Consider the following 72089-nt stretch of genomic DNA (forward strand, 5'->3'; position numbering starts at 1 on the left):
AAATTAGAAAATGTTCTTCAGGTCGTAAAATTTATGAATTTGATAACCACCATCCATTTTAACTAGTTGCGGTAGAGTTGCACTCGCCATAATCGTGGTAGTTCTAGTGTTAAAAGCTTACGTCCAGAAAAAACTGCCTTTAGAATTGGAATTGACAATTATCTTCAGTGTGATATTTAGTTTTTTTAGCGTAATAATTATTCCCATCATGTTCAAAGCTACAAACGTAATTTCCCTGTCCCTTTTATTTTAACACCATTCATAATGCACCCATCAAATGATTCACTACAAAATGCGGTCTAAGGGTGGCACAAACGGTTTACCCTTTTGAAGGATAAGTACCGCTTGAAAATGTTTGTATGTTCATTACCACCTGGTCCGACACTTAACAGAGATAAATAAATAAATTGATCTTTTGAACTTATGCATTGAACGATAAGGATTTATGCAAAAAAAAAACAATTTAAGTTATCCTTTACTACGCTTAACAGTAAATTACATCGATGATGAATATAAAACTGTTTATAAAAAAAGTAGGTCAAATATTAAGTCTTTTTAAGATTACAAAAAAATAATAATGATAGGACGATTGAATAAGATTTTGAGAATGAGAAAAACAATTGCAAAGCGTTCTGCTGCTCTTGAAAAAGTGTTGACATAATTAATACAATTATAATTATCTAGTTGCAGTTTTCCAGGCAATGAAATACTTCCTTTGTTCTTCTTGCCCTCCCCCCCCCCTCCCCCACTCCCTGCACATTGCACTAAACAATGCACTTGAAAGAAACTGGAAAACTATCATGAGCGTGTAATCGAGAAAGTTTAACACAATTAAACTTCATTAAATCACGTGTAGCAGCCACTTGCCGGCCTCGGTGGCCTTCTCAGCCAGATATCTACTTAAATGTCGTAATAAATTCTTTCCTCTAACTTACATGCATTTTTACACTTCATTCGAAAGCACACTCAGCCCTGCGAGCGGGTGGGTTAGCACATTCTTTGACCCAAACAATAGATCACAGCGGTTGTGTAGCTGTTCGCCGCAGTGCCTTTGCCCAGGTCAGCTGGCCGTGATGGTGCGGAGTGGGGAGGTGGGAGCACTCGAGGGCATATTCCAAACCGAAAGCTTACGTCTGCCGTTGGCAGGAGATGCGCATAGTTTGTCCTGCTCGTGATTGTCGCATGCTCCGTGCATAATTAACGATAAAGATAATGTTGTTAAAAAGTTATAATTGCACTTCTCACTGTGTTCTTTCCTTTTCTTGTACAGCACATGCAGCGCCGAAGCTACGCCTCGCTAGAGCTCATCTGGCTGCTGTGCGAAAACCCAACACAGGCGGCAGAGCTTGTGAAAGGAATCTGCTGAAATACGTTACGAGTACGGTGCTTGGGTATTGCAGGTGAAGTTCTTGCTGGTGCTGGTGAAGAAGCAACCTTACCCCGTTTTGTCACGTTCTCATAAGAGGATACAACAGATAGACAAATCACGGGAAATTGCAAGGAACGAACACGGTGTACAGTTGCAAGGCGACGTCTTTTGCACTTATCTGCAGTACGGAAATGCAATGCAGAGGCAATCGAATTTATCTTCACGGAAGCTTTTAAAGTGAATTTTAAAACCGTGCTTTCGTGCTTTATAAATCTTGAAAGCTTAGGCATTTGTATCAGCGAGCATGCGGAAGTTTATCCTTTTATTAACAATAAAAAGATGATATGGACAAATATTCAATAGGATCGCTACGAATTTTTCTATATCTACATCCTCCAATATGACCATAAATCAACTTACATAACTTGAGATGAAAACGTAATACTCATTCATTTGTTTACAAATTCAACGGATCACTCTGTTGAAGGAAATTTAATTTCAATCTGAATTTTCGAACTAAAACACAGCCCAATACAAAGCCGCTAACGAGTACACCGATAATATTAAGCTCACGGAACATCAGAGCAAGAACGGATCAGAATAATCAAAATGGATACAGCGTTCTTTACCGTCAAGTAATGTCCTACTTCGGAGAGTTATCGCTGGGACGTAAAGGTTGATCGCAAAAATCAGAGCCAGCGAATCGATCGAAATATTTCAAAAGGCCCGCTTCACAGGATGACTTTATGTTACAAGAACGCTACTGCAGCATGTCAAGATCGAAAGCGGCTGCCGACCGACCATTGGAATCTGCTGAAGTCCACCAGGAATGTAGAGCAAATTTGGCGAATCTTGATTGGATGGATCCTAGGAGCGCTAGCGATCGAGAAGCAGTTGGCATAACACTAAAGATGCGTGCTCTACTAATGATCGAACATCAATTATTTCGTCTTGTCATTTGTTCATCGCTTTATAACATCTGTTTTTATAACAAGAAACGGTCGATTTTTTGAAGCAAACCTAGTCCTAACGATCCTTAGCAGCCGGATTGTATGATCATTGTGGATTTTTGTTTCCAGCGAGGACCAGATCCCCTTTTTTATGTCAGTATAATGTTAAAATGTTTTCAGCCCATACAACAAATTTTCACTTGTTCAAAACGATGCATGATTGAAGATTACAACGATACGGTGTAGATTGTACTTTTCTTTGATGTATGAAAACATGTTTTATCACATGAAATACAATGTTTTTAGTAACACAGTTCAACCGGTTCTACTGTATTCATTTAATCCTTCAACACATGATTCAACCGACAAAAGGCCACATGCATAATTCCGCGAAACAACCGCGGCGATGCTTTTTTTCCATGCCATGCGTATCAGCCTTTATCAGCCCACAGCTTCAGCAGTTATCATTCTTATTAACCTGATGATCTGCCCAGCTTTATGAAGAAGAAAATCTGTACTAATTTCATCCTTTTAAGCACACAATATAGTTAAGGAAGCGTGAAACGCTTTACATGGGATTAAAAGTGCTTACGACATTTTTATTTCCTGCGTGTCAGACACTGTGTGGTAGGAGATGAAGAAAGAAAAAAACAAACCACTCCAAGAGCAAGTGAGGACCAAAATCCACTCCCAGGCACAGCAAACGATGGAAACGTTAATATTGACACAGGATTATCCCGCTATTCAGCTTCACCATTATTTGACACCAAATTTTCCGCTGTTCCGTGGGCACAACCGGGAGAGGCAAGGGAAGCGACTATCACTGTGGTGGACCAGGATCAACTTAATTTCTTAATCATTTGATGGCAGCTGCTTCGGCACACCACTGCTGCCGTGATTAGCTGTGTTTGCGTTTTCATACAATTACGCGAACACTGATACACCTGATGCACGAAAAAAAAAAAAGGGTTGCCACCAGATTGACGGGACGGAATATTGGAGTATTGGTGCGGGCAGGCAGTCGTACTCCACCTTAGCCACCATCCGTTCCATCGGTCGAGCACACGGACACGAGATCTCTTTTGATTGCATAATCCTGTCTCGGTGACCAGTGGCCGTATGTGCCGTATGAGCCGTATATAGTTATTTGAACAAGCTAACCAAATATGCCACACGTACGAGTGCGGCAACCGGCATTTGCTGTTTGTACAGTGGACAAGAACCACCACTGGTTGAAAAGAAGAAGAAGAAGCATAGAAAAAAAGCATACCAAAATGGGGAGAACACTTCTAATCTTTTCTGTAGGCGACGATTATGCAAACAGCAGCCCCGGGCACGCTGGTATGCGATTATGAATTAGTTAAGGGGTTAGAATACTGCTGACACACGCGTGACCATCGACGGGGCTCGGATCGCGTGAAGCTATAATTTTCGGGAATGCACTCTCGGGCTCATTAACATATCACCATACTCGCCAACACAATTGGACGACGATTAGTGCACAGCGATCCCTGCGTTGAGTTGAAACGAAAAGTAGTCCCATGGACAGTAAACCGGAGGGAAAATCATAAGCGCCGAAGTTAATATTTTTCTCTTCTAAATTTGTTGTGATTTATCTTTTAAAAGCTGTTAGTTTATATTGATTATTGACATTATTGTAACAAATATTTTTTTCCGGTACTTTTTTAACGCAGCGCAGCTCACAAATTTAAATCGAATCTGTTATTATGTTCAACAAAAAGCCTTTTATTTGTTTATATTAAAGTAGACTTAACCATAGCAAATATTTGCATGGAACTTTGAAGCCAACCTTCGCTATTCAGCGCTACCAAAGCGTAAAACACGACACCCCGAACGAGTAAATGTGCCAAAGTAGTGGGTGTAAATTTTAAACAAATTGCTTCAAGACAATTGTAATCTGCTAACCAACATGGCTGCAATGCCTGTTATTAAGGGGTTTTTGTTGCTAGCCTGCACACACACACACACACACACAGAGCATAAATCATCTACAACCCAATCAAATTATCCATGGTGTGCTGTGGGTGGAGGTGAAGGGAACAATGCAGTGGCTGTTTATCTAACACTTGCAGCAACAGTGCGATCAGGTTTGGGCTCTTCATAATGCTGCGTGGAAAATACATTGTGCAGCTGAGGTTCAATCGTACGCTGCATAATAACTGGGCACAATAAACATTAAAAAATAACATGTTTATTATGGGTTGCGAATGGGCCGCTACCAGTGCCCGAAATGAAATTGCCACAATGCACTTTATAAATGTATTAGTGGCACTCAATTTTGGCTAATTCGGAGCAAACGATACCACTCGATTGGGCGTGTTTGTGCAGTCATGTTGTAAATTACTCATGATGGAATATCGTTTTCTATCACAGCGTGTTAATTTTAATATGAATTTACTTGTCCAAAAATAATTTTGTGCTGGTTTATTGACTTTTGTTCACTTACCTTTTTCACATGTGCTACAGAATTTATGTTGTTTATTTTTATTTATGTTACATTAAAACACTCGCTAATTATGTTTCTTTTCGCGGTACTTTCACGCCGAAGTCTTGCTGATCTTTCTGCACACAACAACTGATTAGATATTGACGTAACACAACACTCCTTCCAACAAACGTTCCGATTGTGTGTCTGTCGGACTATCTTATCATTCGAATTATGCGGAACCGAGCTTCCCAAAAACACTTTACAAATTATTAGCGTAGCTTGTGTCATTATTCACCCCGGATTACTGAGACAGTGATGTGTTTGCTGTTTATCGGGAAGTGAAATTAAATGTTGTTCTTTTTTACCACACCCCACTTTCGCACCTTCGAGCAGCGTTCGATTCGTTTGCGCTAAGATTAGAATTTACGCTTTCATATCTTCCTGTCTAGCATGCATTCATTTAAATCCACCGTCAGCTTGGTCCGATTTTTAAATATGAAACCATCACTAGATGGAAGGAGGGTGCCATGGCAACCGAAACGTTTGCCAGCTGTTTTGTTTCATCGTTAATTCGTGGAATCCATTTCATTTTACCGAACAAACACACCGGTTGGGTTTGAGGTTTTATTGTGAGTATTGCTGTAATTGATGTACGGGTGCACGTTCCGCACAATGTACCGCAACAATCTAAATTGATTTTTGTGCCAATCCATACCTACCCACGATTCGTGTAAGGAATGAGTGTTTTAGGAGTGAACGAAATGCAGTATGCAAAGGCTTAATCAAATTTGAATTTCAATAGAACATCTCGTGCACATGCGATGTTGTTTTGATATTTGAAACAGAGTTTTTGACAAACAAAAATTTGCAATTCATTTTATACGATTACAAAATTTCTGTTGTAGGAAAATTCTCGTACCTAAATGGGGTAATGTAATCCATGTACTCCATTTATCATTTGTTTGTTTGCATCTGCTACGAAGTGTACATAAACTCAAGGAGATGTGTTTCCAAAGGTGCTCTATTCGATTAGGTTTAGTTAGGTTTAGTAGGGAGTTGTTGATGGTGTCATGTGTCACGCGTGCTAAATGGTTCTACGAAGAAAGAGAGCATTAATACCCATCGTTCAAGGAAAAGGTTTTCTTAGTCTACGTTGTTTGCTTAGCTTCATGCACATTGTATAATTTTAGAAAAAGTTTCTTTTTCTTCGAACTTCTTGCTGAGCTGCTAGTAGCAGGATCGATTGCTAAAAGGAAATGATCGCTATTAAATTCCATCTGGATTGTGTCGAAGGTACGCATGACTTACTATCTACCTTTGAGATAGTTTAGTTAAGAGTGTTCTGTTTTATGAGACAGATATTGCCACATAATATGCATTAAAATTACCTGTCTGGGCATTTCGACTTCAAAGCTGACATAACAGCTTATAATAAACGATATAGACATCGTAAAATCAAACTGATGCAAGCATTGATTGTATCGCCCAATCATGGCTTAACAGGTTGGCTGATAAGTCCCCGGTCTGACACATAGATGGCGCCGCTAGTATTAAATGCATATTATTTTTATATAGCACCAACCTTCAAATGATTCGTGTCAAAATTTGATGTCTGTATGTCAATTAGTTTGTGAGACAGAGCGTCTTTTGTCAAGCAACTTTTGTTATTGTGAAAAAAATGGAAAAAAGGAATTTCGTGTTTTGATAAAATACTGTTTTCTGAAGGGAAAAAATACAGTGGAACAATAATTGATTGGTATGCAAAATTCAAGCGTGGTGAAATGAGCACGGAGGACGGTGAAAGAGGTGGTTACCGACGAAAACATAAAAAAAATCCACAAAATGATTTTGAATGACCGTAAAATTAAGTTGATCGAGATAGCAGAGGCCTTAAAGATATCAAAGGAACGTGTTAGTCATATCATTCATCAATATTTGGAAATGCGGAAGCTCTGTGCTAAATGGGTGCCGCGCGAGCTCACATTTGACCAAAAACACCAACGTGTTGATGATTCTGAGCGGTGTTTGCAGCTGCTAACTCGTAATACACCCGATTTTTTGCGTCGATATGTGACAATGGATGAAACATGGCTCCATCACTACACTCCTGAGTCCAATCGACAGTCGGCTCAGTGGACAGCGACCGGTGAACCGGCTTCGAAGCGTGGAAAGACTCAAAAATCCGCTGGCAAAGTAATGGCCTCTGTTTTTTGGGATGCGCATGGAATAATTTTTATTGATTATCTTGAGAAGGGAAAAACCATCAACAGTGACTATTATATGGCGTTATTGGAGCGTTTGAAGGTCGAAATCGCGGCAAAACGGCCCCATATGAAGAAGAAAAAAGTGTTGTTCCGCCAAGACAACGCACCGTGCCACAAGTCATTGAGAACGATGGCAAAAATTCATGAATTGGGTTCGAATTGCTTCCCCACCCACCGTATTCTCCAGATCTGGCCCCCAGCGACTTTTTCTTGTTCTCAGACCTCAAAAGGATGCTCGCAGGGAAAATTTTGGATGCAATGAAGTGGTGGTCGCCGAAACTGAGGCCTATTTTGAGGCAAAACCGAAGGATTATCCAAAATGGTATCAAAAAATTGGAAGGTCGTTATAATCGTTGTATCGCTCTTGAAGGGAACTATGTTGAATAATAAAAACGAATTTTGACAAAAAAATATGTTTTTCTTTGTTAGACCGGGGACTTATCAGCCAACCTGTTAGATACCGATCGCGGTACAGCAAAAGAAATCGTATTTACTTACGAAAGATTATCAGTTGTACCTAGCAGTAGTCTTGATGCAAGGGTATCCTGAGCTCTGATGTGCCTGGCTTCTTCTGACTGTTGAATTAAGTAATGTATACATTTGATACAGAAGCGTTATATCTTAACGTTTCTTAAGTAAATTTGGGTACATTACGTTAAATATAGGCTAGTTAGACCGTCGTTTCTTTGTTCTTCGTGAAAAGCTAGATTTTTAGAAAATTTACTCAAATTATGTCGATCATTTTTGTGTTGTTTTGTCTGCCAGACGGCGCTAGATCGTCAGTAGCATTGACATTTATTTCTGATCATTTGTTTTCTTCATCTATTAGTTTTTATTTGCTGATATCATGTAGTTGTATAGACTTAGTCGGATACTAGACTTGCTGATGTCATGAAGTTGGATAGTCAGTCCTCATTATGGGAGTACGGTGGGGTCCTCACTGGATGGGATTTGAACACCGGTCCTGCTTTTTGATGACTGGCGCCGCTGACGTCCACACCACCCCAGGCCAAACCATTGTCCTTAATTGGATAATCAATAGTAATTAACCAAAGATCGAGTAATATTTTAACTAAAATTTTAATAATAAGCGAAAAACGTGCAACGAGCAATACACCAATTCCGTCATTTATGTATAGAAAAAATGTATGCCAGGCGAATTAAGTTATAACCGAGATAAGCTTGGGATGGGGTACAACCGGACCCCCTGCTCTTTCAGGAAAACAAGCGCCGTTTTGAGAGAGTCAGATGAAAAGTTGCTGCAGTAGCTCTCTTAGTTGGGGGACGCCCGCTCGTTTTACAGGAGGTTGAATGAGGCACGGTGTGGATTTGCTCCTAAAACCGCGATGTGCCGGGACGCAGACGGAAATCTCCTGACAGACGACCGGAAGGTGATCGAAGGAAACCTGAAAGGAGCAGAGACGGGAGAGGTTGATGCAAGCAGAACAATACAACAGTTGATGTAGCAGAACAATACAACAGCAGCAGCAACACAGCACCAACAACATCAGTGACAGCATCAGTGCAGAAGACGAAGTGCCTCTGCCATCTCTGGATAAGGTTGCTAGCGCCATCAAGCAACTTAAAAGCAACAAGGCTGCTGGTAGTGATGGACTGGCTGCCGAGCTCTTCAAGAGGCTGGGACCGGAGAGGCTTACCGTCGAAATGCACAAGCTGATCACGAGAATCTGGGAACAGGAAGAAATACCGGAGGAGTGGAAACTGGGCCACAGACTGGGTGACAGACTAGAATGCTCGAACTATCGTGCCATTTCAGTCCTTAATACCGCCTATAAGACCTTGTCCCAGATCTTGTTCTGCAGACTTGTCCCCCTTGCTAGAGATTTCGTCGGCAGCTACCAAGCTGGGTTTTTTGGAGGCAAATCCACCACCGACCAAATCCTCACTCTTCGGCAGATCCTCCAGAAGTGCCGAGAGCGCCGGATCCCTACGCACTACCTGTTTATCGATTTCATGGCGGCCTACGATACCCTAGATCGAAATGAGCTATGGAACATAATACAGCGGCACCACTTTCCTGGAAAGCTGATCCGGCTGCTAAAGGCTACCATGAACGGGGTGCAGAGAGTATCGAACATGTTGTCGGAGTCGTTCGAATCTCACAGGGGTCTGAGACAAGGGGACGGACTCTCCTGTCTATTGTTCAATATAGCCCAAGTGAGAAGCAGCGTCTTAGTCGACGGCGACAACCTCGAGGTAGTAGAGGAGTTCTGCTATCTTGGGTTTTGTCGGGTTTTGTTCTGAGACGCATTGTGCAGGGAAATCGTGCCTAGTACGGCCTTCACCGAGCGGAGGATGCAAACGCTCTTGGCGTGTTTGAGCGTCGCATCCTCCGGACCATCTTTGGCGGTGTGTTCGAGCATGGAGTGTGGAGGAGAAGGATGAACCACGAGCTTGCTGAGCTATACGGAAAACCGGACATCCTGACGGTAGCAAAGACCGGCAGGATACGATGGCTGTTATGAGGATGCCAGACTCATGTTCCGCCAAGAAGGTATTCGTCAGCGACCCCCAGTTCGGCACGAGGCGTCGGGGAGCACAGCGAGTTCGTTGGCTAGATCAGGGAAGGGAGACCTGTCGGAGATCGGGTGCCTACACGGATGGGAAGCTGCAGCCAGGGATCAAGTTTCCTGGAAATCTATTGTTGACTGGGCCATGTCACGACGACGGGCTCTTTAAAAGAGCAGGCCATCATGAGTGTGTGAGTGAGTATTGTACAACAGGAGGAGGAAATGCCTTGTGGGATCGACACGTGATATGAATCGTACGGCAATGAGCATTCATAACTAAGAAAAAAGAAGAATTACAAAAAAAGGATTAGATTATAATACTATTTACAAGATTCTCTCACATAACCATTATTTGCATCATCACAGCTTTAATCCTTCTTCGCAACCTCAAACAAGCTAATGCTATTGTGTCCCTGGAAAAAGTCACAAACATTGATTCAATTTTACACTTTAGATTGACGTTTGTACTATAGCAAATTGTAATATGCCCATAAGACTCGGTTTAGCTCGGCAGAACATACTTAAACAAATAACACATCCTTTAACATGAATAGCCTTTATTTAATTTTATGGAAATCAAAGCAAAATATATTTGTAATTGTAAATATCAACTAACATAAACGTAAATAATAATTCTTTTACAATACACTCCAGCATCGCACACTGGTTTGATGACAAATCATATTATTCATACGTTTTCGTTCACTCAATTACATAACCTCACATTTACGAACATTAAACTTTTATCTCCAAGGAATATTCACATATGAAGCACAATAAAATCCTTCAATCTTACAATGTGCAGATTGTAGTGATGCATCCAGGCATCCCCGATGGTAGGTATTTTTGGGACAATCTGATTTAATTATCCCACACACGGACGGGACGGGATCGATCAGTGGCTCATTGTTTAACATCGTTAGTCTTTCTGTCGGGTGTGTTTCAACCGGAAAATTATACATCATTTTTCTTAACTTTTCTCAAGGCTTGTCAGCGCAATGCGAACGATAGGGTACGCTCATGAATAATCCATGCTTGCCGGCCTTTCACGCGCTTCTGTCGACCGCAAAATACCCGTGTAGATCATCGTCACCAACGAACCGATAAAAGGTCAGCGATTCCGTTCCTCCATTTCAGCGTCACCCTCTTACACCAACTTCTGCCCTTCTTTTACTTCGTACACTCCGATTCGTGCCATTCTGCACCACTTTGTTGACCACCATTGGGTGACCCACCGACGGGGCAGAAAAAAGGGCCACCATTTTTATTGATTCTCCTCCGTTAATGAACTGAATTTATGTGTCCAAAAACGACGGTGATTACAACTGTAATATATTTCCGCTCAATTTTATCTCCCGTTGTTGTTAAAAAGCACAACAGCCTTCCGTGTCTGTTGAAAAAAGGAAACAGAAAAACAAAAAAAAAAAAAAAAGATAAAGCTCGTGAACAGCAAAAGCGAAGCGAACAACAAAGTGTGGTGGTTAAAATGTTTCATTCACACTCGTTGGACAAACATGGACACCATCGCTTTCAGAGATAACATCACATTTTCGTTAATTAGATTACAATGGCTGGGCTTCTGAAAATGAAACACAGAATTTTACCCAGAATTGCAAACATATAAATTGCGCAGCTTATGAAATTGGCTGCCGGAGTGTATGAAATCAAGCTTTAGTTACTTAACTTTTGTGCTCAAAATAAATTACAAGAGAGGTGCATTATTTTGAGGATTTATATTTTGATCAGGTGATGTTTAAAGTAGAAAGAATACATCAAAAAGGAAGCTACTTTAACGTTATTCAGGAAAAAGGCACTTTAATTTAACTAAATTGAATCATTTATTCAAAACCTAATAAATGTAAGGCTGGATTGAAGCTAACCGGCCAATACGTGCCAACTTAATTTATTCATTGCTTGAATTATTAAGAATATATCATTTTATATTGTAAGGTGTAAAGCATCATCCGACGATAAATATTCTTCTCCTCCTTCGCTTAATACCCTGCTTGTCGTCTGATGTATTTGATCCAAAGTTTTGCCACGTTAAGACTGCCATCGTCACACTTCAACAAGGTCAAAAGACTGCCCCAGTATTATGAGATTATTTCATGATACACTCAATATTTTATGTTGTTTAATTGGTCTTCGAGGTCCTTTTTCACAATTCTGAAGCATTATTCAGAATAAAGCTCATAGATTTGCCTAGCCAACGCCCACTAGGGAAGGCCATGAACAACATTTATTTACAAACTACCTTAAAGCTAACTTAAACCAAGCCGTCTATTTTATTTTCACCCACAAACAGAAATCAAACGCTACATCATTCCGTAACCGTCCGGTCCGTTCGAATTTAACGGTTTAACGCCCCGATGTTGCCTCCTCGATTACGGCTGCTAATTCCTCCGTCGACAACCCACCTTCGATTTTCGACTTGCAGAACCAACAATGGAATTGAACCGCTGGTGTTATTCACAATTCCATGAAGGTAACCGTCGCCAGAGGATTCTTCCTGTTGTTGCGACTGCCATGGTTCAGCGAGGTGCTGAGTAGTTTGAAATGTCAGTGTTATCATATTCGTTGTTTCACACAGAAACCAAACAAGTGCCTCATACCAGAAGAAAAATATGGGTAAGCGAATTAAAACATCTCAAATACTTTTTTCTTAACAATTTCTTAAAGAAATTAAAATTTTGAAAAACATAACCGACTCTTTCTTCGTCTTGACACAGAATAGAAATGTTAGACTGAAATGAAGATGAAGCAATGGAGATTTGGTGACCATCAGATATGCCAAAATATTGAATTGAGAGACTACAGCGCTAAGCTCTAAAAGTCTACGCTCGGAGCATGCATGACACGGTGATAGACTCGAATAGATTAAGCTAGTTTTGTTTTATATGTGTTTGTATACTGGAAAGCTTGAGAAGCTGATACGATTGTTAAGGGCCACTATGGACGAGATGCAGTGCAAGGTGACAGTGTCGAGCATGCTGTGGGAATCGTTCGAAGCTCACAGGCAAGGGAAGACGGAATCTCCTGTTTGTTGTCCAACATCGCTCTGGAGGGTGTCAAGCGAAGCGTGGACTTCGATTTGCTTGGCGCCGGGATATCCACACGGTTTTCACATGACATGATATTGGAATCATTGGATGGAAATCTGCGGCGGTGTTCGAGGCGTACACCAGACTGAAACGCGAGGCCAATAGAATTGGATTGAGCATTGATGCGACGAAAACAAAATACGTGTTTGCCGGAGGCTCTAACCGTGATAGAGTCCGACTCGGAAGCAGAGTATAAGTATACGGCGGCGATCCCGAGGTGGTAGAGGAGTTCTGCTACCTTGGTACGATCGTAACTTCGGATAAGCGTAACTAAGTAAGCAGTGAAATCCGAAGGCGCATTGTCAAGGGGAATCGTGCCTACTACGGACTCCACCAACTCCTGCGATCCAGAAGACTCCAACAACACACGAAATGTACCTGTATGAGATTGAATGTAGCCGTGGATGTAGAACTGCAGCCCTTGATTGAGTTTCCTGGAAACGGATAGGCGACATGGCCATGTCTATGCGACGTGCTCAACCATTAGCAGGCATCTGGCATCTCAACCATTAGCAGGCAACCATGGGCTTTCTGGCGGAGGCATCAAGCCCATTACTCCATCACCACGCTACTCTGTCCATGTAGACGACATAAAAAGACTTTACGGGCTGGGTCGTCCGGTGTCATTCTATTGACATACATACCACGATACTAAAACTTGTCTCGCAGATATTTATTTATTTATTTTTAATTAATTAATTATGACGGCCTAGTGCCGTATTGTCAACACCGCTTGTGTTGAACAAATTTAATAATCTAATTAATAAGGCATTTGCTCCTTATTCTTTGCCTTATCCCGGGCATACTCGGTTGTGGGTGGTTGTAGTGATGGTGATGATGATGATGATGATGATGATGATGTATTGGTGGATGTTCTGCGTTTTGATGGTCCGGGACTATTGTTGTGACTATTGTGATGATGGTGGTTGGTTCCATCCGAATTCTGGTTATAGTGGTGATGTGGCTGTTCTATTGTTGACCTTTGTGGTTTGATCTCGACTGAAACAAACAAATAAACATCGTTAAGACACCACGAACATTCATTTGTCTGCGTACAGTGTTCTCCAGTGCATTCCAGCAATGACATTCCAAGCTCAATCTAGTCAACGTCCAATCAAAGGATGATCGACAAACTCTATCCCGCAGCAGCGAAAGCGACTTCACTACTCTCGTGTCTCGCAGATAATTGTTGCCAAAGATATTGCTTGAGGAATAATTGAACTTGTATTGAAAGTAATTTGTCCTCACTGTTATTTGTCACTTCAGTTGCTTAGGGGACACCGGTGCCAATTTTCATAACATGGCAGACACTGCAGAAACGGGCTTCAACTCTCATCCGAACCGTATCCTAGTACGTGCTATTCAAAAGTCTAGTAAGTGATTACATGGTCGATTGTAGATCTCAAAAGTTAAATTCCTACAAAGCATATTTGGCGTGTTTCCTCTTCCCTCTCCAATTTTTCAACTAAGAATTAAATTTGTAAAACTATGATGGCTTACAAAATAAGTTAATAGATGAAATTAAATTGAATTTGGTGGAACTACACACAATCTAGTTATAGGAATGTTTACTTCTGAAAATTTGATTGTTTCATACATGATAAACAAATATTGGAGATGGAATTTTTGATGTTTGGGTATAGTTTCTACGTTTGAGTTTTGAATGCAAACACAAACTGTTGAAAGCCGCATATAACCAATTGGTTGAACACAATTGTTTTGCTATTCAGCGAAACTAATGCTAACTTACCGTTGATGGAGCAAAAATGTCGAGCGAAGAAAAAAGACCGACTGTGAGAACGTACTCGTGGTACGATTACTGCCAACGTTGCAAGATTGAAGCAAATAGAGGGAAAAAGGGTGGAAAATTTTATTCCCTGCCCAACCGGGCCCGACTACTACCGTAAGCTTCCCCGTTGGGTTTGCTACATCAGTTTCCTGCCTTTGTTAGGATAGTTTACCGGTCGAATGGTTTAATCATTGCATATTTAATTCACTTCGTTTTGTGTGGAAGGAAACCATCCCTTCCGGGTGGCCCAAATCCTTCCCGGTGGCATTTTCAATGAGCACCAACATTGCCCGGATTGGAAAACGCTGCTAGAAGAGAAGGAAAACAACAACGCACTGCTATCAGTCCCAACTGCTTACGGCTACGAAGTGGTCCGTTACTCAGACAACTCTTTGCCAAAACTTTTCGAACTTATTCGAGCATGATTGGAAACGGCTGAAACCTCGGCCAAGATGCAATAAGATGTTAAGTTTCTCGTTCGAAATAGTTTCGAACTAAGTGCGGTAAAAAGTGGAGCAGCGCGGTACTTCCCCGCCACTAGTCTAAGGAATCAATTTAAAGTTTCCCATCAATGGTCAACGGCGTTTGTACTTTCTGGCACTGCGCATTTGCTGTATTTGCTTTAATGTAGTTCTTTATCTTTTGAATTTGTCTAAATGTACATGGAAACTCTACGTTGCAAAATTAGACATTTTGTTATGAAAGAAACGATAACGATATTGATTGAGAAACTCACAAATGTTACGTGCCAAATCATACTAATTGGCTGTGTGGCAGTTTAGTGTACCCTGGTTTGAGAAAATATCAACAAACAACAAACATTATCATATAAATGCATTCCACTCCCTGAATGCCTTCCCTTACATCGCTCAGATGTGTACTCCAAGTCCAAGCACATGATGGCCAGCGCACAGTAAAAGAAAACATAATATGCTTCATGTTATTTTATTGCTCTTTCCTGCGGCCCATGGCCCGGGGATTTGTTAGCACAGATGAAGGGTACCAGAGGGAAGCAATATTGAATCTACCACCTGTCTATGGTGCTCCTGATATTGTGTGGAGTTTTCGCGAAAGCAAACATCCTACCGAACTATGCCGACGCATGTCATCTCACCGGGGCATGTTTCCTACGAGCACGGGCAGTTTCCAGTGCGGCGACGTCATTTCACCAATCACTACGACAAATGTTTGCTCGTAGTGGTAGTAGTAGTCGTTAGAGTGAGTACCTGTGACGGAGTCAATTTGTCACACCATAAACAGACACACATGCAGCGAAAGTTTTGTGGGATAAAGTTTGCACTAAGGCGATTTGCAGCATACCTTCTGATCCCTTTTCTGTTTGGCATTCATTTATGTAGCTTTTGTTCGTATTTAGCTTATTTGTAGTGATGGTTTGAGCAAGTTAAATAGTTTTATCTAATGAGTTGACATTTGTTTGCTTTTCTGGATCACCATCCTTTGATGGTGGTATTGTATTTAATAAACATATACTTATTGCATGTTTGATCTTTTATATTGTTAAATATTGTTCTTTTTGTTTTGTTTCTCAATATGTGATACTTGAAATAAATGATTTCAAACTTATTTTGTTTAGTAAAATTTGTCTGCATGTCGAGCTGCCATAGTTCATACGGGCTGCATGAATTTCAATTGAAGTTTGTACATTGCACGATAATTTTATCTTTTTATAGTAAAATTTTGCTCCACACGAAGCTTTAGTTTCGATTAACTTAAACTGATTTCAGTTATTTTTTCTAAAAACATCGGAAAGTGCTAGCAATAAACTAGTTATGTTAGCACTTGCAACCACATTCTGAAGCTCACTACCTTATTTTTTTCTGGCGCGGATTCTTTACACAATCAGTCTTTCAGTGTTTTTCACTAGTATTCAAACAATGGACAACATCATTTTGACACTTAGTGCCGGAGGTCCATCCGAAACCCTCACATACAAGCGATCTTCTCCACCATGAAATAAAGTAAAAGCGTTCTTTGCTGGATACTAGCATTGGTATAACTGGTACGCATTGGTATAACTGGTAACGATGAAGCTAGCCGTCTCGCAAACTAGGATAGACGTGACGCTGAGTAGGTTGATATCACCAACTCCAGAGTCGATGCATGGGTCTGATTTAAACAGATACTTAGTTTAAACAGGACCAACATTGTTGACAAAACCCTTGGAGTACAGCGTCTTTGAGCCATCTCAAGAAAATCAAACTGACAGTGGCACCCTCGACTGGTCCTTCAAATCACAATGAGCAAAGCGAATTGGACATACACGATTGACCCACACGCATAGACTGAAAAGGGTGTCACCGATAATAAGTCAATACTGAGGCCTAAAGGTCACAGTACAGCACCTTCTTACAGAATACTATGGATATTCCCGAGAAAGGAAGAAGTACGGACTAAGTGAGCACCTGATTAAGTGAGTACGGATTAAGTGAGGTTGTGCTCTCCAACAACATCGAGGAGAAAAAAAAATTTTTTTTGAAGGGCGTCAACATATGAGTTTATGTTATTGAAATTTCATTTTTACTTTGAAAATGATAAATGGATTTGAATTTACAATAGTCTAGGTAAAAAAAATAAATTCACCAACTTTGACTCTTACATTTTGTTCTCATAAAATTTAGTAATAAAACAATTGTAACAGATAACACTGTCGTGGCAATCGCAGCAAGTTAAACAGTTATTTAATTTTACCTTCAGTAAGTCAATTGTTAAGATAATTTTGTTATGTTGAATTCAACACACCATATGTGGCCTCCTTGAAGCGACTTTTTTGTCGTTTTACATTTACTGTTAACATTTACATTATTACAACCTACAAGTAATGGGCCGCACTGTACGTATCCAATTAAGGGACGGAGAGCGCGACAGGTCTGGTTCAAAACGATCACACACGGCGTTAAGTTCGCAGCACATGACGAGGAACGGATCAGAGGCGCCTAAACGAGTACGACGTTCCCCTACGTCAAGAAGTGATCTAGCACGGAGCGATCTTGCTGGGGCGCAAATCTTGATAGCAGGGAGCAGCGCCGGCGAGTCGATGCGATTGTCAAGTAGATCTGCGACAAAAAATCTCTCCACCTGGACACTTCAGTCACGCAGTGCAAACCGTGTAATTTTATGCTGGATGTATTCCAGGCGAGCCAACAGCCGTGACGATATGGGCCACCACACCACGGATGAGTATTTCACCACAGACCAAACTAAGCAGCAGTACAACAACGCGCGCAAGCTTCTTTAAAATGCCAACTAGCAGATTGCCCTTAGCGACGATGTGATCTAGCTGGACATTTAAGCTCAACTTATCGTCAAGGAGCACTCCTAGATCTCTGACGCAGCTTTTACGGATAAAGGGCAGTGTCGTTAATTATATACGTGCAGATTAAGGGATTACGCTTTCTGGCAAACGTAGCCACAACGCACTTATCGACGCATATCTCCAAGCCATTCGTAAAGCACCAGGATTTGAACGCACTGAAAGCATTCTCAATATTAGCATCATTCGCGTACAAATAAGCGTCATCCGCGTAAAGCAGGTGGCTATCAGGAGGAAGCACACGTGTGACATCGTTCAAGAATATTACGAAGAGAAGCGGACTAAGGTTGCTCCCTTGTGGCACTCCTGAAGACCTGTTGATACATCGAGAGATTTGGTCCCCCATTTTCACACGATACGAACGTTCGGTGAGGTAAGACCGCATCCAGTTCAGCATGTGTCCCGGAAGACCAAGAACCTAAAACTTGGCGAGCAGCAACGAATGCTGAGCACTGTCAAAAGCTGCCTTGATGTCTGTATAAATCAGATCGATTTGAAGGCCTATATTGATGGTCCTGTGGCAGATACTGACAAACTCAACCAGATTGGTGGAAGTCGAACGCTTGGGGACAAACCTGAGCGTTTTGCGTTGGCGCAATGTTTAGTCAGTCATTCCACGTCATCCTCCCAGTTCAATCTGGGCCTACTACGCCTCCTCTGTCCGTGTGGACGGCCTAAAAGGACTTTCTGAGCCTAGCCTTCGGAGCTTGGCGAGCCTAATTTGCTGCACGACGGTGAGGACGTCATACAGTTCGTACAGCTCTTCGTTTTAGGGGCTCCTCCATTGTCCTTCCACACATACGGGGCCAACGATCCTTCTGAGCATCTTCCACTCAAACGCGGCTAAGAGGGCTTCGTCTGTTTTGGACAGGGTTCATGTCTCAGAGGCGTATGTGAGTACTGGGACTATAAAGGTGCAATAAAGTCCCAGCTTCAACCATCGCGACAGGTTTTTTGAGGTGAGATGTTTGTGACAAAAATTCACAACAATAAAATGGTTAAATATTTCATATTTTGAATAGTTTTCAGCAACATTTGTAAAAAGTTTTATTTATTTGCAATTTAAAACCATTAGTGACAAAATTTGTACTGCAGTTGGAGGAAGAAATATTAGTGTACATTTTTTTATTCTTAAAACTAAATGCTGTTCCTTCATTTGACGTCCTCACATTTCCTTTATGAAGACCGTGTTTGACATGATTGCTTGAAATGGTTGCGAAAATTAAGCTACAAATTGTGTAAATGTGACCAATGAGTGTTCAAAATCAATATAATATGTTCCATATTGCTTCTCTAGAAGACATTAATTCTACATGGCGTGAACCAGAAAAAAAACTCCACCTGCTTAAGGGACATGCTTCCCTTTCAGTGGCAAGACCAATACTGTCCACTCTTTGGCCTTTCAATGATAAGAAAAAGGATAAAATCTGCGATTGTATCTTGTGTACGCAATGTATCCGCACGGTATAAGAATTTTCAATGACGGCACTACCGAAATAAGAATTTTATAGAGTCAACGAGGGTATTTTTGGGCCTATTTTACAAAAGGTAAAGACTTATCGGGTTGAAAGTAATAGGCTCTTTCCAACCCAAAGTTGAAAAACCGTCTCAGGATGGTTTATTTTATGTTCCGTGTGTTTGTGTTTTTTAGTGTGTTTTTGTTTCTCCATTTCTTCTAAGCAGCACGATTGGATTGCAATATCGAAGAAACAAGTTTGACTCCACCTCAAACGGTAAGACGCAGAACGCCATGAAAGAAGTTTTTTACACGTACATAAATAAGTTGCCAATACCGATGACCACATTATTCCTACGCTCGAAAGGATGTGTCACCGCAGCATCGTTGATCTACGATGAAAAGAAAGTTCATCGTTTCCTGGCTCGCAAATATCCATTTTTCCTGCAGGTCATCGTCAACGGTTAGAGGGCGGGTTCGCTTTCGTCCACCGTTTCGGAAAGCCAAGATCTGGATTTGCGATAAACTTTGCGACCGAATCTCTTTTGGTGCTGAGCACCGGTTGATAGCATCCAGCGCAGTGATCCCCGTCGTCAATCCGGATATCAGAGCTGCTTTATCAGGTCCACTGGCTAGGTTACGCTTTTTTTATGTGAAAGTGTGTGTTTGTGTGTGGTTACTTCACGACATGTCATAAAAAAGGAAATCGAATGTCGCAAAAAAAGACCTTAACTCTCTACCTGTAACGTGTGGGAAAGGTCACAAAACATAATCTCAGATTTCCGAGCGGAGGTTCCTTTTTACCGGATAGGTTTTTTTTTGTGTGCTGGTTCCTCGGAACTTGTGTGACATCGGTGACAGTGTGGACAGTAGTGTTGACTTTCGGTTTTAGACTAGTCACGGTCAACAATGATTTGGATGCGGAAGCTCATTTTATCAGTCAAACAGTGCCGGTATTGATGGGCGCTCTGTAATTAGCGTTGAAGCAGGACAATATTAGTAGGACCTTTTTCTGCCTTTAAGAAGAATTAGATTTAATAGTATGAAAGAAACATTAGACTTGCATAGTCTTGTTTCTTTATCTAAAAATATTAAAATAAACCATTAGTGAACTAGGGTAAGCGTACCAATTATGGACGAGTTTGTACACCGTTTTCACAAAAACAACGATTGTGACAAAACTGTTAAACCAAAATCAACAAACAAAAGTTTATTTCGTAGACACATATTTTACATATTCGACGTATTTTCCCGTTTACATTTTGTAATTTGAGCAAGTATCACGAAAGTTGCAGCCATCTTCCTAAACCCTTCCGATATAGCAATTGTTGTGCTAGTCAAATATCACATTTATAATCATTTTCTCTGTAAACCTTGAACTTAAACCAAAAGAATAATTCTTTTTAGGAATTGTCATATGCTAATGTCAACCAAAAATAATAAAAACACATTTTTCAAAGATTTTAAAATTATGGTTTTGAGCGACAAATTTTGGTTCGATTTGATACAAAATGACAGCAATTTGTGCAGTCAGTTAAGAATGCTGGCAATGTGCTTTTTTCAATTTTAGTGCATAAAATATACTAAATTAAAATCTTTTGTCTTGGCTTGACTGATCAAGCTTTGACATTTAATATGGCTGCTCAAGCTGCCAGCATGAGCATAGCACGTTACATTAGGTGCTCTCGGTTTCCCTTGCACCAAATGTTGTGCTGCTTTTAAAATCGATCAAAAAAATAGTTATCATTGTATAATTATCGAAAACGGTGTTGTTTGAGTTTAAATGAATGATAAACGAATTTTCAAAACCATGTTTCAGTGATTGTGCCCTTTAGTTTTAATATAAATTTAAACAAAAAAAAAATCATTTCTTAACAAACCTGGTAAGGTATGGATGACTTTTTGAGAGCGAGAATGAAAATCGCGATTTATCGTAATTTATGCTTCTTAAATATATGAAATTAATGAAATTATTAGCAAACATGGTAGATTATGTTAATAAATTAATTTGGGACAGCAAATCGCTAAGGTTTTGCTATATTTTCCATTTTTCCGATGATAGCACAACAAGTGGTGCCAGCACAACAACCCAATTACCCACAATACGGTACAATATTATTATTGTGGGTATTACCCACAATAGGGTACACTTACCCTATTTTATGACATTTTTGAATTAACAGCACGTGGGTTTTTGCTTAATTTTATGATTTTAAGATGCAATTTTACACACTGTCTGAACAGCAACTGTCTGATGTGTGCTCCAAAATGTGTGTTTGAAATACACTGATAAAATTGAATTCATAATCGAAAGCGAGAGAGCTTTGCCAGAGAGATGGCAACAAACGTTCCCGATACGAGCGTGAAGAACACACTTTGCAGCTTCAATCACTTGCATCGGTTGGTCGTAGTCTGTGATAATGTTTCGAAGTATGCGATGAAACGATGCGATGAGAAGAAAAAAATCAATCAAAGCAACCATCACCGTTCACCGTCAAAACATCCACCGCCTTACTGCTATCCACCGCGACTGGGGCTTTGTGGGGCGCGGAAAAACTTTCAACAACATCATGAAAAATTCGCAGAACGCCGGTCCTTGCGTGCCGATTCCAACGAACCGCCAGCTCACCATCAGTCTCATCGGCTCGATAATCCGCTTTGCGATCGAAGTGCCGCAAGTCCTTCGGCGGCGTGAGAATCTTTCGCCCGATAAGTTGCTTTTCCTGCTTCTGCCGATCGTCCGGAACCTTGGTAAGCTAATCGACCGCATCCGACACAGCTCATCTGTCGCGGGCAGGAACGCATCCAACGGTTCCGGTCGCTTTGCACCGTCCCGGGGCGACCGGTGCTGTCCGCATGCATCGAATGCCGCCGGTACCTCGAACCGGTTTCGCGCTGACAATGGAACTGCACTGCCACCACCGAGAACGGTGGCCGCAACTGCCACCAACGCAATGTGGCAAGCGAGACAGCAAGTCAGTGCTCCGCTCAATCTACAACGGCAACGTCAGCAACAGCAACCGTGCAGCATGACGTCGATGCTAATGAGCGACGAAGATGACGAGTCCAGCGTTGGGATTGAGATGCATCGCGGCGAATCTCCGGCCCTGCCCGGTCCTCGGCGGCAGGTTCTAAGGCAGAAGGATGGTAATTACGCGATTCGCGAGACCACAGATACGCGCGGCGCTGACGGCACGTTTCAGCGTATTACCAAAACCATCAGCGGCCCGGACGTGATGATACTGACGAACATTACGAGCCAGCTGTCGGAGCTGCCGACGCTGATGCCAAGAGCGATCGTGCGCGACTCGGTGAGACCAGCGGAAAAGTAGGTGTGAATCCCGATGCTGGCAATGAACAGGTTGCTTGTTAGTGGTGTGGAATGGAAGCTTTCCACTGTGAATCTACAATCAAATTAAACAAAGGTAAATGAACTTATGCGAATGAATGTTTAAAATCTTTAATCCTACAATATACCGCTGCTAGCAATATGCTAGTAAAAACGGTGTGGGATAAAGCTTTAATAAACCAGACCTACTTCAAACGAGTAGAGGCAACGCTTCCCTGTAGGAATATAATAATTTTAATTCTTTCTAATGTATCCTTTCCAGGAAAATCAATTTACAGCCCCACACACTGGAAAACATCCGCGATGGCTTCTTCCAAATTTTTTACCGAGCTTTTTACCCAGTAAAGAAGTTAGCTTGCCAAATCAAATCGATTCCGAGCGCCAGAACACAAACATTACGAGCAACGAGCAGACCGTTATTACATTAAGCATGTGCCGAAGATTAATGGCGTTGTTTGTGGCCTGTAGAGTATACTTCGGGTTGTGCAGATCCATCGTCGTTAGCTCTTCAAATTCTACGCGTGTGTGTGTGTGTGTCTTACACCGTTCACTCACCCTGACATTTACCACCAACAAATCGCACACCTTCGAACCGGTCGCTTTGCTTTGGATTTCGATTTTTCCGTTTCCCGGATTCCGGTTTTGCCGGTTCTGCTCGGCTTAACATTCGAACGGAAACTAATAAATTAGCTCTTCCGTAACAGTTGTTAGCCAGCTGACCATGTCTGGCAATTTCTGAGATGCTCTCCTTGGGGATTGAATTTAGATGTTTTTTTGCTTCTTTCGTTTGCTGGTTTCTTCGCCACTTTCCGACCCGATCTCGTTAAGACAATGAAATTTTTCGTTTTCCTGAAAATTAAAGTTATGGTGATGCTTCTGTGCACCCACATGATATTGGGAGTTTGAAACCAACAAACGAACAAGAAAATTGTAAAAGGATAGCGGAAAGTTTGAAGTGATGTTACTTAGCAAAGAGAGAAAATTACATGAAAAATCCTCATGAGATATCTCCAGCAGAACGAAATCAATATTGCTTTTAAAAAAGAGATTGCAAACAGGCTTGGATTGTTGGAAAAATTTTGGGTTGTTTGCATGTAATTTGTAACAAAGTATTTATTTATGATGGTGCGTCAGGTCTTCTCACTTGGCATTACCGGGGTTCAAATCCCATCCGGACCATTCCCCCGTAGTGAAGACTGGCTGTCCAACTATTTGGTATCAACAAGTCTAGTAAAACATTTGATGAGTAGGTCGGTTAGACCAAGTAGGTTCTTGAGCCAAGAAGAATTAAAATATGGAATATTTCATAAGATGATAGCAAATTTGTATCTTTTAGTTTTTTGATTGCTGTGAAGCACTAGCACATCTACCTGTTGGTGTAAAATGGATCAAAATGATAGACAGCTTAAGATAGTTACTTTCAAATATTAGATTTCAGTAGTACTTAGTGTGCTATAACACTAACGGAGACGAAGAGAGGAAAGAATTCTTTAAATAAAAACGTCAGGATGTGCCTGAAAAAATGGCCGAAACAGGGCTTTAGAAACTCACCTCCAAATATTTTTTTTTAGAGTATCTATTAATATTTAATTTTTAAATAAATAAATTACTATGAATAACAATTTTAATATTTAATTTTTAATTATGAACCTTTCAATGAAGGACTTCATATATTATAGTCAGTAAAATGCTAATTGATTCTTAGGAGTCTTATTCCAAGCAAATCTTGTGGTTCTTTTTTGTATAGTTGAAAAGAAAAAAGGCTGCCAGTAATGTGTGTTTTGTGTTAAGAATTCCGTAATGCCTGTATCGTCCAGGCGTGTTTTTTTTGTAACCAATGTGTAATTTGCGGGCCCAGTGCTTTCCGTTTAAATGCGTGGATGAATTTTTGTCTTTACTTAACATTTTTCGTCGTAATACAATTTTCCTAGTTACAATACGGTGATAAGCTGTAATATTACAATATAAATTAGCAATTTTCTTATTCTCAATTGTTACCTTCAAAAGCAATACAACCATTACAAACATCTTAAAACGTTAGGATATCTTTTTTTATCGTTCAATTTGTGTTTAGATCAGTCACTAAAACACTTCATATTATAAACAAATATTTAAACAACTGTCCAGGCTTGTACAAATGTGTTTTGAAGGATGAAATAACTTCCATGCGAACAATGTTGCAACACATAGACAAGTTTATCCATCAGTTTTGTAGTGTTCTAATAAGGCTATCAACGTCCAAACCCTGCCTTGGTTTGAGATCAACTAGGTGGACGAAGAAGAAGAAAATAATATGCTTCATCTTTATAAATTAAAGTTATAATTGATTTCGCTTCTTGATAATCAAATAAGGATCACATAAGTACGTTTATGAGGAAAGCTTCACAAGTCCCTGTTGTTGATGCTGACGATGGAGGCGCCCAGTACTTTGTAATAACCACACTGAAGCTAATAATTAACCAAAAACATAATTTTTATAAAATTGTATAGTTTAGCAATACGGCAACGTCCTTGATTATGAAAAACATAATTGGGAGTTCTTTTATTCATGTTTGTACAACCTCGCATAAAATGGAGCATATTTGCTCATGTACAAACAACCTTTGTTTGCTGATTAATCAAATTTCAAAGGAATTTCGAAAACCTTAGTTGAGTTTAACATTTATTATTCCTTTTCATATTTCTATCAGAACTGATGGTTGCAGTAACAGTTGTATCTTATTTGATGTAGTTTTGAGTTTTTATTAGCCAACGCACACAATAAATAAACAACTGAAAACACAATTAAAACTAAAAACATATTTGTTACTTTATCATTATTGATCTGAGAAACCCATAACAAGGTACAAAATATATGGTACTACAATTAAAAGTTCACTCCAATTTTCCGAACAACATCCCAGTTAAGAACAAAATGATGTTTCTAACTACTTTATCCCGAAAACCTGATAAAGATTCAAATTCATTTCTAAGTGCAATTCGTAGTAGAAAAATGTTTGAAATTAATTGAGAAGGCAGAAGTTTTGGGCGACATTGGGTTGACCAACATGTTTTGCTACTTAGCATACAATACAAGCGAAGTAACATAAGCCCATCGCCTCATTTTGCTATAGTAATCGGGCTCTTATTTTAGCTGAGGTCAAATATGTTTTTTAAAATTCAAATTCGTTTTCGCATGCATGCTGTGCTTTCGATTCAATCGCCACTACATTCAAATCAAACCTTGTAATTAAGCGTATGGTACGACGATACAAAACATGGTGACAGTGTGTGCGAAAGGAATGACTTCACTCGGCAACCCAAACCCAACCAATGAGCCACCAACAGGAAGAGTGTAACTAACCAATCAGTTGATTGATCGACATGACAACGCTCCGTTCGTCCATCAGTTCCGTGGGTGATTGATTTACAGCACCGATGCCGTACCGATGCTTTCGCTCACGAAACCAACCGTCATTCATTTTGGTGGTGGCCACAGGATCAAAGGGATTCAACGGGGAAGGAAATCAAAGGGTTCACAAGACTAAGGGGGAGAAAACAAATCTCGCCTCAAACTAAACTTTAAACATAAGTATGTCTCTAAATGTGTAAAGGGCGACGTAATGGTTGGGGTGTAGGATTTAATGGTCGGATTCCGGTTAGTGGTTACACTCTTTCTCTCTCTCTCTCTCTCTCTTTCACTCTTTTTCTGTGCGGTGGCCGCTGTTGTCTATCTAGCTAAGGCGGAGAAAGGTGTAATGGCGTGGGTAAACATGAAAGCTCATCACCCAAACCACTGCCGGAAACTGGAATCAAAACAGTTTCACTTAGTGAAGATAACAGTGAAATAATTGTATTTGTCTTGGGAAAATCCGTTTTCTTCAGGGTCAGTAAATCTCACGGCGCGCCTTAGATTCACCGGCGCCAATGAAGAGCTATATAGTGCCACGGTGGGAATCCGCAATTTTTGTTTTTTCTTCTCGCCCTTTTGCGTTGCTTTCATAGTCTCGCTTTTCCGTCCTAATACCATCTACACGATAAATCTTTTCAACCCCAACCTCTAACACACACACACCCCGTAACGGGCCAATTCGCTTCGATACATCATCATTCGTGGTGCGCGGTAATGATGTCTTGTGGAGGGAAAACTTTTGTTTTCCAAACATTTCTTTCTTACAAGCCCCTGGGGTATTTCTAGTGCCGCAAGGCAAAGAAACGCCTAAAACAAAACTGCTCAACACGGCTCGTGTTGTAAGCCGTCTGCGAAGGAAAACTCCTGGTGGAATTGCACCGTACGCTGGTGACAGTATAAATATTTTTTCCCTCCAGCCCTTATCGGAACTTTCACCCGCTTGATTACGTCAGTGGCATTTTTTTTTGGTTCTCTTTCACCTCCTGTACTCTTTAAGTGGTTATTTTGGCTCGTCTTTTGTTACACAAAAATAGCAAGCATCGTGTTCGAGGCACGGTCCTTAGCTCCAAACACAGCCGCTCTGGGTCTGATCAGTTAAGAACTAATCGTACCGTCGGGTTTGCTGGTTTGCCATTCGCAGGAAAATCATTACCGAACAAGAGAAGCTCATCAGAAGCATCCAGCACATTCGTACACGAGTTCATAAACTACCCACCAGTGCGATTAGTGTTGACATCCGACAACCACAACCGTGGGGGAGGTCGTCCAATCTATCAACAATATTTTGTTCCGTGTCTGACTCGACAGCACGGGACAGCGATTTCTATGTCGTCAATTAATTAATTATTTGATTAGTATGATTGCTTTTGCCAATCGAAGTGAAAAAATTGCCCGATTCAATCTCGAATCACTCGGCTAAGCTGCAGCTAATGTTCACCGGCCGCCACTGGCTTTACACAACAATCACCGGAATCGGGCGCTGCGTTGCGGTACACAGGCTACCCAATCTTGAGCGCTTTATTACGCATCTCTGGCTGGAATCATTACAACAAATTGAATAATAGGCACTGGGTGGGCAATGGGCGCCAGTACATTGCTGCGTAGGCTGTTCCTTTTTTGTGTTGGTGATCCGGTGTGATTTTTGTTTTTTTGTTGTTGTGTCCTCAGAGAAGAGCTCGATCCATATAAAAGCTTGACTGGGGTGCGTCCGCACAAAGGACGTGGTAATGGACTAGTAAACAATGTTGATAATACACGAGAAATCTAATTGACGTAGCAAATGAGCATTCGAGATCGGTGGGAAAGCATGTGACACTGAAACCGATACGGCTTAGCTGGTCAAGAGCGAAGGCCCGCGTGAATGAAAGTGAATGGCTCAACGATACTGAACCGTTGCTCGACATAAACAAACGAATTCTATTGCTGTGCGTTGTTGTAATTGCAAATTTGTGAGCTCACTCTTCTTCTGGAAACCATAATCAGCAGAAGGAAAAAGAATTGTGCTTTCTTTATGATTTTTGTGTCCTTTTTTCGTCATGAGGCTAAATTTTTTTTTATAAAAGCAAACACGCTTTATTAACGGATGCATCGTAACAAAAAATAGTTTTTGGGTGGAAATCAGTTTCAAGATGAGTTGGTACTGTTTTAACCAGTTTAAGAGTGAACCCTCAGGATTGAGCCCGTCGCGTAGACATAGTCAAGTCGCCACTCCGTTTCCAGGAAACACGGTCTAAGGCTGCAGTCCTCCAACAAGTTTGAGTCCACTTGATCCATCCAGCTGTGTTCCTCTACGCTTTGTGCCGAACGGGTCGCTGACGAGCACCTTTCTGGTGGAGCATGAGTATCATTCCGGCTTTAACTACTCTCAGGATATCAGCACTAAACAGCTCAGCTAGCCCTGCTCAACAACACAGCCAAAGATAGTCCTTTGCACCCGCCGTTCAAAAATGGCGAGTGCATTGGCGTCCTCCGTCAGCATAGTCCAAGACTCGTCCCCTTTAGGGGACTACCGGACGTATCAAGGTGCGGTAAATCGTACATTTCGCGTGTTGTTGAAGTCTTCTGCATCACAGGAGTTTGTGGAGTCCGTAGTTGGCTCGATTCCCTTGAACAATGCGCCATCGGATTTCGCTGCTTACGTTGTTGTCCGAAGTTACGATCGTAACAAGGTAGCAGAACTCCTCTACCACCTCGAGTTCGTCGCCGTCAACTGATACTCTGGTTCCGAGTTGGGCTCTATCACGATCAGAGCCTGTGGCGAGCATGTATTTTGTCTTCGTCGCTTTGATTCCAATTTAAATTCTATTGACCCCGCGTTTCAGTAGGGCGTACGTCTCGCACACCGCCGCAGCTGTTCGTCTGATGATGTCGATGTCATCCGCGAAACCAAGAGATTAGAGAGATCAGATGAAAATCGTGCTTCGGATGTCATAGCTCGCGCTTTGCATGACACCCTCCATAGCGATGTTGAACAACAAATAAGGGAATTCGTTCCCTAGCCTCAGACCCCGGTGAGATTCGTGCGATAATCAACCAATTGTTTATTTTTTTAAATAATTGGATGGGTGGTTTTAAGTATTTTATTATTTGTTCATTTAAGTTGAACATTCGCCGTTCTTCTTGATCTTTTTTTTGCAAATTTTTCTAGGTATTTCCTACTCGTTTTTTTAGCTTATCACTCGATCTGATTATTTTATCGTGATTTTTCCTTAAATATCGTTCGTTACTACTATAACTGCTATAAAAAAGGAGACACTCTTGTTCCCCTGTCACAGTGTACTAGTCCAATCCAGTTTTAAGGCTTTGTTTTTGGTCCCGGGAGAGTTTGGTGGGTTCAGCCGACTCTAGCAGCAAAAATTCATTACTCACTATGGTGAGAAGTCCCTGTTCACTATAGTGAGAAGCAAGATTTTGCTCTCAACAAACTTACCTGGCCAAACTTTTACTACCACTGCTGGACTGATTAAAGAACACAGTACGCAAGCAAATAATTGTGCAAATAAATAATTTGTGTACTAGAAACAAGCCGATTTACAAGCCGATGCTGCGAAACAGATGGTATTTGACAACTAAGGAAAACCGCTTTTAGTTTAAAATCTCAGACTATGGAAACAATTATTTATTTTAATATTAAACATTTGAATTTTCTTCTGTTTAAGAGGGTTATATCAAAATGGAGCAATGATTGATTCAGAGAAGGTTGGACGAAGGAAAACATGTTTGGAACTAATCTTGCGAATTAAAATGCAAATGCTAGTGAATTAAAATAACTGCTGTGGAAAACAACAGCCTCAAATTATTATAAACCATTAAATCTCAACCAATCTAGGTCCCGTCAGCATTTCAACCAAATTACTTCTTGTCTATCAATTCTGTACGCTTGACGTCACAACAGATATATTTTTGATAGAACCCTTTTAACCGGCCGAACTTTATCAGCTCGCAAGTACAGCTGGATAGGGTTAAGCGATTTGTAGCGAATCTGTTCGCCGTGTATGGTGTTTGCCCGTTGTAATATTCATCTTTCATCTCCACCGTGCTGCGGTATTGCGCTTCTAGACATAAAAAACCCGGATACTTTGAAATCAAGAAGTTTCTTTGAAAGAAGAGAGAAAGCGGAACAGAAGCGAAGAGAATGAAGACAGGCAATGAAATCTCGCCCTTACAAAAAAAAAGCCTGCTGCAACGACACTCTGCCCACATTTTCAAATCCGAATAATTGCGAAAATTCTTGATTTCGTTCTGAAATTCCTGAACGTTGGCAACAGCTCGTGATGGGGATCACAGCCATCAGGCGGTTGGATGCGCCCGGCGGGCCCCGATGGAAAGCAATTTCGAGGGTTCAAAGTTATGCCAACTTTTACCTCCGGGCTGTGGGAAATGTTAGCGATGGAAAACAATACAACAGCGCCACACTCACCCGGCCCGGTCGACCCATCATACCCCAGCAGCATGCCGATCGACCAACATAAACAAACAGCGGGATCGCTCCGCAGGCTGTGCACCGCCGACTCTGGGTGAAATCGATCAATCGTGAAAATTTTTTGACGATGTAAGCCGTACGGCATGAGCGGTAAAATGTGAAGACGAAACGCCAAGAAATGGAAAAAAGGGATTTCATAAATCCTTCTTGCATTGCCAGTCATATGTAAAGTTTCCATTTTTGTGGCACAACACGAAACCGTTTGAAGTATTGTTTCACTGTTACATTGGTGCTTTAACCGAGCCAGTTTTACGAAGTGACGCACTTTATTGTGTCTGGCATTGTAGCTCTGAGTTGGGTGAGGTAAATTTTACTGAATTTATGGCATCGTTAACAGTTTGAGCGTATGTCTTGCAGTTATGAGCATGTAGTTTACGCTTCAAGAAGATTATTTATTAGAGAAAGTTAATATTTGAATCAAAATAAATATTTGAAACAAAATTTTACCATTTAAAAAAAAAACAGTTATCAAAAGATCTATGACTTTCTTTTATAATAAAAAAATAAAAAAAGTGGTCAATGAAATTAGTGAAGTGAAAATTGAAGTGAAGTGGAAAACAGAGGTAAACCACGCTCTGTTTTCCACGTGAATTTGATGGTTCTCTAGGCGCCGTTGTACATCCATCGATTTGCAGTTGTTGGCTGTTGTATTCCAAACAGAGTTTCTCAGGTCATAAAATAAGTGTCTCCATGATTAAGACGATCCGCGATTATCACAGCACGTACAATTCGACCAATCCGTTTTGTTGTTCAATCTAAAATCGCACACTGTCCCAAGCATGGAGACACCCGCTCTATAACCTGAGACACACTGTACAGCGATGTGTTCCTTCTGGACACTCGAAAATGTACGCTTATGACGTAAGAGCCTTTTTTAATTCTAGCAAGACGATTAAATGGATTACGTTTCTGAGGATTAAATATGCTATACTGACAATAAGATGAGATTTGAGATAATCCCTAATACTTTAATTTTACTTATTTGCGCAAGGTGTCGACTATCGGAAAAACTTCGTTTCAACTTGATGCTTTCATACATGCTGAAGTTTACATTGCATACGGTACATATTGCTTTAACTGGGTCCGATTGACCAAACGTAGTCCTGAAGCGAGCAGCACGGATTATGTCTCGCTGCCTTAGACTTCTAGAAGGGGCAAAAAAGTTAATGGAGCTAAGGAGAGCTGGAACATCTATTTCGTTGACGATCAAACCAGCTACATACATACACTGAGCTGTTGAACGACGAACTAGTGGTTGGAGTCCCAAGAGGAGACATCGAGTGGGATAGTCTGGGCGTCGATCGTAGGGTCTAATTGCGTAACTTTTCGTTGTATTGTTTCTATGGGCTGGCTCCAGAACAACACTTGCCTACTCTAAGCCTGATCGGACTAGGGAACAGAAGAGCGTTTTAATAGTGGTAGGGTCGCGAAACTCCTTTGTCAAATGAAATACAATGTCAAGCATCTGATTACCACGGTAAATTAGATTTACCATGTGAGGTCTAAAGCTGAGTTGCTTGTCAAGAAGAACCCCTAAGTCTCTAACACATTCAGGACGTAGAAATAAACTATTGTCAATGTTGTAGTCAAATACGATAATAGAGCTGTATCTCGAAAAGGACATTACTTGACATTTATCGACGGACAATGACAATGCATTTCTACGGCACCCTAAACTAAAAACATCAATCGCATGTTGTAACCGAGCACAGTCTCCACTATCTTGCACCGCGGTGAACAGCTTGACATCATCCACATATGTAGATCAGTGTGTTAGAATCAGCAAGTAGTATTACAGTATTATCATTGATGTAGAGTAGGAACAACGCAGGGCCGAGGATGCTGTCTTTTGGAACGCCAGAGATGCTGATGAAAGCACGTGACACAATATCCTCAAGCTTAATACTGTACGATCGATCAGATAGATAGGATTTGATCCATTTGACCATGCTTTTGTCAAAACCTAGCTTCTGTAATTTTGCCACATGAACAGGATGAGACAGCGAATCAAAAGCCGCCTTCAGGTCAGTATAGATGGCATCAACCTGGTAACCGGAGTCTAGATTTCTCTTGCAGAAACTGACGAATTCAACAAGATTTGTGGACGTAGAACGTTTTGATACGAATCCATCTGGAGCAGGGCATAAGTAATGCTTTGCAGCAGCAAGCATTGAGTGGTGGAGAATAAGCTCGAACACCTTCGACATAAGGAGACGTCACGCCCCGGTAATTTTCTGCGTTTGTGCGGTCGCCTTTTTTGTGCCTACTACTGGGGAGCATTCAAATTTATAGTAATAATATAGTAGTATAAGAGATTCATTTCGGGGTAAAAAAAAGGAGCATTTGGGATTCCAGATCAATCCTTAAAGGGAAGACCCTAAATGAAGTGTAAAATCATAAGTTACACTATGAAAACACTGAGTGCGTTATATTATTCATTGGAAACGGTAATTTTGCTAGCAGCTTTTAAGACCCAAAATGTTAGGGGTTATGGGATAGTATTGTGATGTTCAAGAGCATCATGAATAGATCGTTCTTATTGAATAATAAACCACATTATGATGTTCATCATTGCTGATCGTTTTCATGCTAGCTAGCTTATTATACTTTAAATATCAAAGATTGACAACTAAAGTTCAACTAAAGTCGTGTTATCCGAACGATGAATATCAATGGGTCGTGTGTGATATCTTTCATTGATAACTATACATAAATACATTTATCTGTTTTCATCTCCGCAACACACCCGTTTGCCCATGTAGATCGTTTTATCGTACCTCCCAAAAACCGTTCTAACACTCAACCGGGTGACAAGATTAACTTGGATTAAATCGGTTGACATCGGTGAATGCTTCAAGACGATGCTAATTGTTGCAATAAACTTGATTTACAGCCTCTGACACGATCGAAAGTACCACATATCCAGGCAAAATAAGCTACAATTTACCGTGACCATTTATTTCCAAACCGGACCGAGACCGGCTTTAAATTGCACCGAATCAGCCTAACGAACGATACAATAAAAGGCCGATTCAAAACGAAAATAAAAAAATATCAACACAAGAACGGAACAACCAAAGTCAAATACATCAACCTGAAAGCAAGATAAATGTTCCGCATTTATGCCGGCGATGTTGCCCACAGTTGCCCCGCTACGTGACACAGAAATGGTTTCCTTTCTGAAAAGAGCATGGTAATTAATGTACGTCGTCGATACCGTTCCTGGTTTTGGGGGGGCGAACATTTTATTCCATTCGTGTGCGTGTGTTTGTGTGGGACGATGATGTGCAGTAAAAAAAAGCGCCTGCTGACGGTGTCCTCACGACAGGGGCGGTACGTGCCATGAGCGATGGTTGTACAATCGGACACACCTCTCATCATAACTATTGACACAATGTTACGACCAACCGTTTCGAGGGGGATCTCTGTGGGATGTTCAGGTGAAGTATCAATTTTCGACTCCCAGTGAATGGGTGGGTAATGAAAATTAACAGTAATTTACCACGCGGAACCACGTACCGGTATGTTTGAAGGATTCTTCGAATTTCATCAAACATTTAATTTATTCTTTTCTGCAGTGAAAAGGATACCTTTCCAGTGCTGCTGCTTCCTGTGTGAGATTCGGTAATGAGTCATTGATCGTGGCTTATAGTTACTTATTATGGCTGCCTGTTTTATGAAAAGACAGCCCATTCCAAGAAATGGTTTGTACATGTTATGTGCGGCAGAAGGTGGTTTCCATGCTCGTCGTATAAAATTGGATTTATAAATTGAAATAATACCATTTCCCATTAATCAGTTTTCATATGGAATTGTGAATCAGGATAATATTTTAAATATGAAATTCTTCAAAACATGTTCATGACTTAATATGCGAACCTCTTGATGAGATAAACAAGATTTATAAAAACACATTCCAGAGGCCATACCGCTCAGTCGTCGAATACAAAGCAAAAACTCCATCATTAATAAAACATTAGAACGATATTTATTAGCATCAGGTTACCTTCTGCCTCTTGACGAAAGGGATACTGTTCAATCCATCCATGGGGAGCGCCCAATGTTTAAACCATCGCTTTTTTTATCTTCCCCACGAAATCTGAAAGGATTCTTCTGTATGTTGTTATAACCCCTGATTGATTGGAAGTCTAGAATGTGGAAGGTATCATGCAAAGTACAGACATTGATTCTTCGATTTTGCAGATGGACACCAAAGCAGTTACAATAATGTGCAAAAAGGTTATTCCACAGAAACGAAAGGTCTTTGATTGATTGGAGAAAGATTTGAAAATAACACAAAAAATCCTTGTTCAGCTCTGACCATGTACCATGGTAAACGATTCGCGTTTAAAGTATGCTATAATAGTGAAGTCTGTTGCAATGTAGAGGATTATTTTCTACACCTTCAATGGTCTCCTACACAACACTGTGATGTTCCAAATATTTGGATACATCTCGACGTATCAACAGGTCTTCAGGAGTGCCACAAGGGAGCAACCTTGGTCCGCTTCTGTTCGTGATATTCTTGAACGACGTCACACGTGTGCTTTCTCCTGATAGCCACCTACTTTAAGCGGATGACGCTAAATTCTACCTTCTGATACGCAACCAGGAAGATCGGTTGCATATTAAGAATGCTTTCAGTGCGTCCCAGTCCTGGTGCAGTACGAATGACTTGGAGATATGCGTCGATAAGTGCGTTGTGGTTACGTTTGCCAGAAAGCGTAATCCCTTAATCTGCACGTATACCATCAACGACACTGCCCTTGTCCGTAAAAGTCAGAGATCTAGGAGTGCTTCTTGACGATAAGTTGAGCTTCCATGTCCAGCTAGATCACATCGTCGCTAAGGGCAATCTGCTAGTTGGCATTTTAAAGAAGCTTGCGCGCGATGTTGTACTGCTGCTTAGTTCGGTCTGTGGTGGAATACTCATCCGTGGTGTGGTGGCCCATATCGTCACGGCTTTTGGCTCGCCTGGAATACATCCAGCAAAAATTACACGGTTTGCGCTGCGTGACAGAAGTGTCCAGGTGGAGAGATTTTTTGTCGCAGATCTACTTGACAATCGCATCGACTCGCCGGCGCTGCTCCCTGCTATCAACATTGACGCCCCAGCAAGATCGCTCCGTGCTAGATCACTTCTTGACGTAGGGGAACGTCGTACTCGTTTTGGCGCCTCTGATCCGTTCCTCGTCATGTGCTGCGAACTTAACGCCGTGTGTGATCGTTTTGAACCAGACCTGTCGCGCTCTGCGTCCCTTAATTGCATACGTACAGTGCGGCCCATTACTTGTTGGTTGTAATAATGTAAATGTTAACAGTAAATGTAAAACGTCAAAAAAGTCGCTTCAAGATGGCCACATATGGTCCTATGATTTAAATAAAAGAAAATAACAAATAACAAATAACAAACTAAAATCATATGTGCATTTTAACTTTATTTTTATCTTTGAAGCATGGTTGTCTTGCCGCGGCGGTATTTTCTGATTCAAATTCAAATTCTGATTGGTTTCTTCAAATTCTTTACAGGGAGCGAAAAATGCTGCTTCAATATTGATCGAAATATTTATTTTTAAAATTTAAATTCAACATTAAGTGTTCAGCACTTCGTTTAGTGACATTTTACGTTAATATCGAGACATTTCCTTCTTGTTCCCTTGTTCTGTTTATTGCTGTGCTTGTTCACTTAACTTTGGTTGGTTGTAATCGATGTCTTGTGCTTGGATTAAGGCTAGTCTTAGCTTTTCAGTCTAGAAAATTATGTGGGTTTAGATCTGAATAACAATTTTGTATGACCTCATCGAAATTGTGGGATCTTATTTTTGCTTAGTTAGTTTTTGAAATTTTCAATGGTGTCACCGAATGTTGGCGTGTTCGCGGGAACTCAGTGTGACCTATTTGGTATGTGGAAGTTTTGCTTCCGCAGAACCACATTATAAACGTATAATAGCATAAAATAAAAATTAAAAGATTTGGGGCGGCCCGGTGGGGTAGGCGACTGCGGCGCCGGTCTTCAAACGGCAGGACCGGGTTTCATATCCCATCCGGACCGACCCCCCCCGTAGTGAGGATTGCCTACCCAACAATATGTGGTATCGGCAGTCTGGTAAGCCGTTGGATGGCCGGCGTGACGGTCCTTAAGCCAAGAATAAGAAAAAGAAAAAATAAAGGAAATTATAACGAATTTTTAACGAAAATTAATGTTTTATTCTATTGTTTTTCTAATTAATTATTTTCCATGGTATAGTTTCACAATTCAATCACTTCGGATCATTCACTGAAGGATTATTTAAGAGAGTTGCATCTCCTTTCTGTTGTGCTGAGCTTTTACAAATTACTGTGCCCTGAAACCATCAGTTTATTTGTCATTTACTAAACTGAAGGTGTCTTGTAGATTGTATGAATCGTTAGCTTTTTCCATTCTCCTTCCATATTTTCCTTCCAGACCATGGAGATAGTTTTATGTTGCATTGAAAATTACAATTTTGATTAGAGAATCTACAGATCAACATCAATGCTTGCCGGAGCTGCATAAAAACAGCTAATAAACAGCCGAAGAAATGAAAAGCAAAACACCGACCGAAACTTAATCAGTTCACTTAACGAACGCTGACGCTGGTTTGCGATCAATTAATGGTACGGGCAAATGTTTTCGTACAAAATCGACTGTGAAAAACCAATCAGAAATCGTGGCAAGTTTGTGCCGTGCCAACTAATCCTCTTCTCACCAACCGCTCCCCCTCAACGCTATTCCTGAACCGTTCGGCGGCCCTGTCTATCGATCGACCAATTTGTGACTGGTGTTGGTAAATTGAATTTCCATTTGCACGTTACGGTGTACGGTCCACGTTCACCGACCAGGACGAGATTAGTTCGAATTTTAATTCCAATTTCCTAAATTCCTACCTATTCCTAGCAATCCGACTGTGAATGCATCGCACCAGACCGGACAGGAAGAAACCAGTCCAAAGTTTACCGTTTGATACGGAGTGTTGAACGAAAGTTAGAGTGAATTCGGTACGATGGGAGTCGTGCTGGGGAGGGGGCTTCAAGTCCGCATCGAACCATTGATCCGTAAGCGGGCCACCATTTGTTAAAGTGCGGGTAGAAGTAGGCCGACTCGGCTATCAGACGGTTTGCTGCAAATGCGTTCCATACTGATGTGTGGTGGTGTGTGAGTGAGCGTGCGTGTGTGTGTGTGTTTTGCAATGAGCTGAAAAATTGTTTAGACTAGCGTATTTCTGTCTACTAAGCGATGGGGCGAATGGTGGATCCCTTTTTTTTTTGTTCCTCCGTAAAACTCACCTCACCGTGCAGTCGATAAACGGGCCGTAAATTCCTGCAAAATTTATCTTCCGTTTGAACATATTTTATGAAGAATGAAATGGATGCACTCGTTCAGCGAAGCATAGCTAATCTCACACTGCAGTGCTTTGCCGAGCATTTGTTGGAATAAAATCCGTCTGCGTCACTCTAGCGGACATAGTTTACATTCCTTTCTGCTCAGTGATTTGTACAGCAGCCTGTTTGCGTTAGATTTAGTTTTGATCGTTGTTGAAAGTACACAATTAGTATAAAAATGTACGAAAATTATTTAACCTAATTACTTACCAATTTCCTGAATACCTTGCCAAACAAAAAATCCCCTGCGACATCACTGATCACTTTGTTCCAGGTTCGAATTGCAAGAATCGTTCCTAAGCTCGGGATGTGCATCGTCCCGGAATGCCTCTCGAAAGGCATTGGTTTTAGACGAACGTCACGAACGGTTAGGAACGAACGGTTCAGCTGTCCGGTCACTCCTGTTCGTCCGGTCGTGTAAGTGAAGTTTGCATACGCTTCAATATGCATTCCTCACAATGGTATGCTGTGCTACCTGGCCGACTGTTTTCCACGCAGACGTTCAACGGTTCGCATCAGGATGCCGGAAACGGTGAAATTACACAAACGCTTCCTGTTTATCAGGATGCCTGTGCCAGCTAATCTACTGCTGGATATCGTGTTTCAGGTTCCGGATGACGACGAGCGATCCTTTCGATGAATGGAAGGGTTGACAGTCAATATTGGAACCGTTTGGGGCGATTTTTTTGTTGCTGTTGGTGGCGATTGGTCAGGCAACCAATTGTCGCTGATATAGTGTGGTTTGAAGCTCTCAGCAGTTCATCTACCTTTGTCATTGTTCGGATTAATATTTCATCGTGATGTTTGGAAGAAATTGATTGTTTCAATCTTTGAAGTTGGTGGTATTAGATCGATATTCAACTCATAGCATTTGCTTATTAAATTTCCAAGCAACTTTAGTTATCTTTACACGTTTATTACACCGTTCGGAAAAAATACCTTCTTAACTCTGATAACAAACGCTTGTACTTTACAGGGTGTATTGTGAAATTGTGCTGTGACGCGTTTGTTGCTACAACGCTTGACTTTCAGTTCATCTTCTTTTTGGTTTAACGATCTCTAAAGCTCATGCCGGCCATCGAAATGGCTTACTAGACTGCCGATATCACGTAGTTGGTTAGTCAGTCCTCACTACGGGGGGTCGGTCCGGATGGGATATGAACCCCGGTCCTGCCGTTTGAAGACCGGCGCCGTTGCCGCTTATACTACCGGGCCGCCCATAAGCTTAGTTACTATTTATTAATATCTTTCAGTTAGGTACTGTTTATTTATTGTTAGGTTACTTAGTTCATTACAAATAATTCATGCTTACTGTTCATTTGATAATCCATTTTAAGCATAGTGGGTGTCTATGTTTCTTACGTACTATAAAGTTACTATAGCCACAAGTTTTTCCTGAAAGCTAGGTCATAATTTATTTAATATGACAACAGTCAACACCGCTTGAGTTGAAAAATTTTATAATCTTATTGGTAAGGCATTTCCTCCTTATTCTTTTCCTTATCCCAGGCATACTCTGTTGAGAGCAAGAGATTAATTCATAATAATTTTCAAGCCTTAAATTGAATACGAACATCCACTTAAAATTTAAACAACCTTCAAAAAAAATTATTTTTTTATTTCCACTTCATCTTGGTACCATCACTCACCATTAAGCTGAAAGGAGTTGATGAACAAAAGCATAAATATGTGCAGCTACTGATAAGCTTAACAAACAGGATACTGTAATTGGTATGTTTCAACGTACTACTTCAAACGAGTACCACTGTAGAGAAAACATCGTGGTAATTACAGTGCAAGTGTGATAAAAAAGAGGGGAAAAAAAACAATTACCCCTGCTTATACCCAGCCGAAGATCACGAACCGAAAAACAGTTAAGAATGTCAAGAAATGAAATGATCAAAATGGTATTTTTTCACTCCATTTGAAAAGGCAACAATACCCGCTCGGTGGTACTGTCGGCGTGGCGTGGAAATGAAATGAAAAACGAAACTCGGGGTCGTGCTTTTTTCTGTGTGTGTGTGTGTGTACCCTCAATTCCGGTTTGTAGGCGTATTATCTGTAATTTTCCCATTTCCCAATCTACCCTGCTATAAAGAAAATAATCCTTAGCACTCGTCTTAGAGTCGTCTGCTCGGGGTGTTCCACTTCCCATCAGCAAGGTACACAGGCAATCCGGGAAATCGTACCCACCATCGCTGACTGGAAATTCTTTATCGTACACACTGTTATTTCTTTGGGGCATGCATTTTTTTTTGTGTGTGCTGGTTATTTCTTTTTGCAAGCACATCCTTTGCATAATGGAGTGGAAACAGGAAATAATCATTGTTCTGTGATGAGTTGGAACGGAAATCGAACATTCATTAAATATTGCTGGGCCGTTATTATTATCGATAGAATACTCATCATTTAGCCGGGTTTCTATGTTTCCACGCTTTCGCACCGTGACCCTTATCGTGATCGGGAGAAGAAGAAAAAAGTTTTGTAAGGCAAACGATAACCTTCTTAGGCGAAGGATGTAAGTTGAGAGCGGAATTCTATAAAATTTTACAACAACAGCATAGTGCAGATTAAACGACGATGGGAAAATATTATTCTTTATGCCGATAATGGAAACAGTTGCGTGTGAACGACTGCTCTCTTTGGACGATAGAATAGCAATGTAAATTCTGGATGTTAAAAAATATTGTTCTTCAAAATAGCTCCGGAGTAGATATTGAAGATAATCTTAATATTTTTAACGATGGAACTTAGACGAAAAGTTTACAAAAAACTTTTTGTTTGAACACAAAAATGTTCCAAACTCTGTATTAAATTAATTATAACAATTTGTTACACGCCATGCTCTATTTCAATGGAACGCGTTGGAATACTCCACTTGCTGCATTTTACTTGGCCTCGAAACCCTAAGAGATCGCTACCGGAATGCTCAGTTTGTCTTCATTGCTAACTTGCTCAACTTCCACAACGACTTTCCTACACTGCTAAACTCAATTCAGCTATAAGTCCCTGCCGGATCGCTACGTTCGTGGGATCTGATTGCCATAGGGGACCACCGTACGCGTTTTGGTGGTCTGGATCCTATATAAATGATGTGTCGTCAATTCAACTCTGTACCCTGCACACCCCGTACAGAGTTCATCAACCGCCTCCGTAATCTCCGCAACCAATTTAATGGCTAAGCTTTAGTCATTCAGCTCTCGCTAACATGCCATAACCGTGAGTAAACTCTGTAGTTACTATTACGAACTTATCTAAGTGTTGTATTTGAGGGGACCTCTAGGCCCGTTAGTCATGGTCATTAACCAGCCAGAAGTTCTCTCGCGATGGGCTCGGTACTTTGATGAACTACCAGACCTTCCTTCAGGATAAGCTTGTCCCATTCGTCGAACTGATAGTTGAAAACTATCAAAGAGAATTCCGAAACGGAAAATCTACCACTGAGCAGATCTTCACCATGCGGCAAATCTTGAAAAAGATGGCTGAACAGCAGTCTTTATAGATTTCAAGGCCACATATGAAATCATAGCCATGGTAAAACTCTACATGGCCTCGTAGAGAGCTCGTTTGGAATCCCGGCCAAACTGATCAGGCTTGTTAGAATAACCATGACCAACGTCACATGCCAGGTAAAGGTGGATGGAAAACTCACAGGGTTCTTTGCTACCACCAAAGGCATGCGTCAGGGAGATCGACTGTCTCCTGTTCAACTTGACGCTAGAGAGGGCCATCCGTGGCTCGGAGGTGGAGACTTCGGGAACTATCTTCTACAAGTCAACCCAGATCCTGACATACGCTGATGATATAGACATCATTGGTCTGCGGCTTTCCCAGGTAGCATAGGCCTACCAAAGGATCGAACAGGCGGCAGAAAACCTCGGGTTGCAGATTAACGAGGCAAAGACCAAATTGATGATGGCATCATCAGCGGCCCTACTAAGAAATCCGGAACTGCGTGGGGGTGTTGTACGGATAGGTGACCGCAAATTTGAAGTCGTCCAAAACTTCACCTATCTCGGGTCAAAAGACAAGACCGAAAACAGCATACAGACAGAGCTGCGCGCAAGGATGCAGGCGACCAGCCGGTCTTTCTACAGCCTGAGAAAACATCTCACCCAAAAAAACCTGCGCGACGATCGAAGATGGGACTGTATTGTATCTTTATAGTCCCAGTACTCACATACGCCTCTGAGACATGGACCCTGTCCAAAACGAACGAAGCCCTCTTATCCGCGTTCGAGAGGAAGATGTTCAGAAAGATCGTTGGCCCCGTATGTGTGGAAGGGCCATGGAGGAGCCGCTACAACGAAGAGCTGTACGAACTGTATGACGACCTCAACGTCGTGCAGCGAATTAGGCTCGCCAAGCTCCGAAGGCCGGGCTCAGAAAGTCCTTTTAGGCCGTCCACACGGACAGAGGAGGCGTGGTAGGCCCAGATTGAGGTGGGAGGATGGCGTGGAATCATCCGCCCTCAAGGCCGGCCCTTAACGGATAGTCGGACGACGGCGCGGGACCGTGAGTGGTTCCGGATTCTGCTGCGGCATGCCAAGACCGCAAAGTGGTTGTAGCGGCTGATAAGTAAGTAGGTCCGTCGAACAAATAAATTGTATGAAATTTATTTAAATAATTTCATTTCAATTACAAATATCATGCTTTTAGTGATTCAATGATAAGAACTCATGCGGCTGTGTTAATATGAAGAAACGAATGGAATGTCCTCAATATCAACGACAGTCCATTAAGCGAGGAAAACCTTGATTCTTCGAGGTAAACCTGTGCCTTATATTTATTACTATATCTATATTCATGGAGCAGTTACTTGATAAGTTGATACGGATACGGAAGCTATGTTGGATGGATGCGTTATACTTTGATTAGTTTAATTATAAGAGCTATTAAAACAGACATTATTGAAAACTTCCTCTTGAAATAATACTCAACAAGTGTCTTAAAAATTTCTGGAGGGTAAATTTCTAATTTCCTTTCAAAAATTTCAGGACCCAAACAAACCAAAGCCTGATTTGAGTAAAGCAATTTAGACGACAATCAATAAACACCAGTAATGTTCACGGGTTCACACGTTTGCGAAATGAATTAATCAAACCGACCCTTATTATTGAAATAAATTATGTGCTTGCTGAATTGATTATGCGCTGCGAATAATTTAAAGCATTCATAGGTAGTGCTGCACAGTCCAAAATCTAGGAATAGAACAAAACTTTCTAGCAAGAACTTTTCCAGCTAAGCCAGCATTATATATTCCATGGCAGGGAACTCGTGGTACGTTCAGTTTCATGCACTAATCAGTGAGCGTTGGAGAGCGTGGGCCGCACGGGAAGTTGCCATCCCACGCACAGCTCACGTCTAAATGGTTCTCAAATCTTCCGAATACTGGCAAACTGGCCGCGAGCGGTACGGTTTTGTGTTGAAAAGCCCACCCAAGTGGGGTAGCGTTTAACATGCTCTACTTACCTAAAACCTCTTATAGTTTTCCACATCGCATATCTTACAGCGTTGAAGGAAAATCTCGTTTTCCTACAATCGAGCGGGACATTCGGGTCAAGATACGTTACGCCCGAGAGCAACACGAAACCCCATGAAAATGGTGATGGCCGGTAAAGATGGCCGAACCGATCCGGGACAGATTCGAGTAGCTGGAATCCCATCTCCACTAGCTCGTTCACTCAGGGGCCCCGCCTCATTTTCGGAATGAACCCATCCGTAACGATTAGTTGCCAGCTGGTGAGCTTACTTCCATCGACCAAATCTAATTTCGATGATGAGAAGCTGCCACCGGAGAGATGCCCACCCATCACGGGCGGCAGGTGAACGGAAAGTGATTCCCATTCGCACAATCCCGTTCGATTCGCTACCTGATCGTTTTGGACGTGTAACGAGCCCACACACTCCTGGGGTAAGTAGGACTTTGCTGGGACAGTAGGCTAGAGAGGCTTAACGGGGAAACTGTTGGAAGACTTAATTAGCTTATGCAATAATAATCAAGCATCCCATGGAAGGACATCAGGACAGGCCGGAGGAGAGGAAGCGGAGCGTTTGCATGTTGCTGCGGGTTCCGATTATGGGGCGTCGTCTGATATTGGACGAAAGTCAAAGTTTTGAACGCCGGTTTGCTCAAAGTTATGGTTCGCCGAAAGATTATCGGTGCTCTCTCACTCTTTCGTTGAGCGATCCCGGACGAACGGACCGGACCAGGTGATATTATGTCAAATTAATTAACACTTCCACTACTACATGGTGAGCTTACGGTCATAACTTTTTGGCCGCGCGTGAAGCTTTCAACGCAATGGTAATTTGTCTCGGGGTGGATAAGTTTCCCTATGGTGGGCGCTTTATCGCCGAAGACGCAACAGTTTTGTTGCTGCGGAAAACGACTTTTAGCAGTAAACTATTTCTATTATGCAAAGGAGCGATGTCTAGTGGCGATGTTTCCGTTTGGTGGTTTTGTGATTTTGGAATAATGTCTTGAGTTTGTCAACAGTTTCGTAAGTTGTTTAAAAAGTTTACCTGTTTTCATCGTGTGGATCAGCATTTCTTTCAATTCGAGGTTGTGTTAGGATGAAACCAGCCAATCTGGCAAGATTTGCGTCTCAAATGTGTTTATTTCATCAAATGGCAAACTCCATCTAGTGTTTTGTCTTGTTTTTTTTTTGTGTTGCTGTTCTTGTATACATAGTTTGAAATGAAATTGTTCTCTCTTATCTACCTAGTGCACGTGTTGTGCTTCTTTGCATCAAAGAAACAGCACGAAGAAATCGTCGCATGCATCGTATCATTCAATTCAACCGATTCGGGACCGGATGACGATCGATTGGAAGCATAAAGTGTGGATGAAGAAGGTGTAGGTTCTCTACGATGGCCAACAGTATGATTTTGCCGTCGTCACAGTCCGTTCCTTTCTGATGCGCTAGACTGAAGCACTTTATGCTCCAACCGGTAAAAGGGAGAAACAAAATTTAATCCAGGCTTGTCGTTGACTATTCTCGGTTGATTTGTTCTCGTTCGTATTACCAAATCATTCGCTGAAGAGTATTGGCGAGTGTGAGTGTGTATATGAATAGGAATGGCTGCCTTTGTGTTCGTGTATGTCGGCAACGTTCTCTACAGCTCCTTTCTCTTTAGGAATGTATGATGAATCAGAATTTCCACTATGAATGAAGATATTTTCGATTTGTCTATTCAACTTTTGTTCCACCGTGTGTGTGTGTGTTTGTGTGTGTGGGGGGGGTGGGGGGATTTCTTTTGCTGCACGCTTCCCACACTCAACAGTGCAGCCGTGCATCGCTAGGTGCGGTAAGATGGGTTTCAGTCCCAACGAGAGAGGAGCCATTTTGCAGCAAATGAAACAATAAATTTTCCACACTGCGGGAGAATTCATTCACTGGACAGTGGCGCGACGTGTGGCCCGGGGCTTTGGTGCATCGTCATCATCATACGTGCGAGATTCCATTTGGCGCCCGGGTATGCCAAATTGCGAAACTTTGTGCTAGCTGGGCTGGGTTGGAAAAACTATCGCACCACACCGGTTAGCTGCTGCTGCAGGGTTTGAGCTTGTGCCGCGGGCCATACGTGCCCGGACCGGTCGCCGCAGGATAGTGTTCTGTCCACCGGCACGGTGGGACCACCACCGATCGCCCATCACCACCAGGTACAGCAGAGTGGCCAGGTGCAACAATAATAGGATGCACATGCTGTGCTGTAGTGCTGGCTGGCCAATGGTGCGGGCTGCATTGTGCTGCATTGCCGCTGGATGCTCGCCTGCAACGGAGAAGAGGGGTAGAATCGAAAGGATGCTGTGGAGTGTAGAAAGCGCGCTTTTTTCACATGGCGAATGTTTACATCACGCTCGTAAAGACTTACAAGCGACAGATTTATTCATAAGTTGTTTTGTTTGTTTTGCGGTACATTAAACGATATCTAAATTTGAAACCACAAGCAGGTTCGCCGGTTTATGCAAGGAATGCTCCCGTGTTGTCTGAATAAATTCTTACGTAGGGGACATTAGGGAACAAAGCGTGCTTAAAACTACTCGTTTGATATTTATATCAAATTTGGAGCAAAGGACCAAAAATGAAATCAACGATGATAACACTTGGAACTTTTTACAGTGCTCATGCACGGACAAACCATCTTGAAAATTGCACAATGCTTGAGAAGAAATTGAAAATGAATGATATGTTATCAGATAATTTTAAAGACATTTTTAGGCTCAAATACTCTTATCCATTTAGCATTGTACCACCAATTACTGGACGACTAGAAGCTTTCAAAGACTTACATAAAGTCACACAGGTATTCTGGGAGCTTGGTTGGGTAATTTCAAAGTATTCTGAAAATTTTCATGTTCAGAACTTGATATTAAGTAATTGCATATGCAATGGACAAAATTTGACACCAAAAGAAGATTTTAAAGCATCAAAGAAGATTGCGGGCCGATTTGGGGTGGCCCGGTGGAATAGGCGACAGCGGCATCGGTCTTCTTAAGGACCGGGATTCAAATCTCATCGGGTCTCGGTGAATGTAAAGCCCTTCTGCTTAAATAAACTTGTGGCTGCTAACTCAATAAAAAATATTTAAAATCACGAAGATCACGAAACACCCATTTAATGTCCTTCAATCTAATATTTAAAACATAAGGATTGAAGATTTAGAGTAGATTTAGATAGAACAAATATTTTAATGCTCAAAATAGATGGATAAATAGATGATTATAAGACCATCCCTTAAGCATTCAAAAATACTTTAAATTTCATTTTTAAAAATCGATTCAATTTTACTCTAAAGGAATAAAAGTTCAAGCTTTACAACTTAAGAAATCACAGTTGTTACAAGTTGTTGGCTAGCTCAATAGCCATCATTGTCTTATATTTTATTATTTGTTAGTGTTATAACTTAGATTCTGTACAATTTTGATAAAAGCAAAAATTATGATCCCAACATACGGTCACATTTCCCACAAATTGCATAAAAGCAAACTTTAGAGCTCTGATCCAAATTTATGCCTCAGCATGTTTCTGGAACTGATCTATCCTGTACGTACCCTGGAATGCAATGCACGAACATTGCCGTAGAAAACAATCATCTGCATCACGAAGCTAGGGAACTTTTATCGTCCCCAACATTACGAACCGATGCATACGAAACATGCGTTCAACATAAATAGTCCTGAAACAGGCTTCCGAAAAACCATCTACAGCTGGAGATAAATCGAATTTTACATGCTCGGAATGTTTTGGCTTAGCTGTTCGGTTGTATGGGCTTTTTCATCCTCCATTCGTCCTCCCCTTTCTACACGCCAACTCCCCCTCCTCACCCTCACGACCAGGAAAAGATGCGGCAGGAATACGTTTGATACGTGTAATCCCAGGCGCTTAAAAACAACCCAAGGTCTTTGCCGTCAATAATCCGGCACACTGCACAGTACTGTTGGGCAAGAAACCGACCCTTATGTAAATGAGACGATGCTATTTGGAGAATTAACTCCAACTAGTGTGCTTCCTGCTCTCTACACACAAGCACGGGAAATACATCGAGCATATGGAGGATAAGAAATTTAGACACGAAATAACGAACAGCAGAAAAAAAAGTCATTCATCCCAACGAACAGCACGAAGCACGAACAGTTGCCGCTACGTGCCTGCACATTCATCCGGGTGGTTGCTTTGTTTTTTTATTTCGCCTACCTCCGGCTAAGGCACTCCACTCGTACACATATCATGGCATTATGACGCTGCTTTACACACATTTCAATGAGAATTGTTGTGCGTTTATTTTTTTTTGTTTTGTAAGTTTTTTGCTGTTGCTGCTGGCCGTTGGTTTTGCTTACTCATTTTCCACACCACTTGCTGGTGGTTAGGCATTACCACCTTGGTCGGTGTCCTGTACCCTGCATACACCGAACCATTCGAATGTTGACTCAAGTCAACCATAACTTACCACTAATTACATGAGCATAGACGCTTGCAGAGCGGGCCATCGTCGGTACACAGGTGTAGTTTCCGGTATCGCTCTGCACGGCTCGTTTTATCTTTAATCTGCAAACCCGAACCATTGCGATATCGAACGATGCAGCGTCCAGAAGAAGTAAACCACAGTGCACCACAGTACGTGCAGTACGGTGCATGTTGGGTTGGTGTTAGGCAACCGTTTGCCGTTATGATACCGTCCATCCGGATGGGTCGCCGAAGAATGGAAGATAAGGGAGAAACGAAAAACGGATTGAGATTAACAACCAAAGCTATCACCGAAAACCGCAATTCGGAACATATTCACCACCAACCGTCACCGTGCCGTTGTCTGGGTCACCCTTCGTTCACCCGGCGTTTGGATTATTCCGTCAAAAAGGTGGAATGCAATTGCCTGGTTACCTTGTACCTGTACCTTTCGGGTGGGTGATATTTGCATATTCATGTATATTACGGTACACCTTCGTCTCGCACATGGCACTAGAATGCCCACAGATTTTGCTATCACGCTGCCTGCATTTTCCTATACAAAACCTCTAATTCTGTTCACATAAAAACCCTTTCCCGGGACTTTGCCCCAAAAAACCCACATTACGCTTCCGTTTGGGCGAACACACACACACACACCTCAACAACCTAGCTGCTACTGCTACTACCGGTGTCAGAATGCATCGTTTGCATCGAAGCATAAAGTTGTGAGCCAACTTGCAGAAAGAGCTTTCGTTGCAGATTTTGCCCTCCTTGCGGGAAGACTTTGGCGCGCAAAACAATGGAAACGCCGGGTTGGGTTACGTTTCGAGCTGTAAGGATTTGGTTTCTGTGAAGTTTGCCGGCTTCAATTGCAAGCAATCGCTGACGCTGGCCGGATGGGCAGGGGGAGGAAAGTCGTAATTGCTTTTGCTGCTTGCTCTCGGCTGGCACTGGGCGACCAAGTCTCGGATAATGTTTTCTGGGTGGGTATTTTTATGATACAGTTTCCTTTCCATTGTATTTCACTGCCGGCAAAGGTACATCATGGATGATAATTGGTGAATTCTTCCTTAAAGGAAGAGCTGGTAGTGAAATAATTGCAATTTCGACTCGTAGCTCTCGTTTCAACTGCTGTTTAGTAGAATAGCAAAGGGCGAAGAATGCTGGTAGCTTATAAGACTGTTGGAATGTAAAAAAAAATGTATGTAATTTTTTGATGATGCTTGAGAATTATTGTATGCATTCATAAGAGTATAATGCTCCACTTTATATCATGACCATTTAAACAGAGTCTGCCAATAAAATGAGCCCTTAAATAGGTCGATCATGTGATAACCCTGTAAACTAGGAACAGACGCTGAAGTTCCTTAATAAATTGACGCATGAATTTCGATCACAGCTCATTTTCATTGTCCCATTTTTTCTTCGGCTGTAAAATCTCGGGAGATCTTGGACACCCATTTTTTTGCTCTTTTGTTACTAACTCTTTGATTTTATTTGTAAATTTGAGGATAGCTTTTAAGTATTTCTATCGTGCTGCTTAGATCCTTTTCGCCAGACAAAAAGTAGATAAGACAATAAAATATATGCTAATAAAAAGGCTTTGATATATTTCGCCTTCTTGAATTCTGTATTAATGTGCTGAAATGTACTGATGATCTCGATAGAGATCGGAAGACTAGAATTTCTCTAAGCAGGTTTCGAACAGTGAATATATCCACTTTGATTTTATTTATTTAATTATTTATTTTATTTATTTTAATTTCTGTGGACTACACAATGTATATCCTTAAACTAGGGTAGGGAGGGGGGGGGGGAATAATGATGAAGAGACATTAGAGGAAAAGATTTTTTATGGAGTAAAGGTAGTGGACTCTAGAAGGCGGGTTCGGAAGTGGAAAATAGGAAAGTTGAAGTCGAACAGCTCGTGATCTCTGTTGAAACAGACGCAACATCTTAACCAAGGATCATTCTGGCCAAAAACCAAACGGCGGGAAGGGATGAATCTGGGTGGTCTATCACGAAGTCGTCGAGAAGGGACATACAGGAGTATAGAAGATAGAAGTGAAGGAACGTCGAGTTCAGAGGAAAGGATAGAGGCGATGAAGTAGGACTGCACGTGCGAATGACGGAATCTAATATCTATTAGAGCCAACATACGGCAGTGGAGAGAATATGAGGGCACAGGAACGGTGTAACCCTGTAGAAATCTGCGGACAGCGAGGCGCGTAAATTTGCTCTGAACCCTCTCTATTCTCTGCATAGCGGTTTCTCCGGCTGGGGTCCACACTACGCTTGTATAATCCAGAACAGAGCGAACCCAGCCGCAGTACAGTGCCTTTAAACATAAAGGATCTCTGATCTCAGAAGCCATGCGGAAAATTAGGCCTAATGCTCTATTAGCTTTATTAGCTTAGCTATTACTTCATGATTAATGTGTTCATCGAATGAGAGACCCTCATCCAGCCAGACCCCAAGATCTTTCACGGTGGTTACTCTACTCATTGGGTGCCGCATAAAGAGTAGTTCCATAACAGCCGGTCAGCAGAAGGTCTCCCGAAAGAGATGACACAACATTTAGAGGGGCAGAGCACCAACCCATTGTTCAAACGCCAAACAGAAAAGTCACTAAGAGAGCTTTGGAGAGATCGACAGTCGGAAAACGAAGACACGGGGAGAAAGATATTGATATCATCAGAAAAAAGAAGGTGTCCATCAGTTGGAAGAACAATGATGCAGTCATAGATGACTAGGGTAAAAATGATAGGACTGAGTGCACTTCCCTGAGGAACGCCAGATAAGCCCACAAATGAAGATGAAAACGAGTGTTCCAATCTAACTGAATAAGATCGATTCGTAAGAAAGGACCTGATCCAGGACAAGGTTGGTCCTCCAAACCCAAGTTTCTCCAGTTTTGCAAGCAGTAGGTCGTTTGGCAAACTATCAAAAGCTGCTTTGAAGGCAGTATATAAATATAGTGTCTACTTGACGTTTACAGACAATGTTGGACATAATAACAGACACAAAACACATAAGATTTGTCGAAGTAGAACGTTTGGGCATAAAGTCATGCTGGTACGGAGAAATGCAATTAGACACTACGGGAAGGATAAAGGATTGAACAAGGGATTCACACACTGGACATAGTACAGAGGATGGCAATTTAGAATTTAACTTATTAACTAAGTAATATGTTAAATCCAGTGTGGTAGTAAACCAGGACAGTTTTGTAGCAGATACGCTATCTTCTCGTGGATATCAAGACCTCTCCGAATACATTCTCCATACACAGATTCACCTATTCTACAAGCTACAAGCAGAGTGATTAAATTTCTTTCTTCGTCATAGGTAGAAAAGCTGGAAAGCACTCTTTTTAGCTAACTCGTTATATTAGGTGCTCGTCCATATGAGGTGCTATAATCCACCCTGGTCCACACGAAATTTCAAACTTTTGAAATCGGTGCGAAACTGTCATAAAATCTCAAAAATGCGATTTCATCTTTTTCTCCATTGCTCCGTGTTGAAAATTTGTGTATGGAGCAGTTTCTTCAAATGCGATTTCAAAGCGAGAAAATTCCACAAACACTCATGAGAACCTGAAATTGGTCTTTAGAAATCTCTTGTGGCAGGTGGCCTTATGTAGTTAGTGTAAATAAAAACATATAATTATGTCGTTTCCAGTTCCTGTTTTCATCAAGTTCACATGTCAAATAAAAGATATTTACACCCACAAAATTGCTCTTAATTTCCATTGAACAAACGAAAATTCTACTGAACTCACTCATTTATGACTTTATGACCAATATTAAGAAAATTCAGTAATTTTCATCATCATCAATCTGTGAGGAGTCATAAAAAATCAGTAGTTTAAGGGTACTCGCCTGTGACTCGGTTACAGGCTTATCAAAATTCGTTTACACTTTAAAGCGAGGTCTAAGAAAGCTAGAAATGGCAAACCGATTTGGGTGGTTGCAGTGTTAAAGAAGAATTGTGTCTTAGGAAAGCGATGGTTGTACACTGCTCCGAATGTGAATAAATATTATGAATAGCAAATTGAGGTGCTAAACGTGTAACGGACATCATATGAAGCTGCCATAATGCATATCTGTACTACAGCCTAGCTAACTGACCTTAGATTCAATCTCAGCTTCAACACTCAACCGCTCATCGTTTGTGACGGTATCGGACCGTTCGTGACAAACGTTCCTAAACGACCGAGACGACGACAAGGCAAGGGACGGCGCGTCTAAGCGAGGCATAGCATTCCTGTTCAATTATTTCACTTGGCTACACTTTTATTATTACCTCGATGTCAGGGCATCTGTCCAATCTGTTTCGATGGTGATTCGTCCACGATCGCCGGAATGGATGTCGTTTTCCTGTGCGAGCGGTTCCACCAGCGTACTTCCTGCGTATCAAGAAAACATGTATACGTCCGTCCGCGAGCGAGGACAAGAAATTAAAGATATGTTGGCAGGCAGACAGACCACGTGGACCACGCGACTGATGATGATTTGGGATTGCTGATGTACCTACCCTTGTACCAGAACACCGTACCCAGCTCGTGTGGTCCCTGCTGGATGATGCAAACCATCGTTATTTCGCTGCCAGACTTTACGAATATGTCCGACGGTCCCAGTATCCGGGCGCGTAATTCTGTGGGGGAAAAAAAAAAAACGCAAAAAGGTGACGCACAGAAAAGCACCGCTGTAATGGTAGTAAGCTTTCGAACAGAAAAAATATTCCTTTTTTTTTCTTGGTCTCCAGCTCAACGAACGGTTGTAGCTTGATATATTCTGAAGCTTGTGACCTACCACAACGCCATAACGGCCAATGTATCACTGAAACACACGCTCGTTTAATGCCTTCAAAAGTTAATTTATCCCAGTTCGTTCGTTCGCTCGTTTATCGTATTCACCGCAACAGTTTTTCGCGCTGTTTGTAAAGCAAATTTTGCAGAACATTCGCCGGTCGGAAGCTTCCGAAAAAAGAGTTCACAACACACCGCGCACCAAAGTAAACTAAACTGTGGCATGCGTTAGTAGTATACTGCTCACCCGACAGTTGCGTCTTTCGGCTGTCGCGCACACAAAAAGGCACCATTTCCGTTAGTTCTAGAATGAAATCATTTTCCCAAATTTAAATAAACACTTTTCCAGCTCTGACACCGTTCGGAGTGGGGAGCAGAAAAGCAGACGAGTGCAAAAAAATGGTTCCCCTTGGGATTGGAACATTCCACTCGAATAAAGCAACACACAAAAAAAAAAAGGGGGAAGGAAGAAAAAAGCTCGGAGGGAAAAAAACCTAGACCCAACATCAACAGGAATGTGTTGTTGACTTTTCTATCCCACTTGCTGGATAAACGGTGAAGTGAAATTGCGTTCGAATAACGTTTGCCAAACGCCAAACGCAGCGCAAGTTGTGGCGTGATGGGGTGAACCCGGAAGGGGAGATTTCGCATCGGAAAAGTTCCCTTCCGACAAACTAGCCATTTTTTTTTCTTCCTCGGATATAACGGGGTTTGTGTTCTTGTGTGTGTGTGTGTGTGTGTGTGTGTGTGTAAGTATTTTTTTGTATGTTCACCCGCAAAACGGCATAGTTTCTATGCAGCAAGCAAAAGTGCAAGAAAGGCATCGTCGTCTTCGTCTCCGAAGCGGGGTAAGATAATATGCGCACCCCCGGGAGACTCGACAGGTCCTGTTGCAGATGCGAGACAGCAGCACGGGAACATATAAAACGAGACGAGCGCAAAAGGCACGAGACGCTGTCGGAAGCCCTGTGGGCAAATATTTAAATGAAACTTCGACCGGCCGAAACTGTGTTCGCAGACGACGGTGCGTTTTTGGGAAAACCATTTAGGCAGATGACAACTCCCGGGTTGTCGTCCTTTGGTGTTTGTGCATTTGGGTGTGTTTGTGTTTGTGTATACTTATGGCCCAAAAATCGGAGAAAGTTTAGTGTTCGTCGTGATGTTGTTTGGTCGTGTTGTTTGTCTTCCGAGTGCCGGGTTGGACGAGCTACTCTGAGGGAGGGGTCATGTGCAAGTTTTCCAATGATTTTTTTGTTTTGTTTGTGTGTTGTTGGTTTGATGCTTTTCGCATTCGAAAATTCATGAAGCGTGAGAAAAACTAAAGCCATAAACAAACAAATTGTTTTCCGACTGCCCAAATTGACATCTGACGTGGCAACGGACGCGTGGTGGTTGTGTAAGGGTGGTACCACCCACGGTAAACATGTTCATTTGCGTACTTGACCGAGAAGTTTTGAAGCTGGCCCGTTGCACTAGTAGCATACGCATCGTATCCCTTGCGTTGATGGATGGGAGCGATGTCTGGAAGCATGTTATCAACACCGACCTACATCAAATTTAACACCACATTTCGACGCCTCCAGACGAAAATGAGACTAACGCGATAGCGAACGGTCACCGACGGAGCCGTATTACACAATGGGTTCGGAAAATCAATTAACCCATCCGCTCCGGCGGCACATGCAGCGCAGGTGGCCCGACAAAAGTAAAACCCTCTTCATTGTACGAGCCACCCCGCCCCAGTATAATCCACACTTACTCTGGCGTGGCTTATCGGGGCTTCCACTTGTAGCCTGTCGACTGGGACGAGTTTGGTTGGGCCTGTCTGGCACAAATCGTGTCCCAGGGCAGACAACCCAGAGCGCCTTTCATTAAGCGTCCGGCTGAGTGGCGTTGGTGAAGCAGATGAGGGCAGAGAGTTTTGTGTGGCGCACCTAAGTACCTTGACGGCAGGCTAATGGGAATGAGCCAGAATGAGTTCCTGAACGGGGTCGGCACTGCACCATCGTGAGTGTCTTGCTCATTTAGCCAATCAGTCTGTGTTGCGTACCTCGTACCCGGGGCCAGTCCTGGTGCCATTGGGTGGGGATAATGATTAAACTTTTATGCACAGATCAGCATGGGTGACATTAATGCGGGTCGCAAAGCACGGCAGGGACACCGAAATGGCCCATCGGAGTGCTTGCCAAGCGTTGCAATGATAGGGTTATTGTGAGTTTTGGTATTTTACTGTTTTTGAGTTGATACCTGCAATTAATTTATCCGTTTACACGTACCACCATGATATGAGAGCAGCAATGCAAAGGTTAGAAATTAATTTAGGAAAACATCTCTAAAGCTCTGATTTCAAGTATAACATTATACTTTGAAGAAGCATCACCTTGCAAAAGGATGTGAAACCGTCAAGCTTAAAGATACCGTCAACCCTATAAGGGTTATTAGCAATGAAGGCATGAGCATCTCCAGTTCTTAAAATAATTTTAAACAATGTAACTCTTCCGCCACAGTGGTGTACATCTCAGCATGAGTAAGTTGAACTAAATTACATCATCTTCAACTCGTACAAATCCAGACCCAAAAGGTAAGGTAACCTTAGGCTGTGAAGACATTTTAATGTAACACAAATGCCAGAAGACACGTTACGGCCAGAGGACAGCGTACGTATGCTGACGTTACGGCCCTCTTAAAAGGTTTCGGTAACCTTTGGTATGCATGCGTTTTGCGCACATGATGAAGGTGTACAGGGCTTGGGTTTTGGTGCAAAATGGCTGAATTCCACTTGACTGTTTCCTTCCCTGAACCACTGGGTGCCGGTTGGTGGGCTGGTTGCCCGAAAGGACAAAGTTATTAAATTTACGTCTGCACGCAGAGCACAGAAAAGGAAAGAAGCCAAACACGACAAGGCCAATTACGCCTTGTGGCTTTGAGCTAAACCATGGCACACCTACACACACCGGTACCGGTTCACTTTTGCTCATTCTTCTCGTGAAAAAAAAACCCCGTCCAGCTCGTCCAAAGCTTCCACAGCGTGCACGAGTTTCTTCCCTTTCGGTTGTGTGTGCGTGTGTTTGATAGTGGTAAGCTTTTTTCTCTGTTGCTGCGTTGTGTTGCTTGTTTATTTCATGGTTGGGTGAGTTTTTAAATTAAATTAGGTGATTTATTCGGCAAACTTCTGTACCCACTTTTAGGCAGAAATGCATCACCTCGGAAAAAGTTTCGCCAAGCTTTTGCGCGTTAGCTTTGGGGTGAGATGGTGGCTCGGGGTTGGAACTGGGGGACGATTTTTGGGGTTAACATTTGGTTCGTACTTCGTCTAAAGCCTTATTCTTCTTTCACCAATTACGTCCCGAGCAGCCGAGGGTATTGTTGTAAACTCACCAATTACATTCAACACATATGACAGGGACATTTTCGGCTCGGTGTTGATTTGGCACTCGTACACGCCCGAGTCACGTGTCTGGGGATATTTTATTTGCAGCGTCCAGTTGACGGAACCTTCCGGTCGTATCACCTGCGAGAGAGAGAGAGAAACATATAGAGTGAAGGAAATGGAAAACAGGTCAAACCCCACTTCAACTTGGTCGTACGGAGCTTTAATTGATTGTGTTCCACGCCAACACCTGGACTGGCAATGGGAACCATGCCAGGAGTGCTAAGATTGAAGTGGCTGTGAGAAAATTCGTTTCCTGCTCTTTTTTTTTTGGGTTTCTGCGGCAATGTTTAATTGCCATCAAACGTACCTGAAATCGTTGGTCTGATGTGTACGTGGAGGCTCCCATCGTAAGTATATGCAGATCACGCTGTCGTATCCACGCAACCTGCAAACCATTTCAAATCGATCAATTTAGTTTTGGGGAGCTTTTTTAATTAATACTGCTGCAGGACGGAAGATTGATGTCGTGTAATTCAATTACTTCGTTCGGTGGCACTAAACAAGACATCAATAAAAGAATGAAAAAGCTATCAAAGTTGCAGTTTTTTCGCGATGTAATGGCAGCTTTGATTACAATTGGTGACAGATAATTCTATTGTTTTACGAAGCTAAAATACAATTAAAAAATAGTTTAATTTTGAATAAATCTATCATAAAAATAGCCGTAACTTGTGGCTTGTACTTATCCGTATTATTAAAGAGTGTTAGAATGGATTTTAGGAGCAACGAGATGCTTCCGGCTGGTGGCACCACACTGCAAAGTGTTTTCCGATATTCATGATTGCAGCACGTTCGTGCAGTATATTCGCAAAATTAATTTAACTTCGTTTATCGATTTCAATGTGGTGCAAGAATCGATTTTCAAGGTATCGCAAATTACACCCACATGCATACAGACACAAAGTGCCCAGGCACACCCCGAGCGTGAGAGCAAACCGGGTCGGGAAAATAAACTTGAGCATAGTGCGGTAGAAAATACTCACATCCTGATCGCCTAGACGCTCGACCCGGCAGTGCAGGAACCCGGTCTGGCCCACGGTAACGGTGAGATTGCGCGGCACGTCAAAGTCAAAGTACGGTTGCAAGGTATCGGACTCCTCGGTCGTGGCGGTCATTATAATGTTCGAGCTGACGGAAACTGCGATAAGAGGAAGAGAGTGAAACGTGAAAAAAAATAACATAGAAGGCACACGTTGGAAACAAAGAAAATGTATGAATATTCTATAAGCGATAGCATCCGTGAGGGATGTGCGTCGCAACATGATACCGGCGTACCACATTGAATAAACAGCACGTTAGCAGGCAACATTTGATGGAATCGTTTCGTAAACTCTCACACTGTGCTCCGTCGCACCTATTTGCCATGTGTTGTGCAAAAATAAAATGGCATCCGTTTCGTTGGTGTGTTTGTGTGCCGGCTAGCCTGAACAGAACGGTTTGGTTGAAGGTTTGGTCGGCATAAACAATGATTTTTTGGAGGAATGTAATGAACATTCAGTTTCGCTTCAAACGAATGCAGGTGTAGTAAGACAAGCATGAGAATGTTTAAATGAGCAATACATCGTCATCAAACGAAGGAAACACTCGTCTGATGAATGTTTGCTGGAAGGAAACGTGTTGTTATTTATTTTCGTTTTGCAATCTTAAGAATCTGGATGAATGCACATACGTCTGTTGTGAAAATGCGTCTTACGTTAGAGGCATTAATTGTTTGTTTTACTCAAACGATGCTGAATGTGATACTGGGGATGTATAAGACTGTATGAAAACTTCAGCTCCTCAGCTTAAAGATATGCGCAGAAAAGGCTTTTTGAGATGATTATTGGCAGAAATCCACATAACTTAGAGTTTTGCTATTGCTGACATTGCTGAATAGGTCTTATCAGAAATGGTGTGTGGTGCAATATTATAGTGCTCAACGATCATATTAAAAGCATCAATGGCAGATTGTCTTCAACAATAGGCCTGATTATCACATACAAATTGTCAAAAACGGAAGATTCAAATTGTGACAGCCGTTTGTGTTTTCTGCAAGAAAACAAAAACTTAACGAAAGGCAAACTTACAAGTCAAACACTGCCAAGAATTTGTATTCTCTAACACAAACTTAGACTCGTATTTGTCAAACTGTTTTCCGTCTGCTATTCGAAACGGAAAGGCGCCAAACTCACTGGTTCCTGTGTGTTTCCAGTTAGTTTTCTTGTGCAGTTCCATTCAAAATGTGAGTATTTTATTTCAGAAAGGAAAAGATGTCGCTACGGGGAAAAAAAATATCGTCAGGCATCTTGCTGCTCATTTGGTACCATTTCTAATTAAATGTATTTGAGCGAAAACCTTTCTTCCAAAATATTTAAACATTTGGTAAATGCCACGGAGAAAGTTGGTTGAGCAATTGCTTTATTGAAATTTTTCCCGGATCCATTTTGGTAACTCCCCTCCGCAAGAAACCGCAGCGTAGCAGCCAACATTTCTTTTGGCGTGAGTCCTTTTGCCCTTACTGGCGGAAACTATAGCTCAATCTCATCACGAATATCGAGGAAATTTTCCTTCGATACACGAAAATTGTTCTAAAAACTGAAAAGAACAACCTCGAGAACATATCAAAAAGGGTTTACACAAAAGTTTCACAGTTTAAATTCAAGCTTCAGGTTCCAAAAGAACAAACATAAACATAAAAGAACGAGGCAGCCGACGTTATTTAGTAAGATCTTCCGTTGTTTTATTATTACTACTGCTATCATCGTTCACATGAATTGAAAAAAAAAACATTTTGAAATTGTAAATATCAGCTACAACACTAAATATCTTTTCAACAAGAACAGTTGTTTTCACTTTTGGTTTTGTTTTTGTTAGTTTCATCACTTTGACAGATTGATTTTAAAGATTTAACGAAAAAAAATTTGCTTAACGAAACTTAGTGTTAGACCCATATTCAATATTTCTTTCGTCATAGGCCTCCCAACACCTTGATCCGCCACTGCCCCACTCCCCCAAAGGCCCCAAAATCATTTTCACTACGGGCCTCAAAAGGACAAAATCCGCTTCTGAGTTAATGGTTAAATGTTTGACATTCCAGTGGAGATTAACAGTTGTAACCACTTCACTTGTCATAACATTACACATCCAAATCGTCTTAAAGGATAACAGAGCACTACAACTTAAGCATCATCAAACAATACTCGAGAAATACAGAAACTGCTAGATTAGAGAAACTATTGGCCAGGAGAAATTCCTCAATGTGGGACATCTGGAAGGTGCAGAGTGATTTGAAGAGTAGGGAGAAAAATGAGACGTTTGGTGGAGTCAATATCCTGATGATTCGATATCTTAAGAGATCGAATGCTGGAGAATGCTGATGAACCAATCATCAGTATTAAATAAAAAGTTAATAATAAGTCTTCTTATCGGTATCCTCAGTTAAGGAAACCCACAAATATACTGGTCAGAATGTATCCTCACATGTACTCGGTTTTACATGTAACTAAAATGAAATTCCTAGCTTACTTTACTTAATCGATGGAAATGGATGCACAGTTGATTCATTGAAGCAGCTTTTAAGTCTGTGAAATCGAGAAATGTTGGGCCTAATTCTACCAGTAAAGATTGACCAACAGAAATCTGTGAGGGAATAGGTTCTTAGCACAGAAAAAATTTACGGAAAATACCAGATGCTCAATACGTTACGATGGAATCCACATCACATGCAGTAATACCTCCAGAGGACTACTGTAAAAATTATACAATACCATCGAATTACATTTAGCCGCCTAGTTGCATGTTATTTTTTTTTTTTTTGGCATCGAAAACGACATGCCATCCAGCGACATATCAATAATTTATTAAATGATTATGATTCATTGTGCCTTAAAAGTGTTCATACATACCCCAAATGATACATGACGCTCGTAGAACATTTTCTATGTGCATTTTCGATGTGCACGACTGGCTATGATGGTTCCTTCACATTTAGTTGCTCTGGTGTCACGTATGTTACTTGGGGTTGCCAGTGCCATTCTGAATGGGGGCCAATTGTGTATGCTGATTAGATGTCGGCATTTCTGTTCGCCATTACAAGTAAATGTTACAACGATGCTACACTATAATCTGTGGAAGAGATGTTGACAATAGTTCGTATTAATGGACAGGAATTATATGAGGAGGAAGTTATATTTAAATAAAATAATATTCATTTTAAATTAATATTTTACTTAGTAAAAATTCTAAATTAAACATGTTTGATCGATAAATCAATGACCAAAGCTCCACAATTAGTTCACAAGTATGAAACATTTCTGGGCAAAGAAAACAATTAGGACAACAGCAACATAAACGAAAACACCCGATATGGCCACAATAAGCGACGAAAAGAACCAAAAATAGTGACATAAAAGACACCAAATAGAAGCCACCATTCAATAATCTATTTTCAGCTCTGTCGGTTGGCAATTTTCTATCCCAGCCCAAAACACGTTAGCCATTTGGCACCGAACCGTCCTGGCCAGCAAAGCGTCCTTTAGCTTTACTGGTGAACCTTTTCTCGTTTCTACACCGGTCGAGATAGTGATCAAATTATTGTGCGACAAAACGGGAAGGCACCTCTGGGCACCTATTTTAGCACCTATCGTGTGAAAATTGGGAATAGAAGATTCTTCCACACGATTGTGTTCTTTGGCAGAAAGGTGTGGCAATGATGATGCCGGTTCGTGGTAAGAAAAATATTCGAAGAAATGCGACTCTAAGTTCAGCTCCATTAATAAAAGTTTCCAAAAACGGACCAGTTTGTTTCGTTGGGAGTGTTTACTTTGCAAATTGTTCTGTAAAAGAAACCAATGTAACTTAAATCACGTAATCCGCCGGAATCAATCAAACTTATTTTCGTACAAAGTGTTCTAAGCGCTCAAATGTGCAATGCCGCTTTACGTCTCACAAGCGTGGGATGTGATTTCGAACCAAACATGTTTACCCCGAATCCAATTCACATGCCCACATGTGAAGGGAATCGAATCGAGTCGAACAAACAATTGTGACGAACAAAATGCTGCCTTGCAAAAAAAAAGCGAAAGTAAAAAAAAACCATCGCAAAGAACCGGCACCAATGAAAACCTCAAAGCTTCTATCCAAAGCTCATCTGTACACCGCTTGTTACAAGTGTGCCGATGCCTGGTGGAATAAAGACACAATACCGCTTGCCGTACCACGTTTTGCCTATCAAAGCCGGATATCTCATTGATGTACATCGAGTAATTGAGTTGGTCGCCACTTTGTCGCCTTCCGGACCATTTGAGAGCGTGTAACGAGTCGGGGATGGAGGTCGGTGAAGGATATATTCGAATGCTTTCGTACAAAACGTATCGGTACCGCCCCGACGACAATGGCAGCTCGCTTGTCAGCTTCCTGTACTGTTGTTGTCCTATTGCATCACCAGGCAGCCAGTCTACAATTGTGCTGAATACACACCCGCACCCGGTGCGGGCACTAGAAACGGTCCGATTTGTTTCGACAATGTATCTCGAGCGCTGCGTTCTGCGCTCCAGTTCGACGGTTACCAATAAATAGCAATGTGCTCGGCAACAGCTCGATAAATAAAGCGTTTGCCGCGTACAAGTGCTCTCTCGCTTGCCTTCAATTGCTCTAGCGTTGGGACAGGATTTTTTTTCCCGGATGCCTTCGCGTTATTATCTTCCGTGGATGGGCCGGCCGGAAATTTATTGGCGCACGGAAATCGATATGTTACATTTGTTTTTTTTTTATTTTCATTTTTTCGCGGCGTTGTTTTCCTTCGCTTGGACGATCCCTTGTATCCTAATGCGTTTATCAGTACAGATGTACTTTTGTCCCGCTTGCTCCAGACAGCCGAATGGTCAAAGTTTCGGGGCCATCTCGGGTTTTCGGGGAGAGGTTTGACTCACGCGCCATAGCTAGCAATAAGATAGGTCTATAAAATTCACTGAAACCCAACGGTTTCATACAAAACGGAAAACGGGAAGGGGCGAGGTCGTCGACAGAAACACCGGCACACAACCTTGTTCATGTCAGTGACGGTCGTAGGCCTGCAGTGTGCCAGGGTTTGGAGCGGAACGGTTTTATGATTTGTGAGCCGATCGTAACCTAGAGGCTGAAAACATCGTTGCTCGTTTCGGGCACAATGTCAAACAACAAGGTTGTCAACGAATGTAACGGAAAGCAATCCGGGCTCCGGCTTCCGATACGCACTGGATGCGATCAACAGGGTGGAAGATGATTGTAACGACACTATCAAAGATTTAGTGTTTTGCATCAGAATTGAATTGTATCGGTTTGCTGGTGAAAATGGTTTCCGATCGCTGCCATGTCTAGTGATCGCAGTGATGAATAATTAGAAGCCATCCGAACGCCAGCTGTACGTGCGCCGTCGGAAGTGAATGTCATGTATATGGTTTTTGGTTGAATGAAATTGAGCTGATGTGAAATGGTGCAAATAATAATGCAATATTTGATACGGCGCAAGCCGTCATACTAGAAATTAAAAGAAAAACAAATATCTTGACAATAACTTAGAAATTTGTTAAAAAGAATATTAAGAACAATAAAATTATTATGATTAGATTAAAAGCAAATTTGATAGTTAAAACATATGAAAAACTCAAGCGAAACTCTCGGAATGCTGCGTCGATTGGCTTCAGATTTCAATCATCTCTGCTGACAGCGTGCTCTTTACTGCTCGTTGGTGCGTTCGACGCTGGAATATGCCTCAGTGATTTGGTCGCCTACTAGCATCACAGCTGCGACTAGAGTTGAGTGGTTCCAGAGAACCTTCACGCGGTTTGCTATGCGTAAAGTGTTTGGAGGGACAGGCTCAGCTCTGCCGTCGCATCCGTCACGTTGCTGGCTGCTGGATCTTTTACCTTTAGAAACCCGCCACACTCGTGCCAGGGCCTGCTTCATCGCTTCCCATCATTTGCCTCCTTTTCTTGCTTTCCTCTATCCTAATTTTTATGTTCCTGTCGATCGTCTGCGCCGTCGTCTTCTCCTGGCCATCACAAATCGGCAGTTGCGAATTATTCTTTGCTGTGCGCTTTTCGTGCCTTTAATTTTTCCTCAGACCTATTTGAATTTTCCCTCTCACCAATCATTTTCCGTTTTCGACTCCAATCCTCCTCTTTAAGTCTTCTTGACTTCCCTTGTCCTCTTTTCCATTAACATTTAGTATTTATTTATTTTTGTATGACATTTCTACGCTGTATTGTTACTGTTACTACTATAACGTTTAGTAGTTAAGTTAGTTTATTAAGAATTAAGATAAATTCTTCTTCTTGGCTTAACGACCTCTGGGGTCATGCCGGCCATCGAAATGGCTTTCTAGACTGCCGATATCACGTAGTTGGTTAGTCAGATCTCACTACGGGGGGATGGTCCGGATGGGATTTGAATCCCGATCCGGCCGTTTGAAGACCGGCGCCACTGTCGCCTACACCACCTGGCCGCCCCTACGATAAATTGTGCATTGTAAATAAATAAATAAATGAATAAACAACAAATAAACGTGCATATGAAAACATTCAAATTAATATAATTAGTAAATATTTATAAAAACAACATAAATCAATAGATACTAGAGTAGTGAAGAAAATAAATTGAGTTGAAATCAAAAACTTAAGTTAGTTACCATCTTTTAAAGAGGCTGTCAAAACATTTAAAATAGCTAGAATATTTTACGCAAATTACTTTTTTTCTCCTTCCTCCCTCCTTCCACTTGCTGATCTTTTTTTTTTTCAATATGTCTAGAACTGTCTTTTTCACTTTCGATTTGTATTTTTTTTGCTTCCTGTTCGTTAGAAGCTGAAACGATTTATCAACAATGCTAACAATCCTCTGTGTTGAAACAGTTCTTTTATTGCGCATATAAATCATGAGTAATGCTATAAATCAGTTACAAATGAATTAGTTTTTTTTCAAGCTTAAAAAGCAGATTTAATCTTCTAATCGTTTGGACTGAGGTACACATTCTTCATTATGGTCACATAATTACGATTTAAGCGTTTGTGTTTCGCTTATTTTGATTGCCTCATGACTGCAAGTTATTGCACTTTTCGCTTTTTATTTTTAACACGCAACTGATATATTTTACTTGTTTATAGTTTTCATCGATTTGTAAGTTTAGCCGTTGAATATGATACGACGAATGGAGCAATAGGCTGATGAATTTATACGGTCGGCTTGAAATGAGAAAGAGTAGATAGAACTTCTCTATTGTATTTTTTTGACATTTTTACAAATGCCAAATGAAATAAAACATTCTCTGCTCGGATTATTACATACAGAGGAAGATAAAGTGTTTTTAAACTGGTCTGGATGAGATAAAAAACTTTCAAGCAAAAGATTTCTGATTGAAAACGCACGCTGCACTTGAACTCTATTTTGTGTGCACTCTGCGCTTGCCATTTTTTAAAAAACTGCCTGTAACCTGCAGTGTTTCGTTTTGCTTCGTTTGACAAGCATGACCATCGAACTACACACATTTCAAAGTATATTAACAACCTATACATACTAAGCAGCGATTGACGTTTCTGATTCAATCTAATGTAGAAACTTCACTTGTTAATACTCTGCTTAACCTAAAGGATGTTGAAGAAATGCCCCGATCAGAATATAGAACTTGATCATCAGGATTTCAAGCAACACTTCTACCTTTGGTCTGTACATATTAACATGAGTGGTTTCAGAAGTGTGGGGCAAGTTCAACGATACCATTTACCAATAACAGAACCATTTTATTCGAGTAATAAAAGGTACGTTGGTGTTACGATTGTTTCGGTGCTGTTTACTCTACACAAAGGTTTCATTTTAACCGCTGCCAAACCTTAACGCAGTGAACAAAAGCAACAAACGAAGAAAAGGTTCCACATTGCCCTAGGTAAGCGACCAGTTTTTTGACCAACACTGAGCTCAACCCACCTCTCATACCTTTGATAAGGTCACACATTCCAATTTTTATGCGATTCAAACCGAATCCGATTTTCCATCAGTCTATTTCCATCCCGGGTTGGTGGTTGTGCTTTTTTTTGTTTTATTTTTCCTTATACCTTTCAACACAGAAACATTCGCGCTTAATATGATGGAAAGCCGTGAGAAGCCATTATGGCAAGAAAGATTTAATTTTAGATAAAAGAAACGCAACATTTCAACATTTTCCAGGTACTGGAACATTCTAGTGTGTGCTTTTTTATTATTACCATCCGTGACGCTTGGTTCTCGCCAACATTCGTCATTTGAGGGCACGAAGTCTGTCGTCCACGGTTTTGGTTGTTAGTTGAATGTCTAGCGAAATGAAAGCGACCGTTACGACGGACATTAAAAATTACGTTAATGTTTGGACTATCCGGTGGGTCAACCAGAAACGTGTAACGTCTCTCATATCCAGTCGTTTAGCAATGAGCTCATTTGCATGTATCGCTTCAGGACGCATCGTTTCGTACTCCATTAGTGGGTAAATTAGGTGAATCTAAAACATAAGTGCTTCCCGAAGCTTTTGATGTAAATATCTTGCGAAATGGTAGGACCAAGTGGACGAGGCTCTACATACATTAATGGATCTTCGTTTTGAAGGCATCGTGTCGTTTAATCTAATAAGCCTTCGTGTGTTTCTTGTTGCCATGAGTAGTGATGTGTATATTAATTTATATAGATTTTGGTAAATTTAACGAATAAAAACATTAGAAAATTCCGGGGCTACGATTTTTCTAAACAAATATAGCAGTTATGATTTGATGTTTAAGTAGATAGACTTACTGTTGCAATATTCTTTTTCACGAGTCAACACATTCGAACTTTTCCAAACATCCAAGATTTTTCACAACCTTTTTTTCTTACTTCCGATACACTGTTAAACCGAACTAATCACTTACAATTTTATCCACTTTACTCACACTTACATAGCGAGCATCTGAGTAATGATTTTCCCTCACCAACACCTATTTGGTACAACTCACTGCAATAACTTCCACTGTAATCCATTAGTTGATAATGCGGCAATGGTATCCCGTACTACCATTTGCTGTCGTTCAGTTGCAGCAAAGATGCTGTTGATTCTGTCACATCCACATATAACTCAATCAATAAGGTATCGACGAGTGGTGGTACATCATGCTTGATGCACTCTCTACACACACTGTAGCACACTCCGCAACGCACATTTGATCAACCACAATCTCGAGTGTTTTGCTGTTCGACACTGGAGCACGTTTGGAAAATTGTAAAATTTTCAAATTCCAAATTGTTTCACTTTTCAATTTTCGTTCCCTATGCTTATCGAGCACACGTTGGATTCGCTGCTTCCATACGTGCTCTTCTTTTCTCAGAAAGCAGAACAGCATGGAAAAGATTGAACATTTTCGAAACAGCTGTAACGTTTGCGTTCAACGTACGTGTCAACCACAACCGACAACGAGCGCTACACTGAACCGCTGCCATCATCTGAGCAATTTTCTTAGTCGCCTTATTACTACGATGCCAATTTGCTGCCGGATGGTGGCAAATGATCAACAAACATTCTCACGAGAAACACTCTCAGTCGCTCTCGTGTTATTTATTTTAACCATCTCTTACCATTGTTGGCTCTCACTGGGTAACGATGAATGGTCTCACGAGCAGCACGAGCTTGCTCGTTGCCGTGTGTCCTTGCAAAGCTATTTCAGCATTTTGGGGGAAAGTTTTCAGAGCATGGAGGCTGTAATGGTTGCTCATCGTAGTTCTTTGCCACTTCATTCTTGCTTCAGCTAATGTTTTCTTGAAACTTTGCTCAATTGAGTTTCGTTAGCGAAGGCACTCAAAAGCCCGTTGCATTCGTCGTGAGTACCAACCATCCTTGCAGCATCCGTTAGCGTTTCGGAAAAGCAGTTAGGCTGTGATGACCTTCCTCAATCGCTGAGAGCCAGCAGGGAACGAAGCTTTAAAACACAATCATTCCAAGAAGTTGATGTAGGTTCCACAACGATCAACAATTTTGAAGTGTACGTTTTAAACTGGGAATTCAAAGGAAAAGTGAGTTTAACCTACCGCTCTGAATATTTAAAATGTGGGCAAGTACTGTAAAATGTAAAGTGGAAAATCAGAATGAAAGATCAATTTTGTTAATCCATCCACTGACTACAGAATGATGTAATTCGCAAAATATGATTGTCAAATAATACATTTATTTTTGATTTGCTGGAAGGAAAGGACCGTCAGAATGATATATGTTGAACAGCTTTTACAATAACCAACTAAAGTTTTTACTTTTAAGAAGGATTTAAAATCCCTGAGATCCCCGTAGAGCCGTCATACTAAATTAAATAAAAAAATGAGGATATAAAATAAGGTATTTATATTATCTTTATGATTAAAATGACTGCCATCAACAGTTTTGAACAAGTTCTGAATTTATTCAAATCTTCTTATAAATCCTTAAAAAATCGTTTAAAAATTCAATAAGCGGATCCTCATAATTTACATTGGTCAGTTCTTATTGCACCCTAATAATTTTTCTTATCTTGATCTTCATTCTATCCGCGGACTTCCGCAAACTTAACAAAAAATAGGTGCAGTGAAATGTTTAATGTTTGCTGACAGTTTCCAGGGTCTGAAAAATCTTTTTCTTTTTGTTTAGAGTGTTCATGCATGGATGGAAATAGTCTTGAGAGATATCTTTTTCGGGTTACAAGGTTATGCTGTTTTATAATTGCTTTCAAAATTTATTCATCTCTCAAAGCCTGGCCGTTCTTTATCAATGCAAAAAAATCTCGTTGCTCAGTCCGAGATTTTTACTGCCACCGATTTTTAACACGATGTGATCGAGTTTTGAATCTTTTCTGAATCTTTCCCGGATATGCAGCACGGATTATTCAGCTGAAGTTTGAAAAAAAGGCAAGGAAAACATAAAATACGAACCAATATTGTTCGAAGTTGCAATTTTGAACATTAATAAATAAAAATAGGAAAAAATAGGGCGGTAAAGGTGACAGCGGCGCCGGTCTTTAAAACGGCAGTGTTAAGGTTCAAATCCTAATCAAACCGTCCCCCTGTAGTGAGGACTGACTATCCAACTACGTGGTATCAGCAAGTCTAATGAACCTGTTGATAACCGGCGTTACTTTGGAAATACGTCAAGCCAAAAAGAAGAAGAATGAGAACAAGAAGAAGAAAAAGAAGGATCGTTCAACTAATTGGAATAATTGTGAGGGACTACTAATGGTTTTTGAAAATGGAGACGCATGGTGGGTATCAATTAAATAGAGGGGTAAAGTTCGAGTAACGTTCATTATTTGGAAGAATATATAAAATATGTACTAACATGATGTTAATTGATTAAATTATGTCAACCGATTACGCCCGGTAAAAAGCCTAAAATAAGGAGGAAATGTCTTATGTCATTATGTTTATATAAATTAGTCATCTCAAGCGGTGTTGACTATACGGCATTGTAGCGTAATAATTTATTGTAATTAAATAAATAAATGATAATAAATGAATGATTATGTAAGGAATTTATAGCATGGCTGTAGTTTTTAAACCATAAGGGACGGTCTGGCCGTATAGTTTAGCTTAATTGCTGCGTTTTGCTTAACAACAAAATAATTTGAACTGTTGAAGGACATTCTTCACTCCAACGATAATAACAAAATCAACTGTTCACGTTATAAAATTTCAGCTTTCATACTCTTTTTTATTCACCAATTCCAATTCAGATATTTAAATCAATGCAACGTTTGCTACATGCAACATGCCACTGTTTATTTACAAAGCAGCAGTACCGATGGAGGCGCATGGTGTTTTACAAATCCGCAGTCCATCAGCTGTAAATAACAACTGATATGCATTTAAAAAACATAGTAATTATTGCCATTATTGCCAGCAATGAAGCCTATTTAAGGTTTTACAATGACGGTTCATTTTGAAACTAAAAATTAAAACAAGAATCATTTTAACTGGATCATTTTGTTAAAAATACACTCGATTTATCTCGAATACCTTTTGATTGCTGACGCATTTACATTATCCGGGAAAGTATTGAATTAATCGCTTTAATAAGCTTATCGTAGGGTAATCAATTTTGACGAATGAAACTTGCCCACAAGAGCATGCATCATCTGTTTTAATACCTGAATTAATTATCATTATTAAATATCGCAACAACAAAAAAACCATTATGGACAATCGAACAAAATTTGTCGCGTAAGAAAATAACTTAAAAAAGAAAATTTGTTTGAATTTAAAAGTATGAATGAAAGTTAGAAGCAACTGTTGATTTGTAGTGTATTATTCAAATCTTATTAATTGAGTTCTTGTCACAGTAAATAGTTAAGAATTTTAACATGTTTCTCTATTGTTCAACTTGAACACATGTTATCATACACTGCTAGTAGAGATTTAACGATTCTCCTCTCTACATGATCCATCACAGATAATTGTAAGCAGTATCAGCCTTATTGTAGTGTGACATGCTTGACGAACGTTTTCTCTGGCAATGCTGTTTCAGAATGAGCATTCCGTGACCGGATGGGTTTCCACTTTGTTGTCATGGCAACGAAACGGGGGCACAAACAGTCGTTTCCGATGCCAAATTATTACACGTGGGTAATTGCAATCACCATAAATAAGCTTTTATCCAGCGTCCTGACATCGGCCAATCGATACGTGGCGTTTCACTTTCGAGCATTTGGGGACGAAAATATTCTTGCACATTTTGCCGCACACAGCACGTTGTTTCCCAGCTGGGCCCCCCTCAAATGTGCCCAATTTCAAAAAGCCGGGCCCAACCCTGAGAGTGAGAGCATAACTATGTCGATGGTAAATGTGAGCAAATATTTGCATGCATTTGGGACAAAATGACGTCGAATGTTATGCTTGGAAGCTTAAGGCTAAAAGCCAGCCAGAGCGATTGCCAAATAACGACTTATCTTATCGCACACACACACACACACACTCACACAATACACATTGCACTGTGAAAGTGGACTGCGCCGGGTTGCAGGATTACTGAAAGCGAACAAATGGGTTCGATGGATGCCTGGTTTGATTTAGAGTGGTATGTATCGAAGCATTTGGCACGGCACGATGTTATGAAAGTGATAATGTGTGCTTTGCAAGCACGGAGCGCCGGGTAATGGCACAGGATGCGGTTTTTGGTGGGCAACATACACTCAAGATCGATTCCTTTCGTGCTAAATGCCCTTTTACGCTGATGGTGCACTACTGATACTGTCATCATTCCGGGCTGTACGAGGAGAAAACGGGGTTTAGCTGTAAAAAAAAAGAACGAATCAATAATGTATTAAGGCATGCATGTTGTGCTCTTTTTTGTACTTTCAAATACATTTTTGCATGAATAAAAGCACAGCAAGACATTACGAGGCGAGTGTATTTTGTTCAAAAATTGAGAGGAAAAAGGCTCGTGTTCCCTTCGCCACAGCACCGTCGGAAAGATAACAAGCGCAAGAACACAAGTAAAGTACAGGAAGCTTTGCACACGTCCGTTGATGTAAAAACGATTAACGTCCTGTCTACATCGTCATCGTGTTCAACTTAAATGTTGCCTGTCGTTTAAAGCCACCCAGAGCCAGTTTTCTTATGCCGGCGTTTGGTGCCCTTGCTTCACACGGCTTCCCGCACTCCAGGGAGCGCGTGCCCGTGGGTGTCTTTGCATTGATGTTTTCGCTGAAGGCGCGGCAAAAGCATATCGTTTTGCCGGTTGTGTCGGGTTTGATAGAGTCTCGGAGCGACTGCATTGGCAATCAGCATTTTATGGCAGCTTCGAGCCACATTACTGTAAAAGTTTTCTTGATTCGTTCAGATGTGTTTTTGATCTGTTGTTCTTTTTTCTTCACCAAAACGCCGTCGAAGTAATAGGATACTCCCTTCGTGCAATTATATGATGCGCTCGTTAGTTGTGGGGATTTTTATTACAGCCTTTTTTCGGAATAGATTGAATAATGTGTCTGAGCTTGTTTCGGAGATACTTAGCATGAAGTTAAGAGGATTTGTAGGAGGACATCGAATAAATGTTCCAGAAGTAAGTAATCCGGGCCGAAAATAAATGTCAATTTTTGCTCCACGCTAACATCGATTACTATTGAACTAGGCCTATGGAAGGGGGGAAACAAAACCCAGCGCCTTCTACCCGCAGACCAATATTAACTTTATCGCAATTGCTTCGCTACACCGAAATGAACAAGCAACTGTCCCATCTCTGATGGTAAAATATGCCATTGCTGCCAAAACACAATTGCGCAAACGTAAACTAACAATTGCAATTCTTATCTGATCCTGAGATTTCGTATTGCCGGAGAGGCGAAAGATACACGAAGCCACTTCCATTAACAATGGCCGTGCGGCGCCGAACGACTGGCAGCAGCCGAAGGGAATCACTGCCGGAACGAGAGTATTTGCATACAATCAACAATTTATGACGAAAATGGATTTCAATAATGCGAAATACATTGCAATTGACCCCCGGGGCGGGTGTTTCAGCTGGAACGGATCTCAGGCTTTTATTTCGATTCCCCCGAGAAGAGCGCAAGTGAGTTAGTGCTGCTAGTCGGTGTAAGCTTCAAGCAGTGCTGGTGGGTGAGAAAAAAGGATTAAAGGATCAGCAGTGGCAGCAGCGGTAGCACCAGCTTAAGGCTTTACCATGGCTGGTGGCTAGTGAAACTGGGATAGCATTTGGAAATTCCGCCCAAGGCGGTCTCTGCCGTTGGTCATTCATGTGTTTTTCATCTCCCAGACTATGTGCACCGTTTCATGAGCTTCGGTGGGAAATTGTGTATCAATAAAACGTTATCGTAGGATTTCCTTTCGCAATTCGTTACCGTGCCTGTTGTCAACGGTATTCATGGGTTTGAGATTCAATTCAATTGATTCGATTGGTTTTAGAAGAGGGAAGTATTTTTAAATTTGCTGAGCAGCCTCCGCATACACAAGTGCATCAATGGTTTAAAGTGTGCTGTTGGTCGTATATATTCATTTTGATTTTAAATCATCTCCTGCATATGCTGCGATGAAATTGTTCAATGAATT

General features: G+C 41.3%; 2 protein-coding genes across 2 annotated transcripts; one reads left to right on the forward strand and one right to left on the reverse strand.

Annotated features, from left to right (window-relative positions):
- Nucleotides 1-21704: 21704 nt before the first annotated feature.
- LOC126563412 (uncharacterized) lies at nt 21705-22572 on the forward strand. The gene has a single exon (XM_050220053.1). It carries the CDS (start codon nt 21811-21813, stop codon nt 22570-22572), a length of 762 nt encoding a protein of 253 aa, XP_050076010.1. The 5' UTR covers nt 21705-21810.
- Nucleotides 22573-45368: 22796 nt separating this feature from the next.
- On the reverse strand, nt 45369-60132 carry LOC126562570 (zwei Ig domain protein zig-8). The gene is made up of 8 exons (XM_050219119.1): nt 59945-60132; nt 57044-57198; nt 56368-56445; nt 56006-56138; nt 52354-52473; nt 52123-52225; nt 47819-47916; nt 45369-45640 (listed from the first exon to the last, which is right to left on the reverse strand). The coding sequence occupies exons 1-8, from the start codon at nt 59985-59987 to the stop codon at nt 45369-45371; spliced, it is 1002 nt and encodes a 333-aa protein (XP_050075076.1). The 5' UTR covers nt 59988-60132.
- Nucleotides 60133-72089: the final 11957 nt, after the last annotated feature.

Source organism: Anopheles maculipalpis, chromosome 3RL, assembly GCF_943734695.1.
Source record: "Anopheles maculipalpis chromosome 3RL, idAnoMacuDA_375_x, whole genome shotgun sequence".
NCBI lineage: Eukaryota > Metazoa > Arthropoda > Insecta > Diptera > Culicidae > Anopheles > Anopheles maculipalpis.

Excerpts from the sequence above, each read along its gene's own strand:
- LOC126563412 (XM_050220053.1), top strand. The coding sequence starts at position 21,811 with ATGAAAAATTCGCAGAACGCCGGTCCTTGCGTGCCGATTCCAACGAAC.
- LOC126562570 (XM_050219119.1), bottom strand. The coding sequence starts at position 59,987 with ATGCACATAGAAAATGTTCTACGAGCGTCATGTATCATTTGGG. Across the intron at positions 57,199-59,944 it reads AGCGTCATGTATCATTTGGG|TTTCCGTCAGCTCGAACATT; the intron begins GTATGTATGAAC and ends CTCTTATCGCAG. Across the intron at positions 56,446-57,043 it reads AGCGTCTAGGCGATCAGGAT|GTTGCGTGGATACGACAGCG; the intron begins GTGAGTATTTTC and ends AATGGTTTGCAG.